This window comes from Momordica charantia (assembly GCF_013281855.1).
Source record: "Momordica charantia cultivar OHB3-1 chromosome 8 unlocalized genomic scaffold, Mcharantia_2.0 BLBB01000008.1, whole genome shotgun sequence".
Classification (NCBI taxonomy): domain Eukaryota; kingdom Viridiplantae; phylum Streptophyta; class Magnoliopsida; order Cucurbitales; family Cucurbitaceae; genus Momordica; species Momordica charantia.
In genome coordinates, this window is record NW_028275166.1 from 25,432,681 (window position 1) to 25,490,079 (window position 57,399).

Genomic DNA, 57,399 nt, shown 5'->3' on the forward strand with positions numbered 1-57,399 from the left:
GTAGCTCGATGGATTGAAAATGCATAAATCCAACTAAGATCACCCACAATTGGAAGAACATTGCCCTGCAAAAATAGTCGTCCATCTTGCACACTTGACCAACCGGGAGGGTTTCTTCTTTGGTTTAAAAAATTTATTGGGGGTGGATCAAATCTTCTAATCTTCTTGAGTTATGTTTGGATTGTCTAGTGAGAATATTCTCAATATTAATTGCGTAATGTATGGGTTTGGAGATTTGAATTCACCACCTCTCAGTTCCTTGGACAAAGACCATTCAAGGAAGTTTTGGACTCTTTCCGTTGGAAATCAAATAATTAATCCGAAGACAATTTTAAATCTGAAGGTTTCATCTCTTGTTGAGGGAAGGAGATAGTGAAACCTTGAAGATAAATCTTGATTGAAAAAAATGCTTTAACCAATCGAATTGTGCTCAAATTGACATTTAAGTATAAAGTTTAAATGAGCTAAATATTTTGTTAACTTTAGCTTAGCTCAACTAGTTAAAAATACCTATTTTCGATCAAAAGATCATAAAATTCGAATTCCTAAAGAAGTAAAATATTTAACTTTTCTTTTATCTTTTTCACTCTTTATAATATGGGGTGTATAAATAGCACTTTTTAAAACCATGCTAACAAATAGCCAAAACTTTTAAGAAATATCAATTTAACTTCACACGTGTATTAAATATATGCACTTTAATCTATGAAAAACATAAATTAATTACCAAGTGTTTGAAATTATGGTAATAATAGTTAATAGGATAAGGATAGGAGTAGGATAATTCTGATTGAATAGATTTTCAATTTATTTTGGATATAATGCATCTTTAGAAAGTTGACCCAAATGGTTCAATTATTTCGGGGCTATTTACCAAAATAGTACTTTGTAGAGCAAATTGTTAAAATAACCCCAAAGTATCATATCTAGTCCATTAGCCCATTAAAGGATGGGATTAGGGATTTGAGACCCTGGCTTTTCTAGTTTGGTGGCCCTACTTAAAATTAGTCTACTTAACACGCTTTAATTGTCACACGCATCAGCAGGTCACATAAATATTAAACCAACGAAGTTATTAATTGAAAGTTAAGAGATGAAATTGATTTTATTTTTTTTTTATTTTTTTTCTTCTTCAATTCGATTGCCAATTTATATTTAACTTATCATATATTTAATTAAATATATGTTAATTTACTAAATTAGTCCATGTCATGCGGACATAATTTCGATTTTGTTCATTTTAAAAGTTTCAAATTTAGTTCCAACTAAGCCTCACAAATTCAGAGTATCATCTCTTTAGAAAAGTCTACCTATTTTCTTCTACTTTTTCTCTATCGTTAATACAATCAAGTGTCACAATAATAGTTAAGTCGAAAACATCAACTCATTACCTCATTAAAAAAAATAAAAAACAATTGATTTAAATTCTATATTTTCCAGTGATGGCTACTCTACAGAAAAAATGATGCACAATCTTGAAAAAATGAACCAAAATAAGATCCCAAGAGAAGACCATATTCTTCTTCTCATCACATTTACTATATATATATATGGAGAGAGAATTACAAAACAAATTGGAAGCTTACTACTACTTAAACAAAATCCAATCTAACTTCTTCCCTTCAACACAAAAACACAAAGCAAACAAGCCAATCTATCTATACGTCTACTTCCCCAATACAATACAACACGAAGTTGAGAGATATAATGATGATTCACAACCAAATTCTCGTATTTCGATCAAGGAAATTGAAATCTCATATAATCTTTTGCCCCAGAAGGAGGAGAAATGTAGACCCAAAGCAGCGAAATTATGATCGACAGAAGCCCGGACCAAACGTAGACGATCGTTGGAACCCGCCCCCGACGCCCCATCAGTCCTTTAGCGAAGGGGTAGAGATGGCACAGCACCCAGAAGCTGAAGAACACTCCCCCTACAAGCTTGCTCCATTCTGGAAATGGACTGTACAGTGTCCTTGCTACTCCCACCCCAATCCCAATCATGTTCACCAGCATTATTGTGATTGGAGGCACCATCAGGAAGCTCCATTTCACCACGTATAGGTCGGCGAATTCGTCGTCCCCGTCCTCCGGTGTGGCTGATTTTGATGTCAATGTGAATGAGATGTCCACTCCTGCTATGACCTTCAGCAGCCCCTGCAGCACCGCTGCTGGGTGCGCGCTTGTCCCCCCGATTAGCCAGAATTGCTCGTTTCGCCACCAGTCGTGGATCGTGATCCCTGACCACTTGATCTCGAGGATGGCGAGCAGGCATAGAGTGATGGTGATGGCGAGTAGGAAGATGAGGAATGTTGCACTGAGGGATTGGACTATGAACTGCCCTGAGAACAGAGAGACTGCAGGCAGAAAGCAGTAGACAATGAGGAAAAAGGATGTGAAAGGGTACATCCCCACATTGAAATATGCTACTCTTTGAAGGAACTTCATTCTTCGGGCAGCGAACAGGGCGTTGTTCCTCGAGAAGAAGATCTCAACTGATCCCGTCGCCCACCGGAGCACCTGGTGGAGCCGGTCGGTGAGGTTGATTGGGGCTGTCCCTCGGAAGGCATCACGCTTGGTAACGCAATACACTGATCTCCATCCTCTATTGTGCATTCTATAGCCAGTTACCACATCCTCTGTTACAGAGCCATAGATCCATCCTACTCTTTTTCCCCACTCTGTTTTGTCTTCATAGAAGCAAGATATGACACTGATGGCCTCAGCAACAGTGGCGGCATCTAATGGTTCTCGAGGCACAGCGAGGGAACCAGCCGGTCGACCTTGATTGCCCTTGCTTTGAAGTTCTTGGAGCAATCTTCCTTGAAACTCAGCGACCGGGATCGATGCAGCCAGAGAAGTAGAGTTCCCAAATCTCTTTGGCAGAAGCAAGGACTCAATGTCTGCATCCTCGTCCCAATCATGATCGTCTCCATTGATTGCAGCTGCCATCTCATCATCTTCCTTCTTCGATACCCTCGACTTTCTTAGAAGCAGCTTTGTTTTTCGACTACCGAACCAGCCGTGGTGCTCAGTGGCTCGAGGAGGACTAAATCCATACAGAGCTGTCCTCCTAAAAATGCAGCCGGTCCCCACATACATTGGCCCCTGCAACCCATCAAGAGCCCTCATACTCACATCAAAAAACACAGTATTATGATTGGCATACCGATCGTTCGGGTCGATCCCCTCGAACCTTTGCGGGAACTGCACATAACAAATCCGATCACCACCCCTGTCAAGCATAAAGCACATCCCCTCCCTCAAAGCCAAGGAGTTGTATATGTAGTGATCACAGTCAAGATTGAGAATGAACGGGCCATTCGACATAATCGCGCTGGTTCGGACAAGGGCATTCATCGCCCCGGCTTTCTTGTTGTGGTCGTAGCCTGGCCGCTTCTCACGAGATACATAAACGAGCATTGGCAATCTGATGTCCACCTCTGTTGTGTCAATCAAATTCTCCCCATCTGCTTCTGATCCATAAACTGGTTCTGCATTTGAAGGAGCTAGCATAGCCTGCAGGAAGAAGATAAACAAAAATCTCATGCTTCTTTTCGAGATTTCGCGGACTTATAAATGAACAATTCAGTTAAAATCGAGAAGAAATTACCTGAATTATACCAGCATGATCTCCTCTAGAGTGATCGGTTTCACCAGAAACCCAAGTTCCGGGCCAGTGAGAGCCATCTGACATCCAAGTTGCCTTAGAAATCTTGATTTGTTCTGAGGGATTTCCCCCCATCTCAATTTGCTTCTTTTTTGCTCTCAGTTCTTCATGGGCATTATAAGCATCTGATCTTCTCCTTATAGACTCTGGTAATGAGTTGATTCTTACCTTGAATTCATCATACTCTCTCTTCACCCTCCTCCTCTCTCTAACGAAATCGAGCCGGACTTTATTCTTAAGAAAGTCACGCTTCTGCCCAAAATACGCCTCGGGGTTCCTTGGTTCGATCCCGTGCTTTCGGCAGAATGGAACCCAGACTCGGGCAAAGCTGGCTGTCTCAGCAAGTGCCTCAAATGTTAGAAGGGAACCACCATCATCTGATAAGTAACAAGCCAGCTTTTCCACGGGATAGTTCACAGCAAGGATTGAGAGAATGGTGTTGGCCGTCACGAGGGGAGGTTCTTTCTCGGGATCAGCAGTCGATACAAACACATCAATTCCTGGGAGGTCGGATCGGCCTTTGGGGTTTCGGAGATTCGGGGACTCGAATCGGTCCTTGAGAACAGAGAGGTCAGTGACTCTGTTCACAGGGCAGAGCTTTGGAAGCTGATCTAATAGCCATGATAATGCAAACCAGAGTTCACAAGTTATGGACATTCCCCATAGCCAAATTGCTTCATGATTAGGATGTCTAATTCTCCATGTTAGAAAGAAACCAAGTGCCACAAAACGAATCATAATAAGCAATCTGCAAAAAGCAGAATAGAAATCCTAATCAAAACCAAATTCAATAAACCAGAAACTTCATTAGTTCAAAAGAGGAAGGGAATTAAATTAAAAAATTTACCTGTATGGGCTGAGAATGGCAGCCGAAACTGAGACTTTTCGGGTTAAAGGCCGTCGGTTTCGTTCACCAAAGTCCGGCGGGTGTTCGAAACCGTTCGCCCCAGAGCCGAACCCATACCCATCCTTTGGCCACACTGCATTGCCATACCCGTACGTTCCCTTGGTCTCGAAAAGCCACCGGGCATGGTCAAAGTCGGGCGGGTGATTCTGAGCTTTGAATGATTTCACCAGGGAGAGCCTTTTGTCAAGCTTTGGATCAGTCATTGAAGGCAATGGCAAAGCTTGGTCCTCTGCCTCAGAGTCCGACTCCTCTTCATCATCGCTAACGCTTTGGTAACGCTCTTTACAGCCCGGACAACGACCACCACCATGGCCGAGACACTCCAAATAACAGTCTCTACAAATGCTGAACCCACACTCACATGGAACCTTCTTCTTCCCTTTCAACGCCTTCTCGTCGCAGCCCTTCATCCCACAAACAAGCACCGATTTGATCGGCTCGGTCGGGTTCATCAGCGACTCGATCACGTGCCCACGAGTCACCGAATTGAAACCTCCGGTGAAAATTGTACCAGAAATGAAGCTCCTCTGTTTCGCCATGTTTGAATTCTCCTCAGGGAGGCTGGTTTGGGAGTCAGAAATGGACTGGTGATCTGGGGTTGGGGGAATATGAACAGTGTACGTAACGAACTCGGTGTTACTCTCTTCAACAGCATCGTCCTTCGACATCGAAACGAACTTCCCTCCGCTCGATCGGCGGTTTCCGCCGCTTGAGGCTCTGTTTCCTCGGCCACTGAGAGGGGAATTGGGGTTGTTCGAAATGGAACTACGAGAAACCGGGCTCGTTAAACCCATAGATCTAATTCCACCGCCCCCTTTACTTCCTGAAGAAACTGTAATCTTCACCGGAGAAGACGACGTTGAAGAAGCCCTGTTCACCATTTTCTCAGTCGAACGAACGAATCTGTAAACTTTCCCGAGAAAACTACACTAAATCAGAGCAAACCCAGAAAACGAACAGGAAATCAAGTAGAAGGAAAATTATCAAGAAACCATGGGAAGCTATGGCGAATTTGGAAGTGGAATTGAAGAAGTGGGTTCTTCGTTCATGGGGGTTTTGAGGAAATTTGTGGACGTTTTTTCAACGGCAAGAATTTGCTTTAGAGGATAAAAAGTAGCCCATTGGGGTTTGGGCAAAAGAGAATTTAAATTGTAACGGTCGAGTGATCCGGACCGTAGATCTGATTGGATCCTACGGGTCGTTTTTGACCGAAACGGTCGAGTAGTTGGAAAGCAATAAAGTCTTTTTCTTAAAAAATTTGAAAAGAGAAGGCAATAAAGTCAAAAGATTGATAATTTTTTAAGAGTTATAATAATAATAATTATTATTTTTGTTTGTCTCTTGTGGGGCCCCTGCATTGTTATATTATAACGTCATAATTTACTGCAATGTTTAGATTTTCAAAAGTTTTGGCCATGCACAGATTATAAAACTGCCATGTAATCAAGTTTAGTTTTATATTATATGGGTGTTCATTAATCATTAGGTTAAAATTCGTTCATTTTTCTATTACAAGTCATTAGTTTCGTACTTAAAAAGTTATAATATGAGTATTGGCCTAATTGTCCCCCATCGATATCCTTTTTTTTTAGTACAACGTGTGTGGGAAAATGATCAAACTTACAACATTTTGATTGGAGATATATGTCAATTATCACTCAACTGTGTTCGTTTTTGTCCCACATCAATATCAATTAAAAATGATATAATCAATCTGAACATTATTCAATAAATAAGACAGTTATTTTGTTCTTTGGATTAAAAGCTTGACATTCCACTTAAATTTAGTGGACTAAAAGAAAAAGAGAAATCCAATAGTATTACTAAATTATTTGTAAAAGAAAATACTTATTAGGTGAATGGATGGATTGGACATTAGAAGAATATTAGAAATTTTGTTTATATATTATTTTAGTTGATGTATTTTCAAAAATTTTGTCAAATTTTTATCTTTTATTTATTTTAGTCTCTATATTTGCAAAATGTTCATTTTAGTCTCTATATTTTTAAAAATGGACTATTTTGTCTTTATTTCAAAATTTTTGATGTAAATTTTATATATTGAAATCCTCCAATGCAATTTTGCTACATCTCAATAAATTTTGTGAGTGAAGTGACGTATTAAAATTGTAATGGAAAAAAGCAGATAAAAAAAAAACAGAAGTGTTCCCTTTTAAAAGCAGAGACCAGTTAGTGTATGAATTTCTGTAGAACAAAAAAATTTGAGCCAATCAATTATCTATTTTATTTAGGGATTAATTATATATTAACCCTAAATTAAAATTAAAGATAATTTGACAATTAAAATATGTAATTGGGTCATATGAGTATTGGGTTTGGAATCGATTTGGTTCACAAACTTGGCCCAAAACCCAATTTAGCATGAAATAAAGTGGATTAATATTTAAATTTAAATAAATCTATTTAAAGAATTGGGCTTGGCCCAAAATTACCCAAGCCCAATGGCCCACCAAAGCCTATGGAAACCTCTATAAATAGAGGGTATCTCATTCATTTTAGAGGTTCAGATTTTTCAGAATTGAGAGAATTCAAACCAAATTGAAGACTCTTTGAAGACTTGAAGATTCGAAAACCAACTTGAAGACTTGAAAACTTTCGAAGTACATATAACTTCGATCCAAATTCAAAAACAAGCATCTCAATCTTCACATCAAGTTCGAGAGAAAAAATGAGAGGATAAAAGATTAGAGATTGAATCCACTATACAACACATACTTCAAATATAAAAGTTCAACTCCACGAAAGATAATTTCTCCGGAAATCTCGTGTGAACAAATTGGCACGCCCGGTGGGACCATCTCTACCTCTCATCTCCTTCTATAGACTTAAAGTTTTTCATGAAAATCAATGGAATTTAAAAAGGCTTCTACAACAGCTGCTTACATGAGTAACCTTCATACGGGTCATATCACATATGGTTGCTCTGATGAATTCCAACTACGGGAACATCAAACTCCTCCTGTTGTTGCAAACAAAGTAATGATGCCACAAGAAACATCTTTGGAAGATAAATTTCTTGTTAATCATAACCCCTTATTTGATCATAGTCCTGACATTGTCTCTGTTATGATGACTGATGCAAATACTATGAATGAAAAAATGGCTGAAATGGAAAAGAAGCTCGCTGCATTGATGAAGACAGTGGAAGAAAGAGATTATGAAATCGTTTACCTGAAGAATCAGATTGAAAGCAGAGATGTTGCTGAGTCGAGTCAAACCCCTACTCTCAAGATAAATGACAAGGGAAAGACTATCGCTCAAGAAAATCAATCGCAATATTCCACTTCGATCGCTTCACTGTCTGTTCAGCAACTCCAAGATATGATCACGAACACAATCAGAGCGCAATACGACGGATCTTCTCAAAGTTCCCTCTTGTATTCTAAGCCATATACTAAGAGAATTAATGATCTGAGAATACCTCCTGGATACCAACCTCCAAAATTCCAACATTTCGATGGGAAGGGCAATCCCAAACAACATATTGCTCACTTTGTCGAAACTTGTGAGAATGCTGGTACAAGAGGCAATCAATTGGTCAAGCAGTTCGTCCGAACATTAAAGGGAAACGCCTTTGACTGGTATACTGATCTCGAGCCTGAAACGATCGAGAGTTGGGAACAGCTTGAAAGAGAATTCCTAAATCGCTTTTACAATACGAAGAGAACTGTCAGCATGATGGAGCTCACGAACTCCAAACAAAGAAAAGGCGAACGGTTGTTGAATATATCAACCGATGCTCTAAGGCTTGATTGCAAAGATAGACTTACTGAACTATCCGTTGTCGAATTATGCACTCAAGGTATGCATTGGGAACTTCTTTACATCCTTCAAGGTATAAAACCTTGCACCTTTGAAGAACTAGCAACTCGTGCTCGCGATATGGAGCTAAGCATTGCTAATCGAGGAAGTAAGGATTCTTTAGTGCTGGACTTAGAGAAAGAAAGCAAAAGTGTTGAGAAAACTTCAAATGAGTTTTTTGGTGTAAACACAATCTCTCCCAGGTTGTTTTCAAAAATAAAGGGAAAGAGAATTGAGAAAAGGAAATATGAAAAGATGGCTAAGCTTGAAAGAAAGACAAGAGAAAGTCTATCCTTTTCCTGATTCCGACATCCCTTATATGTTGGAACAATTGCTGGAAACACGATTGATTGTACTTCCAGAGTGTATACGACCAAAAGAAATGAGTAAAGTTGATGATCCCAAATATTGCAAGTACCACCGAGTTATCAGTCATCTAGTGGAAAAGTGTTTTGTCCTAAAGAGCGTATCCTAAATTTAGCTCGAGAAGGAAAGATTGAGTTGGATTTCAATGAAATAGCTCAATCAAATCACGCTGCAGTAACAACAAATATAGGCAGCCAAACACCTCAAAGTCTATTCTACAATAAGGGGATAGACTTGATCCAATTTGGAACGTTGAAGCCTATATGTGTTCGCTCTCAACGGAAGACTTCAAGAAATGCCATTAAAGATGTTGTCAAATCTGTCGATCAGGGAGAGGAAAACTGGACTCTTGTGACTCGTCAGAAGAAACAAAAACAAAATTTTGCTCGGAAGAAGTTATCTATGCTCAGCAAAGAGCATGAACACCAATGAAGGAAGGATTCAAGGAAGCCTAAATCAGAGAGGAAAGAAAATAAAGACTCCTTTAGACCCCAGATATCGGCGACCTTAAAAGAATTCTCCCCAAAAAAATTATTCTATCTTGCAAGTTCACATTACATAAATGTGGAAGAAATTGACAACTCTAAAATAACTGAGCAAATGACTTCTGTATTCGATCGCATCAAGCCTTCAGCTACTCGACTTTCAGTCTTTCAGAGGATGAGTATGACCACTGCAAAAGAGGAAAGTCAATGTGTTACATACATCCCCACTCGATCTTCAGTATTTCAAAGGCTAAGCATCTCCACGTTAAAGAAAAATCAATCTTTGAAATCTGTTTTTGATCGTCTCGAAGTGTCAAACGATCAATACGAAAGAATGATGAAGACCGTGGAAGCAAAATCATCCGATGAAGTGAATGATGAGAAGAAAATTCACAGCATTGTTCCTTCACGTATGAAAAGAAAATTCTCCCTTCTCATAAATACAGAAGATTCCTTAAAAGTAAAACAAAAGTTTTTCATCTCAACCAATCCTAAAAATGGAGGATATAGAAGTTGTAATGAAAATGAGAGCATTTGAAATACAACACTCCTTATCGTAAGAGTCTAAACTACATGATACTACTGGCCCGCGTGAGTTTAAAAGGTGAACGTCCCAAAAAAAATAATATTGTATTTGAACTACGTTATGACTTGATCTCTTCCTATGATACGTAGGCAGCTTAAAGAAATCTTTAAGTTCAGTCCAAGTTTTTATAAAAAAAAAAACTTAAAAAAAATATGGCGACACCACAGTAACGCTGCAAAACGCAACCTTACCAAGAGTGACGATATGACGCTTAACCCTATTGAACGCTAGCTTTGTAGCAGAATGAAGGATGGTCACTGGGGCATATACTATCAAATTAGGTTGTGCCCCTCATGATAAATATCATCCCTCAAACTTGATCTGTGCTTGATGGTTGGCGAAAATGTTGCAGCCGATTGATCGTTGGTGAAAATATTGCAGGTGATTAATCGTTAGCGAAGAAGTTGCAATCGCTTGACCCTTGGCGAATGAATTGTAGCTGCTTGATCATTGGCAAATATATTGCAAGCTTGATCATTGGCAAAGATATTGCACACGCTTGATGGTTTGCGAAGAAGTTGCAATCACTTAATCGTTGGCGAAGAAGTTGCAACCAATTTATTGTTGGCGAAGATGTTGCAGACGCTTGATCGTTGACGAAGATATTGCAACTGATTGATCATTAGCGAATAAACTGTAGCCACATGATCGTTAGTAAAGAAATTGCAGCTTTGCGAAAAAAAATTGTAGCTGCTTGATCGTTGGTGAAGAAATTGTAGCCGCCGAATGTTATCCCTATATAGGCGTCATCCCCGAAAGGATGGTAACCGTGAGGGATACTTCATCAAATTAGGTAGCCTTGTCCCGCGAGGATATGTGAGCCGGACGTATAGGCGTCATCCCCGAAAGGATGGTAGTCGTGAGGGATACTTCACCAAATTAGGTGGCCTTGTCCCGCGAGGATGTGTGAGCCGAACGATATCCCTATATAGGCGTCATCCCCGAAAGGATGGTAGCCGTGAAGGATACTTCACCAAATTAGGTAGCCTTGTCCCACGAAGATGTGTGAGCCGGACGATATCCCTATATAGGCGTCATCCCCGAAAGGATGGTAGCCGTGAGGGATACTTCATCAAATTAGGTGGCCTTGTCCCGCGAGGATGTGTGAGCCAGAGATATCCCTATATAGGCGTCATCCCCGAAAGGATGGTAGCCGTGAGGGATACTTCACCAAATTAGGTGGCCTTGTCCCGCGAGGATGTGTGAGCCGCACGATATCCCTATATAGGCGTCATCCCTGAAAGGATGGTAGCCGTGAGGGATACTTCACTAAATTAGGTGGTCTTGTCAATCCTTGGATTATCTTTGCTGCAAGAGAGAGGAAAAAAAGCAAACAAATAGGAGAAAAGAAAAATCAAGATGAAGACAAACCTTGATAATTAGGTAAAGCGTGAAAGTTTGACATCCCAATTCCAATAGAAGAAGCGACAAAATAAAGTTAGCTCCTAAAAAAAAGAATGCACTGTTAAAAGAAATTGTTGGGAGAAATACTTTTAAGTTGAAAATAAGTAAAAAAAAAGAGAGAAAAAAAAAAAGCAAAGAATGAGAGAAATTTTGAAGCCAACCTTTTCATTGGACTTCTGCTGTGAATAGGCAAAAATTTGGGGTTCAAATCAGAATAACAAATCAAATCTCAACTCAAATATGATTCCTTTTTCAAATTATGGTTGGAAATTTGATTGGATTATTAATTTAAATTTGACCCAAATCAAGTCCAACCTCAAGATTCCTATTCAACTTCGAAATTGAAATCTGGTGGGATTTTAACTCAGCTCTCAGGTAGGATTTTTTTTTTCAAATTCAAATTCAAAATTTGATTGGATATCAAATTTAAATCCTTTTCAAATTCATCCAAAATTTGAATTATATTCCAACTTTTAAATTACGTTGGATAAATTTCATGTTTTCAAATTTGATGCAAAATTCAAATTTGAACCATAAATCCAGCATTTAATTTAAAGTTGGATAAATTCCAAAATTTTGAATTCATCTCAAATTTGAATTCGAATTATATTCCAACTTTTAAATTGGGTTGGATAAATTCCATATTTTCAAATTTGATCCAAAAATTAAAATTTGAACCATAAATCCAGCGTTTAATTTAAAGTTGGATAAATTCAAAAAAAAAAAAATTTGAATTCATCCCAAATTTGAATTCAAGTTGTATTCCGACTTTTAAATTGGGTTGGATAAATTCCATATTTTCAAATTTGATCCAAAAATTCGAATTTGAACCATGAATCCAGCGTTTAATTTAAAGTTGGATAAATTCAAAAAATTTGAATTCATCTCAAATTTGAATTCAAATTATATTCCGACTTTTAAATTGGGTTAGATAAATCCCATATTTTCAGATTTGATCCAAAATTTGAATTATATTCCAACTTTTAAATTACGTTCGATAAATTTCATGTGTTCAAATTTGATCCAAAATTCAAATTTGAACCATAAATCCAGCGTTTAATTTAAAGTTGGATAAATTCAAAAATTTTGAATTCATCTCAAATTTGAATTTGAATTATATTCCAACTTTTAAATTGGGTTCGATAAATTCCATGTTTTCAAATTTGATCCAAAATTTAAATTTGAACTATAAATACAGCGTTCAATTTAAAGTTGGAAAAATTCCAAATTTTCAAATACATCCCAAATTCGAATTTGAATCATATTTTGACTTTTAAATTAAATTCAAAGTTAAAAAAAAACTTCTGAAAATAATTTAAATTTCAATGGATAAATTTCAGATGTCTCATTTTAACTTGTACAAATTTATTGTTAATTGGACCTAAAACGATATCTTCGTCCACGATTAATATTTTTTTTCAAAATTATGACTTAAATTCATCTTTTTGATTGCACAAATTCATCTTTTTGATTGCACAATATTTTCGAAATTCAGCCACAATTATATTTGGCATAAATTTCGAAAAGTGGCATTTGTAGAACCAAAAAATTTGGACAATCATAAACGGCCACGTCATTATCTATTTTATTTAGGAATTAATTATATATTAACTCTAAATTAGAATTAAAGATAATTTGACAAGTAAAATATGTAATTAGGTCATATGAGTATTGTTGTTGGAATCGATTTGGTTCACAAACTTGACCCAAAACCTAATTTACCATGAAATAAAGTGGATTAGTATTTAAATTTAAATAAATCCATTTAAAGAATTGGGCTTGGCCCAAAATTACCCAAGCCCAATGGCCCACCAAAGCTATGGAAACCTCTGTAAATAGAGGGGATCTCATTCATTTTAGAGATTCAGATTTTTCAGAATTGAGAGAATTCAAATCAAATTGAAGACTCTAAGACTTGAAGATTCGAAGACCAACTTGAAAAGACTTGAAAACTTTCGAAGAACATATAACTTCGATCCAAAGAACAAGCATCTCAATCTTCACAGCAAGTTCGAGAGAAAGAATAAGAGGATAAAAGATTAGAGATTGAATCCACTATACAACACATACTTCAAATATAAAAGTTCAACTCCACGAAAGATAATTTCTCCGGAAATCTCGTGTGAACAATTTCAATAGATACGAATTTAGTATTTGTAGTGTGGTTGAAAAATATATTCATCCCTATACTTCCATTAATAACGATTAGTCTTATGAATTTTAATAGATAAGAATTTAGTTTTGTAGTTTACAATTTTACAACCTTTAATATAGTTTAAAAGTTATAATAATTTTTGAAAAAAAAAATTATAATAATTTAGTTCCTATCTTTTTTATAACTCATAAAGTTAAAGTATCAAATACATAAAAGGTAATTTTCAAATATTTAAAAATTTAGTACAAAATAGTTAAACTGTACCTTTGGTCGTTATACTTTCAATAAAATCATATATTTATTTTTGAACTAATATTTAATAAATTAGGTACGTTTGATGGCCAGTTTGTTTTTGTTTTTTTTTTAAGCTAAGTTTATAAAAACTAACAAAATAGTTTTTGAAGTTTTGTTTTATTTATTTTTAATTTATTTGCATTCAAATGTGTTTTAAATAAAGGTGAAAACATATCAAACGAATTATAAAAAAAAAGTATAATATTTAAAAAATATAGATAAAAAGCAAAATGGTTATCACATGGGAGCTTAGTCCTTTTAGTTTAACAAAAACCATATATGTTTGATAATTATTTTTTGTTTTTTATTTTTAAAAAATAGAAAACCAAACATGTTTGATAATCAATTTTTATTTTCTATTTTCTAGAAAGTTAGAGAGTTGGAAGAGATATGCTGGAGAAAGACTAGTCTATGTAGAGTAGAGATTACAAAGGGGTGGTGCAGAAGTTGGGAATGTCCTTTCCATCTTCATCCTGACAAAAACTTTTAGTTCTTGATTCCCACCCAATTCTACAATTTTGGGATCAAGGCCAGGTTGAGGAATCGTTATTTGGAGATGGAGATCTTAGAGGAAGAATTACCAGTTTAGTAATTAAATTCAATTATTTTGAGAATTTAAAAAAGAAAAAAGAGTAATAAATATATGTAAATTATTATTTACTAGTACAAATAATTAATATAATTTAATAAATAGTTAATAAAATCTATATTAATTAAAAAGGAATCGTGATCTTTGTCCTCCATAATGCAGAGACATGAAAATAAAAGTTTGGAGGGATAAAAAAGAAAGTTTTTAAAGAGAAATTTTAGAGATAAAAGAAAAAAATTTAGATAAAGAAAAGTTAGAGAAAATAATAGTTAGAGAAAAGTTAAAAGTGAAAATTTAGAAAAAGAGAGTAAAATTGAGAACAAAAGACATGTCAGAGAAAGAAAGAAAAATTATAATGAGAAAACAAATGAGAGTAAAAAGGTTTAAGATATATTCATTACTTTGTTAGAGAAAAAAAATAAAAATAGAAAAACGAGTTAAAAAAATTGAAAGGGAAAATATTTAGAGAGAGAAAAGTTGGAAATATATTTGATAAAAAAATATTAGAAAGGGAAAGAAAAATTATAAACCAAATTTGAGAGAAAGAAGATTAAGAAAATATTAAATCTAAAAGAAAAAATGAGAATAATATGATAGGAAAAAAAATACATTTAAGGAAAATTTTAGAAAGAGATAAATTGCAGTAAATATTTAGAGAGAGATAAATCTTTCGAGAGAGAAATTTTTCGAAAGAGAAATTTAGGCAGAAAAACTGTTATAATAATAAATAAATTTTTAAAGAAAAATATGTCAAATAAAAAAAAGTTGAGAAGAAATGAGATTTGAAAAATAAAATTATTTTTTTTAAATTAATTCATTCTAAGATGTTTTGAAAAATATGTTTTTCAAATCCCAAAATTAAAAAATAGAAACAAAAAGATTATTGAACGACGGCTTAGTATTTCAAGTTTTTACGATATGTATTTTTTTTTATCGAAACAAACAACTAAAAAGCTATTAAGGCTAAAGAGTTTTGTTTGTCAGTTGCCGCCAACCTACATAACCAGATGGGAAAATCCGATCGCCACAAAAAGCCACGACGAAGAGAAATAGCCTCTCTCGCAAGATGATGCGCAGCTGCATTTGATTCTCTGAAAGCATGCTGGAAACAAATTTCTTGAAAGCTCTAACATCTTCTACCCAACTTGCAGCTTTTCCCTTCCATGGTTATTTGTCCCCAATTAAATTTAGGGCTTCAAGTGAATCCGACTCCACCATGACTCGATGGACCCCCAACCTTGTTGCCAGCCTCAAACCTTCCCTGATTGCCAAAATTTCAGTCAGTAGAGGAGTCTTCACCACATGAAAATCAATCATGGCCGCCACAATCTCCGCATTTCCGTCACGAAGCAGAACACCAACACCCGATCCCTCTGTCGACACAGCCGCATCCGTGTTCATCTTCACCACACACCCCAGGGGAGGAGGCCTCCATGCATTCACTCGAGGAATTCTTCTCTTCATTCCATTATGGTATTTCATCTAACTTCTTCAACATATTTTAAAATCCATTCAACCTTAATTGGAGCTTCCGGGATCTTCTTCTTGTTGATCAAGGCGTTGTGATCATTCCATAGGGCCCAACACGTGATTTCGGCTAACCTTAGATTAGAAGCTGATAAATTCTTCATCCAGTACGACCATCTCTCCAGATAGCAGTCATTAAAAAGGCTCCCAAGCTCTGCCTCGGGAAGAACCGCACGCCAAATCTGCTTCACCTGCAGGCACCGAACCAACGCGTGATCACCTCGGACAAATTGGTATCACCTCCATCCCTTTCTTCTGTAGATTTTTAAGCACAGGGATGATATTATGGCACACTTTCCACATAATCACTTGAATTTTAGGTGGCATCTGGATTTTCCAAAACTTCCTCCACAAAACTTCATTGTTACTGTTACTTGTTGAATGCATCATTAGCTTATGTCTCATTTCTGAGTACATCCCATTCTTATTAAAGTGCCATGCCCATCGATCCTCCACCCACGTACAACTAATAGGGATGTTAGTGTTCACCTCCACATCCGCATCACAAACAGCCCCCTTGAGCTTTAGAATATCTCATTGTTTTGAGGGGTTATAAAATCAGCCACCCTCTCCTGCATCTCAGGAACAGGATTTGGGGAAAACAGTCTGAACGTGGACTCCCTCGGTAGCCACGGATCCCTATAAAAATCAATTGTTTCACGTGTCCCAACCACCTTCCTCTACCCTAGATTTAAAAGATCTCTGCACCAAATTATTCCTTGCCAAAAATAAGAACCTTGGGAACCAATGTCAGCATCCATCAGGGAGCCCTCGCCAGCCAGCATAAAGATCCTTGATGACCCGAGACACCAATAGTTTTGGTTGATGGACCAATCTCCATAATTGTTTTGCCAAAAGAGCCTTGTTAAACACCTCTAAATCTCGAAAATTCAATCCCCAAGCTCCTTGGGCCAGCACATCTTATCCCAACTCAATTATTTTAAGTCTTTCTTGACCATTCTTCTATGATCTCAGGATATTTTTCATTCGGATGCGGTATCGGTTCATTCATGTACCCCTTCTCTCTACCCGAGTAGAGGGAGAGGTTCCACTCTAATACCATTCTGTAACGCCCAGGTCCAAGATTCAGAATACAAAAAGTTCTTAGCTTAAGTACAACTAATTTACAAATAATATTGAATAAGTTAGCTAATTTGGAGGAGAATCATAACTAGAGGAGGTTATAACAATTAATCTAATAAGAGAAATATCAAGTTTTCAGAAATTTAGAGAGAAAAATTTTAGAGTTTAGAAATAAATTTGTTAAAAAAATGTCAAAGAAAAGAAAAAAAAATTAAACTTAGAAAAACATAAATATATTTTTAAAACCTTTTTTTCAATTTACTTAGAATTTTAAAAAATAGAAAATATAAAATTGAATCTATTATCAAGTAAGCAAAATTTTCAAACGCCGTAAACTAAAATTAGAAAATTGAAAACAAAATGTTTTGATACTAAAAAACAAAATGGTTATCAAACGACCTTTGATCTTTCAACTTCAATTTAGTCTCTATACTTCAGAATTTATAACAATTTAGTTTCAATCGCTAAAATAGAAAAAAAAAAAAAAAAAAAAAAAAAAAACTGTTTCGATTTTTCAATTTATAATTATTAAATCCCTCCCACTTAAAAATACGGATAATAAATTTCAACAAACAAAAAAGAGAAAAAAAAAAGAAAGAAAGGAATCGGAATACGGATAATAAAATTCAACAGAAAAACAGAAAACCAAAATACTTACGTCGCCTGAGAGATTCGAACTCTCGCGGGAAAATCCCATGTACTTAGCAGGCACACGCCTTAACCACTCGGCCAAAGCGACGTTTTGTTAATCAGTATTGTTTTTATTGAAATATTACATTATAGACTGTTTTAAACGTTGGTACTGGATTGTGGGTTGGACGTTTTCGGCTAAGCCCAACCACGGCCAGATCATTTGGACTTAGCTTGGGCTCATCCAATGGGCTTTTTAATTAGACGATTTTATTATTAAGTTTATTTATTTATTTATTGTAATCGAGTTTTTTTTTTTTTTCCAAAAAGCCAAGCAATTTTATTTTGGAGAATTATAATTATCCGTGCGAGGAGAACCGAGAACAGGTTTTTTCATATCTGTATGGTGCTATTATAATTTCTATTTGGGATTTAAGCGTAAAAATTTATAACGATAGTCTAAACAAGTATAGCTCACCAGTAATTTGTATATATCTCTGAAAAAGAAAAAACTTCGAGATATTTTCTTTATTTATATATCATTTATCTTTTTCACTTCTATTTAATGTGATATTATAATTGTATCTCAACACTTTTCGGAAATGATTCAATTATACAAGATCACTATTATGAAGCATTTAAATACTAGTTTTCTTCAATAATTAAAATTTGCAATAATATATATAACAAAAAGGAATGAAAATAATAATAGAAAGAACTTGAAGAATAATAACTCGTTATAGTAAAAATTTGAGACTACACAACAATGACCACACAAAGAATATTTATGTAAAAGTTACAAAATTAGTTTTCTACTGGAGACTTTAATTTTTCTCACTTTAGAAATTACAAGAATTAAAATTACATTTATAAGAAAAATGATAAATAATTTTATTATTATCCATCATGACCTTGTGTTTCCAATATTATTATGCTTTGGAAAAGCCAGACACAAAATTAAATTTGCTGCAATTTTAGGGGGGAGAAACAGACAGCTTAGATTATCAACACTGTTGAAAATAAAATCCAAACTTCCAAACTATAATTAAAATTGACTCATATTAAATGGAGAAGTTATATATATATATATATATATTTAATTATTTTTTAATTGACAATATGAACAGTGATATTAATTCAATGGATATACATCAAAATAGACACAGTAAGAGATGATCCAAATTGCATTATCTAAGCTTGAGGAAGTTGAGTTGTCAAAATCAAAGACTTCCACATTTTAATAACTAAGCATAAGATGAACAATTCAAAGAACTTAAAACAAAACTTTTCTTTTCTTTCTTTACACATAATAATAATAATAATAATAATGCCTAAAGCCCAATATTATTTAATTTAATGAGATGGGGTGTCATCTCCCAAAAATGAAATTGTCTGCCCCTAAAAAAAGAACATTACACACAAAGACATGTAATTAATTAAAATTTAATAATGTTAAACAAATTCATTCCTTTCAGACATGTTGAAGTCATCAACGATCATTCTATGAAATTAGTGTGTAGATTGAAATTTTAGATCTTTAAAACAAGAATGATGGTAAAAAGTTGCATCCAACGAGTGGGAGTAGGCTATGAAAAATCTTTCTCCTCTATTGCTCTATATTGAAGTCATTTTTCTATTTTTTTAGAGGTAAAATGAACTATACTCGTGTTGACTTATATTATTTGTTGTCATCGTCACATCTTTTGATGATAAGGCATGACATACGATGAGATTATCACTTTATTGACCTTGGATGTAGGGTTAAATCATATTTTTTGTCTCTCTCACCATTCAATCTATAATGGTAAGAATTATTTGTGACATTATTTCAGTTGCGTCAATTCTTTTACTTATAAAATAAATATTTAAGTGACGAATTCAACCTTCCATCTAAAAAAACAGATGTTTTATTCACTCATAAACTCTCGTTGGAATTCGCAACCACATCACATATTTCCCCAAATTCCACAAAATGACAACTCATTTTGACAAATTAAAGGGAGAATAAAAAATGGTGCTTTTTTTATCCTTTCATGTTGGAAGAATAAAGAAGATTTGTAGGGAAAAAAAAAGGCACATTTGTCAGGGAATCTATGCCAAAATTTATAGGAATATTGTTTCACTTTGACATATTTCTTGGCTTGTGTTAGGGTTTTGCGTAACTTTTTAGTTATAGTTTGCAAAAAAAAAAAAAAAAATTAAAAAAAAAAGATAAAACTTATAAATTTTACATCATAGATTTAATTTTAATTTTGTGCCTTTAATTTTACAAATTTTAATGGAGTATTTATGGTTTTGACTTTGATGCTTTGATGCTTATGATTTTAAAAGTTTCAATTTCGTTGCTGTGATTTAATCTTACAAATCGTCATAAGTTGTTATTATAAATACATGACACATTTTTCAATTTATATAATAATGAACTAGTATTTTCCATTTACATAATTATGTCAGCTAATTGCATTCCAGTTCTTCTTCTTTTTTAACTAGAAATTGCATTATAGTTCAAGGTTGAGTAAAAAAGTTTAATAAAAAAATGGATGAGTTTTCATATAGGTAAAAATATAGTTTACGACTGGTGGAGAGATTTAACCAAACCATAAGAACTAAATTAAAATTTTTAAAACTCAAATATCGAATTGAAACTAAGTTAAAATGGTAAATGTAAATATGAGTTTAGCTTAACGGTAAATGACACGTGTATATAACCCAAGAGTTCATGGGTTCGGATTCCCCACCACAATTGGTGTACTAAAAAATGTTCAAATGGAAAATCAAACTTGATCATTTAAGTAAAAAAAAAAAAGAAATATAAAGAAGTTTTTAAAATAATTTAAGGAGTACATTAAATTTGTGAATAATAATAAAAAGATTAGCGATATGAAATTGTCAAAGTAAGCTATTAGCTCAACCGTAATTGACATATATCTCACACAAGAGATTATGAATTCGATTCCCACCCCATAGGTTGTAATTGAAAATTTCTCCCAACACCAAACAATTTTAAACTGGTTTTTTTAATTTATGTTTACTTGTTTTTGTCTTCTAGTAAAACCGTGAGTTAAGCACACGATTTCATTTGTTATACTCATACAAATAATATATAGATAAATTCCTTCTTTTGCCTGCAATAATTTTGTGGATCCAAAGCTTGAAATGGATTCTTTTATTTTATTTTATTATTATTAATGAGATTGTTTCAAACTCTCTCATTTAACTTTTCCCTCTTTTCCTACAACTAAAAGTTGGTGGTGCTTTTATTATGGACCAAATAATTATTAATATCTTTTTTTCTTCTTTCTTGGGGTGAGAGATTGAATGGTTAACTTTTAAAATAGTAATAGATGTCTTATCTACTAAGGTAAAAAACTTGCTCCTCAAGGGTCGTTTGGTTCAAGGTTTCAAAAAAGATGTCTAGGATTAAGATGTCCCTGAAACAAAGATAACTGTATTTGATTGTATATATGTCCGAGATTAAGATGTCTGAAAATAAGTTATATATGTTTATTTTGTGCGATTACTTTAGAAATATGCATTTTATGTCATTGTAAACATTGATTAATGACCAATCAAATTTAAATAAATAATGTAAATTATTTTATTTTATATTAGCATTCAAATTTCAAATTAACAATTTTGTTATATTGACAATTAGCACAATAATCAATTGAGTAGTTAATATTAAATGTTATTTAACTAAAATCCAATACATACATATTTAATAAAATGATATATTTATATAAAGCTTTAAAATCAATCAAAATTAACTACAAAATTAATCTTTTCATCTTATTAATTGCATCAATTAATTACATTTTTTATAAAAAAAATTCAAGTATATACTTTAATAAATTAATTTATTACGATAAAATAATTAATTTAGTAAGTAAAATTTTAATATTGTTTTATTAATTATAAATTTAAATTAAATATTTTAATTAATTAATTTGAATAAAATAAAGTAAATAATTACATTAAAAAAGTATTTAAAAGAAGAGAGACAAAAGTCTGACACAAAACACATGCCCAAACCTGTGTAACAAACATTGTCCATGGGAATAAGTGATGCTTGAGAATAAGCGATTCTGGTAAAAAAAGTTTCCAATCTGTGTAACAAACAAGAGGTTTACTTGCCCATGTCATTCTCACCTAGAAAACTCCCAACCACACGGCCCCTTAAAATGAAGCTTCCACCTTGACATAACACCGTTGAATATTTGACAACTAAAAGAGAGAAATGCAAAAATAAAAATGAATTAAAAAATAATGAATTGTCAAATATTCATGGTGTTGAGGAGGAAGTTTCTCGACTTTAAGGAGCCAAGTTTTTTCCATCTACTAAAGTATGTTTAAATTAAAACATAGATTGTATCCTCACAAATTATATATTATAAGTAGATAATTAAGGTTTCTTATATGAAATAAAAATTAAATTATATGTATACCATACACAATATATTATAATCATAAATTTATTACACAATATCTAACACATCAACCTCATTAAAAAAAAATTGGCATGTCAACAAACACACTAAAAATTTGATAAGTTTAGACCATTGATTGATAAGTTTAGACCTGCTAAATTGTAGACTCAACCGACCGCTAGAGTTTAAACTTATAACTTAGGAATAGAAATTACCAATGTCTTAACTAATTGTATTATGCTTAAATCGATTGAGATAATATTAAATTTAGGACCTATTAACTTGAATATAGTTCAATTAATTAAAATATATATTATCGATCAAAACGTCATAGGTTCAAACCCTTACTTCTGTGAAAGAAAGAAATAAGATGATTCTAAACTTTTTCTCTCCCATATAATAAAATTAGAGAGCATAATTAGAGGAGCAAGAGGAGAAGATATATATATATTTTCTTTTTTTCATTCATCCTCTCATGATGATTTGACATGGGATCCCAAAATTTAAAATAATAATAATAAATAAATAAAGGAGTGGGATGGTTTCATCATTCCTTGTAAATGGAGGTTGCCCCCACCCTCACCAATATTCAATATCATATATCATCTTTCCTCCACTTTCTCCTCTTCCTTTCCTTTTCTTCTCTCTCTCTATTACTTCCACATATCAATTTTAATTTATTAGTTTTTTCATGAATTAATTTCTTTTTTTTTCTTTTTACAATACAATATTATAAACAATATGTTAGGATGGGAAAAGTTATTAATGTCTTAATCATATTGGTAAAAGTATTTGAACACCTAATTATGATTAAAATGAGAGAGAGGATCAAGACCCATTTGCAGGTTCTCAACCAGTTGTTTGGTAATTTTTTTTGTTTTGTTTTTTTCAATTTGATAGTACTTTTTTCTCTGGCTCTTTGTTTACAAGTAAGAAAGTGAATTGGAACCGCACCAAATAATCATTCCTATTTGTTGGTTCTCCAAAATTTCTCTTTTAGAGATTAGTTCTCAAAGTAAAACGTTAAAAAACAATATGTAAATAAATCAATTTTATTCGGATAATTATAAAATTATGAAAACAAACTACACATAGAAAACAGGAAATAGGGATAATAATAATCCTTGTTTCTCACAAGAATAAAAACAAAACAAAAGAACAACATTTATCCAATAATCTTCACTTTTAAAAATATTACATCACGAATAAGAAGACAATGACTGAAATTCAAATTTATAACTTATGGAAAGAGATACTAATATCTAATTACTCTGTAACTCTGCCCTCCAAATCCAAAACCGGGCATCGAATACAGTAATAATATATTTTTCCTTTTGTGTAATACCCAACTTGTGGTTGGGTTTTTAGATTTGGTTATAGAATTATTTAATGAAAATTTGTGGTTTAGTCTTAAGAGGTAGCTGGAATTAGTTAGCTTTCCAGGTGAGGCCCTCTAATTCAATATTTTCCTCTCTTTTTCTTTTCTAAATGTTGTTGCCAGCCAAAACTTAGAATCGTTATAATCATGGATTACTTTAACTTTGTCAATTTCAAAATGAAAATGAAGATTTTTATTTTTTTTTTAATTAGGAATCCTTAATTTGCAAGGCTAAAGTTAACCTCCAAAAGTTGAGTTGATGATCAGAGAGGGGTTTGGTCAATTTTCTTTTTTTCTCTTTTTTAAAAAATCTTTGTGGGATCCTAAATTGGCTTTGGCTGAGGAGAGGACACATTACATTCATATCCTTCACTCTTTGATTCTTGAGGTGGGAAATGGAATCCAATGACAAGCAACAAATTCTTCTTTAAAATTTACGTAATGTTAATTTTGATACAAAGTATTTATTGGAAATTTGATGTGATGTTCATTTATTATATGAGTTGATGTAACATAACTCAACAGTTAAGATATTAGTAATTTTTCTGATAATCTTGAAGCCTTGAATCTTCGTTTTATCATTTTTACAATATCATGTTCTAAAAATGTAATATATATTCACATAAATAGGTGTTTGAAATCAGACTAAAATATATCATTTAAAAATAAGCTAAAATAAATAAAACAAAATGTTATCAATTGGATAAAAGTAATTTAATTTTTTTTAAGAATTACACAAATCTTTCTTGGATTACACTAATTATCATATATGGAATTCTGGGTCAAATTAATTGCTCGACATCTGTGACAAGAAATTGAGTCATTGAAAAATTTGTGTTATAATGTCAAAAGCAAATAATTATAACATTTCATTAGGGTGTGGATGTTATTCTTACAAATTTATCATATCATAAGAATATTGAAAATTATAATTTTAAAGCCAAACCGAACATAACTCAAATAGTTAAGGCATCTATGATCAAAAGGTTATGAGTTTGAACTCCACCCCTACATGTTGTACTCAAAAAAAAAAACAAAAAAAAAGCAGGAAAGGTATTGATACTAATCATATTGTAAAAAAGAACGAGTTGGTCTATTTATACATCTTATCCATCCGAGAACTAAATAATATATGAATAAACTATTAGCTGGAAAAAAAGGAAATATATAAATAATGTTTAGGCCAAAAGATATATAATTTAATCCTCAATAAGTAATTTTTCAATTTTACCCTAAATCGTTTATAAGTTTCAATTAATTTCATCTTTTATTATATTGTTTTCTTTTCAAATGCTTATTATCATAAAACATTAAAACTTATTGATAAAATAATGATATAGCTTCAAAAAAAAAAATTACTGCTTAATAATTGAATTAAAAATATCATATATTTTAATTTGGTGAAACCTATGTATGTATTCATAAAATGAAAAACATGACAATTTATATAACCTAATATGTCGTGATTTAACCAACCTGAAATGACATACTGTTCTAAAGAAAATGAACCCACTAAAAATGTTATTACACTAATAACTAAAAATATCATTTAAAATTAAACCTTTTAAATTTCTAAATTATCGATTTAAGATGAATTTAGGATAGTTTCTTATTAAAAATATTTTTAAATAAAGGTAAGTAATCATAGTATTCATACAAATAAAAATAAGTACTCTGAAGGGAAAAAAAAAACTGATTAAATGTTTCGAACACTTTTAAGTATTTTTTTTATTGTCTATTTTAGATTTCTTTCATACTACCAAAAATGTAAAAGGTGTGTTAACTTTTGAAGCCTGCTTTTAATCAATTTTCTTTTTCCTTTGAAAAAAAAAATATTAAAAGCAGTCTTCCAAATTTTAACCAAATAATACTATTTTTTAAATACTTTTAATATTTTACAAGTTTTTTTTATTTTTTATAATTGTTTCATACGCACTTTAAAAGCTTGGTAGGTCAAACAGGTTTTCAGTAAAAAAAAAAAATCAATTTTTACTCTTAAATTTGGCTAGTTTTATCAATTCACTCTGAACTTTTAGTTTCATCGTTTCATAACTTTCAGTTTCATTATATTGGACCATAAACTTAGATACGTGTCACAATTTCTACCAACATATTCAATTTTTGTTAGTTCACCCACTAAATTTAAAAAAAACAAAAAAAATAAAGTTAAAAAATATCCCTAATTTAAGGAACAAGCTTTACACAAATTTAAATTTGATTCACGCACAAAATTGATCCTAAATAACTCCATAAAAACCTAAAAAAAAAAAAAAAGGAACTTAGCTCTATTGTCAATGTTTTTAAAATTTTTTAATCAATTTCTTACCAAATATATATCTTATAATTTATTGGACACGGAGAATATGCATCACTTTTTGAAGTTTACAGTAAATATGGCAACAATTATAAAGTTTATGATTAAAATTAATCTGTTGCACGAAAATCAAATATGTAAATGATTAAGTTAGATATTCTCAATCCATAAAATTTCCATTCGTATATATTCCTGCATCTTGATGATTCCTCACCATCCAAGAATCACATGCAACATATAAGTGAAGTGAAGGAAAGAATAAAAATATTTTGTATCTAAAAGAAAAAAAGAAATTGATGATTCCACACTTCCAATGTGATGATGACGCGTGTTGCCTTTTTTTTTTTTTTTTGCTAATGAAAATGAAGTGGGCTCAACAAAGTCATGAGTTTGCCCTGTTCATTTTATGAAGCAGAAAGTTGATATATATATATATATATATATATATATATATAATAAAGTTTTAGAATTTAATACAATCATATAATATATAGAAATATGATTTATGAACAGTACATTGCACCACCACCACCTCTGGCCTCCTTCCCTCCCCATGTGAAGAAGATTATCTAAAGTTTTTCGAAACAAAGAAATATCCATTTCATCCACTCAATTCAATTATTACCTTTTCTCTCTCTTTTAATTAATCTTCCTTTAATTAGTATTTCATAATCATATTACAAATATTAATTTCTTCTTTTCTTACCCAAAAACGCCCCTTAAGAATGATTACTTACTAATTCTCTCTCTCTCTAAACTAATGGTGTCTTGTTTTAGTTATAGATATAAGTTTTCATGTTGTCTCTCACTAACTTTGGAAGGTAGTACAGAGAGAAGAGAAACCTAATTTCCCACTTAATTTTCTTCTTAATTTGAAATCTGTGATTTGATTTTATCCTTTTTTTTTATTAATTTTAGATTAGAACGATTGTTTTAAAAATATAATATTAAAATAGGAGTGAATGTTCAAACTTTAAACTAATGTCTCAACAAATTAAATTATATTCGGATTGATTATTTAATATAAGATAATCAAAATACTCTTAAAAGTTTTTAAATTACTTAAAATTAGTTTTAGTGTGTGTATCTATATATACACTAAAATATTATTTAATATATAAATATATATCACTTAAAAACATTATTTCTAAGAGTGATTATAAACTTACTCTAATATTTGAGAAAATAAAAAAGTAATTGAGATTGTTGAATTTATTATTATTTTTTATTTTTTAAATAATGTAGATAGAGTGAGAATTCTGATCATTAACTTCTAACAGATACTTAAATCAATTAGAAATTAGATTTAGAAATTAATCGAGAAAATTATTTAAGAACATTTAAATGTTAGAATTTCATAATTATTTATGATAATACTATATCCATTATTGAACATTACACAAAATTATGTGGAAAGCTACAATAAAAATAAAATAATGAAGTTTCTTTGCATTAAAGGGAGGGAAAAACTGCGACGCGTAGCCACACGCGCTTCAGGTGAAGGTGGTTATGAGAAGTTTCGACGTAGCCGGTCCAACACGGGTTCCCCGGGTCCCACGAACAAGCTGACAGACATGAGATCCAACGCAGTAAAACGTGACACGTAAGTAGCTGAGGTTGTTTTGCAAGTTCTGATTGGTCATTCACCAAACTATTTATTCGCCGCTGTTACTGAAATATGTCTCAGAGTAAAAGAGAGGAAAAATAAATAAATAACTGTAGCGTGACATGGGCCCATCGAAGACGCTCCAAGTGGGCTCCACCGAATCCGAAGCTAGTTAGCTCTGGCAACGAACCAAACATTTGAATTTTTTGGACGTTGAACTGCAACCTCTTTCGGCTCAATTACTTTTCTAATTGACTATTGTACCCTCGGATTGCCGCTATTTTATTTATTTAATGTAATTTTTTTTAAAATAATTTAATGTAATTTTGAATTGAGCTAATCAATTTTTTCTTTTTATATTATAATAAATGAAAAATAATGCATTCATATTCATCAATATGTTGCCCAACATTGATCAGTGAAGTGTGCTACAATTATTTACAATAACTTTGCCTATATATATATATATATATATTTACAATAACTTTTTATGCATTATGTTGGCTTTGAAATGTGTCATTTAATACAAGAAATTGAAAAGTTAAGAAAGTTTAATTGGGTTAGAGGTAATATTTACTAGTGATAATATTAAAGATTGAATGACAAAATACATTTTTGGTTTCTGAGATTTGCGGTAAGTATCCACTTGGTCCCTGAAGTTTCAAAATGAACATGTTTGGTCCTTAAAGTTTAAAGTAGATGTCAACTTGGTCCCTCGAGTTTGAAAATTATCCTTGAAATTTGAGAAATAGTTCTAAATGATCCTTGATTTTTTTACTATTAATTAACTAATATTAAAATGACATGGCAAATTGCAATTAAATTATTTATTATAGTTGCTGATGTGTCAAATTATATTAATTAAATAATATATGTATACGTGATGGTACTTTCTCTCTCCTCTCCTCGTCTCTTCCTCCCTCTTTCTCCTACCCTTTTTCAGCGATCGCCACATCTTTGCTGCCACCGTCCGCCATTCATACCGGACATATATCATTTAATTAATATAATTTGACACATGAGCAACTACAATAAATAATTTAGTTGCAATTTACCACGTCATTTTAATATTAGTTAATTAACAGTAAAAAAAATCAGGGACCATTTAGAATTATTTCTCAAACTTCATGGACCAAAAATGTTCATTTTAAAACTTCAGGGACCAAGTTGATACCTACTTTAAACCTCAAAGACCAAAAGTACCCATTTTGAAACTTCAATGACCAATTAGACACCTACCTCAAATCTCTGTGACCAAAACTGTTCATTTTGAAACTTTAGGGACCAAGTAGACACCTACCTTAAACCTCGGGGACCAAAAATATATTTTATCCAAGATTTAATTAAGACATATTACATCAAAGTGAGCATAGTTTAGCAGTAATTGGCATATATCTCCAATCAAGAAATTGTGAGTTCGATCTCACACTCTCACATGTTGTACTTAAAAAAAAGTCTACAATGAATTTGTCTCTTCACTCCCCCTATAAAAAGTGTTTATTTCCTTTTTACAAGGTTATACCATTGCATGAGCTTGAGGCGTGTTTCTACTAAAACAAGTAACATTAATGACTTCTAACTTCATATTTTAAATATATTAATTGTACGATGAATTCACCAAACAAATAAAAATGTTTTTCCCACTTCGATCAACTAATATTGATCTTATGAGACTACTAATGACAAAAATTTAACTTTAAGAAAAAAATCATTAAAAAAATCTAAGTTTAAATACAATTTTGCTCGGTATACTTTTAGTTTGGGTTAATTTTGATCACTGTATTTTCAAAACGTTCAATTTGGACTATATACTTTTAACTTTTGTTCATTTTAATTAGTCTATGTGCTTTCTAAATATCTCTTTTGATCATTGTAATTTTAAAAAATGGTCATTTCGGTCCATATTTTTTAAAAGTTTAACATAAATTTTATACACAATGGAAACTCTTCAATACAAATTTATGACTACATCTCAATAAATTTAGTGAGTGAAATGTGATGTTAAAATTATGATTAAAAGGCATAAGATAAAAATGAAAATGAAAAGATCAAAATAGTCACTTTTCAAATTACAATGACCAAAATGGACATTTTAAAAGTACATGAACAAACTAGGACCAAAATAATCACTTTAACCAAAATAAATTAAAGTTAAAAGCACATGAATCAAAATATTATTTAAACAGAAAAAAAAAGCATTTTTTTTCTCTTTTTGGCATCCATCATTAATCATATTTACTTTTAACTCCCGCCCAAGTATGCTTATAAAGAGGAAAAACATATATCAACATTTTTTATATAATATATAGTGTGAGAGTGGGGATTCAAACACTATTTTTTCATTCAAAAAATAAATGTCTTAATCCATGGAACTAAATTCAATTCGACAGACATGAAAAAGAAACTCTAATGATTGAAAACATAAAACAAATGAAATGAAAGATAATGATAATGATAATTAAACTAAATGATTCAGTTAATTTTTTCTTTGATTGTTGAATGTTTATTTGTTTGTTGGTAACTATTTTCAACAACCATAATTTTTAAATCTTGTGTGAGTGAGACCGATGGCCAACCGCCTGGTACTCATCGTTTTTTCTTTCCAAAGTCACCTTTTTAATAATTTTTATTATTAATTTGAATTAAAAATAATGGTCCTCACGTCCTCATGCCTCACGCCTAATTTTTAAATATATACGTTCTTAAAAACTTTATTTTCTTGGATTCCCTTTTTCACTTTGTTTGAATTTTCGCCAATTCACTAAGTATTATGTAACGAAAGTTTTTTATCAATCAATTTTTAACATTTAACAATGCTGAAAAACTAAATTGAAAAAATAATATAAGAAACTAAATTAAAATTTTCTTAACGAAAAGAACTAAATTTAAAAAAATAGCAAAACATTGGTCTAAAATATATATTTAGTTTAGAAAATAAATATTATCATTGACAATTAAGAAAGAAATGCAAAAACATAAATATTATTAATTTTAAATAATAATGAATTATCAAATATTTAATATTTTACCGTTTGAATAGTACATGTCATATCAATCAGTCAAACGAGACTTCATCTTTTTTTTTTTCCCAAACTTCAAAATTTAAAATGAACTTTGAAAGTTTCCAGCAACTCCCAGCCCAGGATGATTATTTTCTTTTTTTTTTTTCCTTGACTTTTTCAATAATTTCCAGTCAGACAAGGCCTCTAATGCGACATTGTTTTATAATTAAAAAGCGCTGCTAATGGACAAAAAACCTACCGATCTTTCGAATTTCAAAAATTAAAATAAGGTTTTATTTCCCATATTTATTTGAATATTTTTAAACTGTCATGGCGGGAATTTTTTCTTCCAACGGTGCACCTTAATTTTAAATTAAATATATATGTAAATTTTTCTTCATTTGACAAGGATTTAAATTTCTAAACTTTTAAGTGGAAGGAATATATCTTAATCAATTGAACTATACAGGTTTAACTTTATACTAAAATATTAGAAAAATCATTTAATGAAATCAAAATTACATAAAAAAGTATAAGAGCTTTAAATAGATTTTTGGACGATAAAGTTTGATAAAAGGTTTTACTTTTGATATTCAAGCTTTAGAAAATGAGTTAAAACTTATTTATACTTATATTGAGACAACTTAACAAATATGGGTTTGGTTTTACCTGTACGTTGTTAGTTAACTCAATTTCTTAACCAAATGGATATTGGTTATGGCTAGTCGATAGTTCATCCTCAATCCTAAATCTAAACAATCTCTCTTTTCATGCTCTCTACTATTCTAAACTTTCAAACATTCAAAAAAAAAAAAAGTATAAACACATGTTTCTTAATATATATTATATGAGCCAACATGATTTTGATTTAGCTTAGAGGTAATTCGCACATGATCCTAACTAAGAGACTATGAGTTCTTATTGTTGGAATATCCATATAGGAATTAAATTTACCTAACCCATCAACTTAAGCTTTTGGTTGAGTGGTGATTTATTTATCCTTAATATGGTATCAGAGCAGGAGGTCCTTTGTTATTGAAGTGGTGATTTATTCATCTTTAATACGAATCTTCACATCTAATTTGTTGTACTATTTATATTCTATAATTTTTTTTTGTATATATTGATAGAAACATATTAATAGGTTAATTAGGAAATATGTGGTAAACTTATTATTCACTTCATTATCATCAATGATAATGCTGACATTATGCCTCCAAAATTAACAAACAATTAATAGAATACTTGGTATAGAGAGAAAATGATGCTTTGAGTAATTACAACTTTCTATATTCTTTCTCAAAGATACAAAGTGATCAAATTGAGAAAATATGAATGGAAGAAGAAAGTTTCAACCAATTCATTTTTTATTTTATTTCATTTAATTTTTAATCATAAATAGACTTTCGATACCAAATTCTTCCATTGACCAATATATCAACGAAAATGCTAATACATCGATGCTGATTTTAATCTATAAATATGAACGCCATCAATATTTTAATTACGTACATAGACAACCTCTAAATAATTATCAACCAAACTTCTAACCAATTTAGTTTGCATTTAAGTATATACCATACACCAACACTTTTCATTCGTCTTTTTGCCCTTTAAGCTATTGCTCATAGATGTCACTATACATGAGGGGTAAAAAATTGTAAAGTAATGGTCATGTTCTCACCACTTTTTTTCTTTATATGTCTAAGAATTAATTAAATTCTTAAGCAAGCAACATATTAAAGAATATTTATGTTAAGAGTATTTATTTTGCATATTTTTGTAGTTTAATTAGGTTCTTAGTTTAATAGATAATAACTGGTTGAACTTATGAAGATATAGAAAATTCAATATTATATACAAAGAGTATGGTTGGTCTCGATATATTAAACATCAATTAGCCTCTTATTACCTTTTTAGACGGGGAAGATTGTTTGTGATGAAAAATAATCGGGATTAAAAGAAAATAACAACTACAAAAATTTATGTAAAAAACTCTAAACTAGAGAAAACATGACCTATCAAAAAGAAAAGTCTACCATGTGAAAAATATTATAATCACACAAAACTTTCTCTCCTACCTCAATTATAGAAAATACACGTGGCATAATTTAATTTGTCGATTTTAAAATCAATTTAGGACACATGTAAATTTAGCATTGGTTCTAAATATAATCTTAAATTGTGACGTGACATTTATTAATTGGCCAAGAATTGTCCATCAACAAGGTGAACTTCCTCTACTAATACAACATAAATCCAGCTAGCTCTGTACCCCAAGACAAATACGATGTGAAGAACCTGCCGATGCAATCATATCACCCCATATAATTTTGCTAAACATACACTGAAAAAAGAGATGGTCTCGAGTCTCAACCCATCAAAATAGAGAACATATAGGAAACTGGAATAGGAGGACACCGAAAATGTATTACCAATCACAAATAGCCAACCCAACTAAAAAAGAATGTTTAAGGGTAAAACCCATCAAACTAATGGTGTCAAGACACTTGAGAGCTAATAGGACGAATGGCAATCATAGTACTTAGAGATGGAATACAATCTTGATCACGGTCAAAATCTAGATAATACTATCCTTCGTATATTTCCAGACAAGAAGTTACAAGCTTGCAGCTCCGTAAGATCAGTGGATATACCTAAACCACTACCAGACGGCATCTGACCCTAAGAAATCCAACGAAGGCAAAGGATTCAACCACACAAAACATTTCTGGCCGTCTCCAATAACTTCCCAACGACGAGCCGAAACCAATTACAAACAGAGTATTAACATTCCAGCAGCAAAAGGAAGTCCTAAATAATCCTACGTGGCCAGGTCATCCCATCATCACGTGACACATGGCAGGTGCATAAAATTACCACCTCTAACCTCAATTTATTCCCATTTGTTTGAAATACAAGTACTGCCGAACCACGCGCTTTAAGGAGCCGTTAGGTGGAGGCTCGGCGCTAGGTTCGGGAAAGCAGAAAGCGGTAGAGAGAGAGTATTAAAGGCATAAGAATAACAGATAGAGAGAGAGAGAGGGCTCTACTCTTTGAGTATCTATCTTACTTTGTTCGTAGAGAGAGAGAGAGGAAAAAAGCGAAAGCAAAAAAGTGGGAAGCAATGGAGAACTGGTAAGGTAACAGAGAAATATCAACAAACGCCATTACCATTACCATTTCCATTTCCATTTCCAACAACAACAACAGCAAGAGGGAGGATCGCCACTTCCTCCATTAATATTCACAGACTTTATTCTTCCTTCTCTCTTGTAGATCTTTGTACCCAGAGGACCCGATGCAGTGTGCTGCAATTGGCTGTTGATTTTTGGGGAGGATTTTGATTTTTCTTTTCTCTGTACAAGACCAAGATGGAGGCAATGGATAGAACGCCGTCGTTTTCAGTGGCATCCCTGGTGGACGATGTGCTTCAACAGCACGGGAATCGCCTCGCTGGTGGAGGAGGCGGCCTCGATTTGGAATCTAGGAGGGCCGAGGAAGCCGGTAACTCCGCTTTCTAATCTTATTTTCCCAAATCTTCGGAGTTTAGTGAATCATTTTTTTTTCTGATACTTATTTTGAGATTGGTTCTTTAAATTACTAGCATCTAGAAGAAACGAAGCCGCTGGATGGCTGAGGAAGATGATCGGCGTTGTTGCGGCTAAAGATTTGCCGGCTGAGCCGTCAGAGGAAGAATTTAGGCTCGGATTGAGAAGTGGGATCATTCTGTGCAATGTCCTGAACAAGGTGCAATCAGGAGCAGTGCCCAAGGTGAGCCAATTTCTCAATTGGGTTTATTGTTATTTGGTTCCTAAATTCTCAGTCTCTGCTCTCCCATGAACAATTTGTTAGGTGGTTGAAAGTCCTTGTGATTCTGGGCTCATCCCTGATGGAGCAGCGCTGTCAGCATTTCAGTATTTCGAGAATGTGAGGAACTTTCTTGTGGCCATACAGGAGATGGGAGTTCCTGCCTTTGAGGCGTCTGATCTCGAGCAGGGTGGGAAATCTGCCTGTGGCAGGGTTGTGAATACTGTTCTGGCTCTTAAATCTTACGGTGAGTGGAAGCAGGGTGGAGGCTATGGAGTTTGGAAATTCGGTGGGAATGTGAAACCTACTGCTACTATGTCCTCCACTAAATCCTTTGTGAGGAAGAATTCAGAGCCATTCACAAATTCCTTGTCAAGAACCTCTTCCCTGAATGAAAAATCTCTCAACTGTTCATCATCTTCCAATGTTAGTAATGTGGATTGTTTCAATTTAGTGTTATTTGCTTGTCTGTCTCGAGTTTATTGATTCTAATACTTTATTTCTTGTCAATTATTCGTTGTGGCAGAATGGTTCTCGCTCGTCCCTCATTCGGGCATTTTTGACAGATAAAAGGCCTGAAGAAATCCCAGTGGTAATGACTGAACATGTTCTTGCTCCTTGAGTACTCTTGTTCTTGTAGATTTCTTGATAGGATTTGGTGCTTGATGATGGTAGCCTTAGATCAAGATAAATGGATATTGCTGATGAATTGAGGTTTCATCCCCCAAGAAAGAGCCAAAAAATGGTTTCTATTTTGACACAATTCATCTATCTAAATTTTTATTTTTTGAGTGTAGATCATACTTTTTTCTTCTTTTAAATACCTGGCTATAATCAATGGCAATTGTTTCTCCTGCATAGAGCACATGTAGTGTATTCTATTTTATACAAAATGAAGATGTCCACAACTTTTTCTAAACTATGTTGCTCTATCTTGTTGTAGTTGGTAGAATCACTGCTAAGCAAGCTTGTGGATGAGGTTGAGAATCGCTTTTCCAGCCTTGAACTGGTATGTAGATTCAACAATCTTGTTTCATTTGTTGGCTTACATCTTGTTTATATCTCTACTATTTATTTACATCACAGGCAAAAGTAACCTCAAAAGATGTGGCTGCACCGCAAGGCAACAAGTCACAGTTGAAACCAGCTTTTGGTGTTAAAAGGGTGGAAAAAGTTGAAATAGTCCATGAAAGGAGTATGTTTGAGGAGCAATCAAAGAGCCAGATTCTGAAGCAGCAAATTATTTTTGATCAGCAGCAAAAGGATGTTCTGGTATGTAGCTGAAACATATTCTTATTAAATTTGTTCTTATGTATTGTTCATCATGTCCATACTAATTTTAAGTTGCTGTAGGAACTAAAACATAAACTGCACGCTGCAAAAGCTGGAATGCAGTTTATGCAAGTAAAATTTAGTGAAGAGTTCCACAACCTCGGTAAGATTATTGGACTTATTGTCAAATTATAAGAGTTTATGCAAGTGTATAGCTTTTTATCTCATTTCAATTTGTTTTGCTTTTTATTAATGCAGGTATGCACGTTAATAGTCTTGCTCATGCTGCATCTGGATATCATAAAGTTCTTGAGGAAAATCGTAAGCTGTATAATCAAGTGCAGGATCTCAAAGGTAATTAAGATCACTGGTCCTTGAACTTTCTGTGCATTTAATGTTGAATATTATCAATATTTTGGTCTCTGTGACAGGTAGTATAAGAGTTTACTGCCGAGTTAGACCCTTTTTGTCCGATCAATCAAATTATTTGAGTGTCGTGGATCACATAGAAGATGGAAGTATTACTGTTAACGCCCCCTCAAAGCATGGGAAGGGACATCGATCCTTCAGCTTCAACAAAATATTTGGTCCATCTGCTACACAAGGTAGTTGAAACTCAAAATTTTAAGGGGTATGGATTTTTAACATTAATTTTTTACAATACTTTCTCATTCTATTGCAGTGGAGGTCTTTGCTGATATGCAGCCACTCATTCGGTCTGTTCTTGATGGATACAATGTTTGCATTTTTGCATATGGCCAAACAGGATCGGGGAAAACTTTTACCATGGTATTAAACGTTTAAAGTTTGCCTCTAAGAAATTTGTGAAATTTAGATTAAGTGCTCATCTCTTTCGTTGTCGCATGTCTAGACTGGGCCAAAAGAGCTAACGGAGAAGAGTCAGGGAGTAAATTATAGAGCATTAGGAGATTTGTTCCTAATAGCAGAACAAAGAAAAGAAACCTATCGTTACGATGTTTCCGTTCAGATGATCGAGATTTATAATGAGCAAGTTAGGGATCTCCTTGTCACTGATGGTACCAATAAAAGATATCCTTCACATTGATTTTGTTTATCCTTGAGTTTGTAGTTATAAATTCATAAAAATAAGATATGGTGGACTAATTTCTCATTGCAAATTGTATGAAGATGCACATAAGTAATGCTTATGTTTTATCCATTATCAGCTTACAGAGTTGAACATCAAACCTGTTTGTAGTTCTAGAATCTAAATAGAGTAACTTTCTATCAAATGCTTTCTTTCCTTAACTATTTTTACATTAGAAATTCGCAACAGTTCTCAAAATGGCCTCAGTGTACCAGATGCTAACCTTGTAAACGTGTCGTCAACTTCCGATGTCATCAATCTAATGAACCTTGGCCAAAGGAATCGTGCCGTAGGAGCAACAGCTCTAAATGATCGTAGTAGCCGTTCCCACAGGTGATTAATGGAGATATCTTTGTGGTATTGAGTTGTGTATGCTTCACTGTGCACCAGGCTAACTCCAATTGAATAATTTTTTGTAGTTGCTTGACGGTTCATGTTCAAGGAAGAGATTTGACATCTGGAGCCGTTCTCCGTGGCTGTATGCATCTGGTAGATTTGGCAGGAAGTGAAAGAGTTGACAAGTCTGAGGTGACTGGAGATAGACTGAAAGAAGCACAACATATCAATAAATCTCTTTCTGCTCTCGGTGATGTGATTGCTTCTCTTGCCCACAAGAATCCTCATGTACCTTATAGAAATAGCAAATTAACACAACTTCTTCAAGATTCACTTGGTAAGATGGAATGTATATGCATACTGAATACACTCTCCCTCCCTCAATCTTAGATTGACTTACAACTTGGAATTTGTTTATATATTTTTAGGTGGGCAAGCCAAGACTTTGATGTTTGTTCACATAAGCCCAGAACCTGATGCTATTGGAGAGACATTAAGCACACTAAAATTTGCAGAGAGAGTGGCCACAGTCGAACTTGGTGCTGCTCGAGTAAACAAAGATACTACAGATGTTAAAGAACTCAAAGATCAGGTTTCAAGATTTGTTCACATTTAATCTGATCTTGAGCATGTTCTTTCTCAAGCTTTGTATTGAAACTTAATTTTTATCTGTCAGATTGCAAGTTTAAAGGCAGCACTTGCAAGGAAAGAGGGGGCGCCACAACAAATCCAACATCCTGCTCTCGGGAACTCTGAGAAATTCAAGACAAAAGCTAGTGAGTTATCGCCTTGCCAGCCTAAAAGTCAAGATTTAGATGTGTTGGTTGAACATGCTATCCGCCGTCAGCCTATGGGCGATGTAGGCAACATAGAGGTATGTTCTTCCCCTAATAAATGAGGCCTTTGTTCAAAATAATTAATTTGGTTAATGTGATTCCATTAGATTTTTGTCATATAAACGAAAGTAAAACCATAGTCCTACACATGCAAGAGTTACGGCTCCATCTGATAACATTTCATTCTTTTCTGATGAAATGCTGGAGTACCCTGCGGTTCTGCCAATGAGCTATTTATTAGCCAATAATGTGACTTGTGACCATCTTAGGAGTTACGGTCTTATTTGATAACATTTCGTTTTTATTTTCTATCTTTTGAAAATTATACTACTTGTTTTTTCTATCATAGATAGAAGTAGGAGTTGTAAGCTTGATTTTTAAAAACATAGAACTAAAAACGAAATGGTCATGAATAAGGCGAATGGTCATGAATAAGGCGAATAAGGCGATATGATAACTTTTTCTAAAGATATGGTGGTTCTTTTAAATATCTCTCCCATCTAAGTTGTCCATTTATTTGGTCTTCATTACTAACTTGAAGTTGTACCTAAATTTTAATGCTCCAGCTTCATAATAACTCTGCCTTACGGCAGAAAAGGCAAAGCTTTGACATGGATGAACTGTTGGCCAATTCACCTCCATGGCCACCCATAAGTAGCCCTTGCCTGAACTACGGCGAGGACGATAAAGACACGGGCTCGGGTGAGTGGGTCGATAAGGTAATGGTTAACAAGCAAGACGTGAACCGAGTCGAGAATTCGTTGGGGTGCTGGGAAGTAGAAAATGGTAACTTAAATGATGTCTTCTACCAGAAATATCTTCAGGACTCCTCCAAGATGATGTATACAGACCAAGCATATGGTATGCTAGCAGGAGCAAACAGATTCAACGTTGTCGGCATTGATGATATAGATGATCTCGACGCAGGAACGAGCGACTCATCGGAGCCAGATTTGCTTTGGCAATTCAACCACCATTCCAAACTTGCAAGTATAGGCAACAGCATTGGATCAAAAACGAAAAAACCGAATGGAAAGCCAGTAAAGAGCCCAGATTTAAGGTATTGTACTAGACTAGAGCTTAGTTCTTGAACTTATATAATATATGGCTTTATTTTAATGGGATTCTTGAATTCTTGCCATTTTTGCAGCAAGAACTTCAGTTCTTCATTGGGCCCTTCTCCTTCGCAGAAAATATCAAATGGGGTTGCCCTCCCACTGCACAGAAATGGGAGACAGCCTGCTTCTGCTGATAGCAAACGCAGAACTGGAAATAGAAAACAGTAATTTTTCTTTTCATTTTTTCTTTAATTCTTTAACAACGTGAGAGAGGGAATGTTGATTTTTTTTTTTTCCGAGCTTTTTTTATCATTGGCCATGCTGAGAAGAGAGGGGTTTTTATGTCTTTCCACTTTTTTTTTCTTAATTGTTGTAATTAATTATTGTCACAGTGAAAAGAAGCAATAATTTCAGTTGCTTTGAATTTGGGTTTATTACCTGGTCTCTTTTAATGACAGAAACTGTGTTAACAGCTCCAATTATTGTCATAGATTGGTTTTTCATCCCAATGGCCGATAATAATCACTCATTGATTCGTTGTTCCGTTGATATTAAGTTATGTTATTGATTTTCTTTTGAGTCAGGTAGAGATCAAACTTTCTACCTCTATGATGATAATTAGTGTCATATGTATATATTCAAATTTGTAGTCACGATGTTAACTTACTAAATATAACCACTTTTCTATAGTAATCATATATATTTTTTAGTTTAAGGGTATAAACACAATTATTAAGACATTAACAGATATGAAAAGTAAATAAAAACCAAACACAGCCATTAAGTTTTAAGGTCTTGATTTTTTATTCAATAACAATCCATTGTAAGTCAATATCAAATCCGTTGTGATTGGATTATACTCCTAACTAAAATTATATATCAAAAGTTAATTTATTTATTATGTTTAATACAAATCGCTAACTAAACATATTAAGTATTAGATGTTAACTAATGTAACTTCAATGTAGCTCAACTTTTAATGTAATTTCTACCCAATGTTATTACTGTTGTTTACTCGATGAGGATAAAATATTGATATCATTTATGAAGAATATAAAGAAAGAAAGAAAGTTTCTTCTACTTTTATCAAATCAATCATTTTTCAAATATTGTATTTTAGTCTATTATTTCATTAATTCTAGGGTAATAAGATAAAATTTCCAACAAACTCTAAAGGATAATCATTGGAACATATCTCCCACATCGTGGTTCTCTCCTAATGTTACTAGGTATATGTCAGAAAATATATATGACCTTGATAAATATGGAATATAAGTTTAAAATATGTCAATAGAAGAATAACTTAATATATTATCTACCAAAAAGTTGGAGGTTCGAATATCCACCCCAAATATTGTTGAACTAACAAAAGAAAAAATTCAAAATACATTTTGTTTGGTAATTTCTCTTTAGCTAAATATACCAAAGGGTCTTTTAATCTTTTAAAATTTTCAAGTTTACCCTTACTTTATTGAAATTATTCAATTAGGTAATTCCAATTTGTTTAACTTAGTATAGGAAATAACTTATATTCATGATCTCCTCATCCTTTTAATTCCAATTTGTCACTAAATGTTTGACAACTTTTAATATTTGAAAAAAGTTTTTGTTTTTGCATTTATTGTCAAACATTTAATGGTGAGGAAGACAAGGTTTCTCCTCGTTATTGAGGAGTTAAGTATTTTCTTTTTAATTTTTTAATTTATAATAATAATAAAATAAGAAGACAACCAATCAACTTTTAAAATAACAATATCTTAAATTTATGCTCGAGTTGGCACGTACATTAAAAAAGTTTTTTTAAAGAAAGCTACCACCCGATACGTTGGCGTTTTGATGGGCCGCCTGAATGGGCCGAAGGGAAGAAAAGTCCGGTCCGAGGCAGGCGCAGCCATGATTATGAAAGCCATTCCACTTTCACTTTCACATTTCAACATTTTCCGACAAAAGGAAATCGCCGTATTCTCTCAGAACTTCCTCTGAAAGCTCTAACGTCACCTGCCATCTCTCCGGCGCCTAGCGCCTTATCGCCGCCCATTTCTCCCTTGAGGATTCCACCTTCCGGACCTCCATCGTTAATCTCCTCTTCTACTCGCAAGATCACTCGCTCATTCTTCTTGCCAGAAGAATGGCTGCCGCGTATGTTCTGTCCCGGCGATCTTCGCCTTCGCACCTGTTCGGGATGGCGCGTTGTGCTACTGCGTCTTTGAGATCTTACTCCACGTCTTTTAGGGAGGAAAGAGATACGTTTGGACCGATTAACGTTCCCTCCGACAGGTTCGTGTGTGTCTCTCTCTCTCTCGTTCATCTGGTTTTTGGATTTGCTTGACTAACACTTGCTTTTGTTTTCCATTTCCTCAAAGGAAATTGTGATAAATGAAGTGAAATAAGTATTTTAATTACGTTGTTTGCCTTTTTAGATTATGGGGAGCTCAAACGCAGAGATCGTTGCAGAACTTCGAGATCGGAGGAGACCGTGAGCGGATGCCTGAACCTATAGTTCGTGCCTTTGGCGTACTTAAAAAGTGTGCTGCCAAGGTCCATTCGTTTTCAAATTAAGTTATAATGTGATGTTTGATTTTTTGTGCTACAGTTCGTATTTTGCAATTGAGATGAGATATTATTGCTTGGAAATGGTTCTACTGTTCATATTGAATCTGTTTTTGTAGGTAAACATGGAATATGGTCTTGATCCAACTATTGGGAAAGCCATAATGCAAGCAGCCCAAGAAGTAGCCGAGGGAAAGTTAAATGATCACTTTCCGCTAGTTGTATGGCAAACTGGAAGTGGCACTCAGAGTAACATGAATGCCAATGAGGTTAGGAGAACTACTCTGTTTTATCTTGATTGTGAGGTGCCAAGAGCGAAGGTTCAATCTATTAAGGATCTTATTGAAAGTCTTACATATTTCTTTCTTTTACATGAATCTCTTTCTTTGATCACGTTGTCGTGGTATTTTTTACCCAAGGAAGCATGAAAGGCTAGGTCACTGTTTTTATGTTAGGTTTGAGTTCTTATTAACGGCAGATGTGATGGCATGTGGTATTTAATCCCTTAATATACAACTCTCCCATGGGAGAGATTTGCTTTCCTTGGAAAATTAGGTTCCGTCAATCGCCATTCTTGAATCTAATGCAAAGTTCAAATCTAATTATTTCCTGAACTCCATGGCTTAAATTTATAATGCCATGTACGTGAAGTATGCGGCTTCCAAACTAGTGGTTACTGATGGTTGAATTGAAGACGTTGTAAGATGACTACAGTTTTTTTCACCCCCTCCCTTCCCTATGTAGTCAAATTCACCGAGTCTTCCTAAAGTACAGTCTCTTGAGAACAGAAAAGCATTTCCTCCAATAAGATATACATTTCCCTTCAATAATATTTGAAGTATCTAATATGAATGTTATGCGCACATGATTGCAGAACATAGGGTAATATGTTGAGTAATCTTCTTATAACGTCTCTGAGGGTATATTTTGTTAGTTGATTACTTGAATGGTACAAAATTGTGGACATACTATTTTTGTGGCAGGTCATTGCTAACAGAGCATCAGAGATCCTTGGCCATAAACGTGGTGAGAAGTTTGTGCACCCGAATGACCATGTTAACCGGTCACAATCTTCTAATGATACATTCCCAACTGTTAGTCATTTGCTTTCTTAAGTTATTTTGTGTATTGTTATTCCAACTCTTTTTCTGTAAATAACCAATAAAGTTTAGCAGTTTTCCATGGCAAAACTTCTTTTTTCCATAGAAGTTTTAATGATCAAAGTTTATGCCATTACTACTTTGGTCAAATTTTTATGCCATTACTACTTTTATTTGTCTCAATTGACAAGAGTTTTTTCCTCACTTCTGATGATTTCTACTGATTTCCTTTTACAGGTAATGCACATAGCAGCTGCAACAGAAATTAATTCCAGATTCATACCAAAATTGAAAACTTTGCATTCATCACTAAACTCAAAGGTTTGATTTTTATTAGAGATACGATGCCCAGAATTTCAAATTTTTGTTTGCATCTTTACATGTTTTAAATAATCCGACCTTAATTTATTTACAGAAGCCTGTTTGAGTCATAATCTTAGGTCATGTTTGTTTGATTGCATGGATTAAGCTGAATGTCTAAAAAGCATGGAAAGCATTAGGAGATCATAACATAGTTTGAATCTGATTTACCATCTGTTAGTTTGAACACTTCTTAACTGAGTTGTATGGTAGTGATTGTATGTGTTTATTTACACTCCCTGCTCCTTTGCATTTTATTTGCCCTTTGCACCTTAATTTAAGTCTGTAATTCCTTATATTACTCTGTTATGATCCAAACAGTCCATTGAATTCAAAGATATTGTTAAGATTGGACGCACTCACACTCAAGATGCCACACCATTAACCCTTGGGCAAGAGTTCAGCGGCTATACCACACAAGTATGCTTTCTTTCTCTTTGTGGTTGTGAAAGTTTTGGTGGTCCTGATGCCTATTGAAAAGAAGAAATAGAGTACGATGCATATAAATAATTTTCTGATTGGTGTGTGCTTGGGCTGCAGGTGAAGTATGGTATTGACAGAGTCTTGTGCACTCTACCTCGAATGTATCAGGTTGTGATGCTTGTAATTGTTCCAGGTATTTTTTCAATTCCTTTTGCTATTTTTATTTTTGACACTTCAGAATTCCATTTGTACAGCTTGCCCAAGGTGGAACTGCTGTTGGAACTGGATTGAACACAAAGAAAGGGTATATTTTCTTTCGAATTAGTATGAATAAGAAAAAATATCTAGTTTTCTTATATTGTGCTTCAAGACCAGACGGATGAGCGTATTTCTTATTTTGAGATTGGCGCTGTCTATTATTCAGATTTGATGTGAAGATAGCTGCAGCAGTAGCTGAAGAAACAAATTTCCCGTTTGTGACGGCAGAAAACAAGTTTGAAGCTCTGGTTAGTCAATTGAAGGAGCATCATCTTCCCTCTCTTTTGTTTTTTATTGCACAGTTTGGTGTTGCCTTCCTTCATACATGGAACCATTTTTTTATGTTGGAATATTTTGTTTTGCTAGGCGGCACATGACGCTTTTGTTGAGACTAGTGGGGCTCTTAACACAGTTGCTACTTCCTTGATGAAGATTGCTAATGACATACGCCTGTTGGGAAGGTTTATATGCATTAATTTCGTCGATCCTAGCACTGTATCATTTCTTGTCTTTCTTTATCTAATATTTCCCCCCTCATTTCATGTATACAGTGGTCCACGTTGTGGTCTTGGTGAACTTATTCTTCCCGAAAATGAGCCAGGCAGTAGTATTATGCCAGTAAATCTCTCTGTCTCTCTCTCTGTGTTTTGGGGGCACATGCGTGTCTGTCTGTCTTTCAGAAGCTATGTTTCAATGCTTTGGGCTTGTTAAGCTTAACAATTTTTTCTGGTTCTAGGGGAAGGTCAACCCTACTCAGTGCGAGGCTCTCACTATGGTCTGTGCTCAGGTATAGTTACCTTCTAGCATAGTTCATTATGTGATGCTGAAAGAGGAATTAGTTAATATAGATCCAACTAATTATGTTGGTTTCCATTTGTTCCCCAAAAATTTTGAGTTACCATTCTAAGCTATGCATACTCTGGTTATCAGTGACTAGTTTCATATATGTAATATATTGTCATTCTTGAACCTTAATTAGTTCAATGTGTTCCAACAAATTTTTGTTAATATTTTGTTTATTTGTTTTAAATAAATCAATTAAAAGTTTGTTTCTAATTTTTTAATTAAAAAAAAATATATATTAGATGCGATCGACAGTTCTTCATGTTTTACAGGTTATGGGAAACCATGTGGCAGTAACGGTTGGTGGATCAAATGGACACTTTGAGCTTAATGTATTTAAGCCAATGATCGCCAATGCTCTTTTGCATGTAAGTTCTGTAGTATCTCTTTATCGTTGTTATTTCTAGATATTATGTTTAAATAATGATATCATAAACTAAACTATTATCTTGTGGTTGCACCATCTGCTATGAGATTCATTTATCATATTGTCGATCACTCGATCTGCTTATCGTCCTCAAATGACATGCACGCACGCACATATATATATAGAGTTAGAAATAAATATTCTGGATTTATTGAACCTTCATCTCGAACTCTGGCTCTGCAGTCATTGAGATTATTAGGAGATGCTTCTGCTTCATTTGAAAAGAACTGTGTAAGAGGAATTCAAGCTAACACGGAAAGAATTTCGAAATTATTGCGTGAGGTTAGTTTTATGTTAATATTTGAAAAAGATAATTTTATGCTACACCGCTTGTGTTGAAGATTTTGGCTGATGATGATTCTTGTGTATATCTCTGCACTTAAATTCGATGGCCTTGCAGTCGCTGATGCTCGTCACAGCTTTGAACCCTGTAAGTGATCATAACTAGAAAGCTCACATTTTCCTTAGGCTTGGAACATTGTTTGATAACGTGTTCATGCATACTGTTTCCAGAAAATTGGTTACGACAATGCTGCTGCAGTTGCAAAGACAGCCCACAAGGAAGGATCCACTTTGAAGGTATGAATTGCGTTTGAATTACATTTATAATCCTAATTGTATAGGTTTAATCTTATTTTCATCTCTAAACATTTCATGCTTATACTGTTTCTAGTCTTTAAACTTTCAAACATTTTTTTTTATCTCTAAAGTTGTGCATAAAGAACTATTTAGTCAAAGTCACTCATTTTTAAATAAATTAGTTAATAGAAGTTTGATATGGGTATCTCCTTATTCATTAGCCTAATCAATAGGCATCTGTAAGTCATGTGTTGTCAGTTGGGTGTCAAGTTTTCAAATGCATTTAGGTTCTTGTTAAATGATTTAGGGAAATTCAAATGGTAAGCACATTAGATTGTCTGGACTAAAAATAGGACATTTGTAAGTTTAGAGAATATATAAATACACAACCAAAATAGGATTTAAACTCATATATCTTTTTTTAGTACAACATGTGGATAGAGGATCGAACTCACAATCTCTTGGTTGGAGATATATGCCAATTACCGCTGAGCTAGCTTTGGTCCATATTTTTATTATTACCTAAATTGTCAAATGGCTCGTTTTGGTATATAATTTTGTAGGACGCTGCATTGAAGCTTGGAGTTCTAAGCGAGGAAGAGTTTGATAAACATGTGGTGCCTGAGAAGATGATTGGTCCATCTGATTGATAAAAAGTTGTTTTGTGTTTGGCTCATTGTTTCATCAAAATAATTTTGATAGGTACTTTCATTTTTCTCCTAAAAGGAAGAAGAAATCCATTTTTATGAGGATTGAACTGGATAATAAAAAGACCACATATAATAGGATCTCTCCTAAGGATTGTGGTCGTTCCTCTTGTATTTTCTAGAAAATTCTCTCACCGGAAGTAATTAATAATTTATTTTGGATACATTTTTTGTGGTACGTTGATTATTGCATCTCTTTGGTGCGTTTTTCTTATAAATGGTGGATTGTAATAAAAATATTTTATACAATTCATATACATATACATATAATGTAGTTTACAAGTGGAGTGCTGCGATTTCCTATATGCCCTCCGTTAAATATCAAAGTAAGAACATGAATTCCTTGCTTCGTAGAGTATTCTTCCAATAATTTTGAGTTTCTACCTTTTAAAGCTCTCATTACTTGAGGCTTAATAAACGAAATGATATTTTGAAGTTGATTTCTGCAACCACTAGCTCTCGTAGCCATGGTAAGAAAAAGAATATAGCTTGGTGAAAACTATTTCATTTGATCAATGGTAGAGTGCCGAGGCTTGCAGGGAGTGAGCTCCTATTATAACCAAACGAGAGATTTGCTGTCCGTTCAAAAATTATGAAACTTGTTCTTGTAGAAGACTCATTTGAATGTTCTAAGAATGGATCAGTCAAGTTCATTGACACATGTTTGGAGTGTGGAAGGTAGCAGGCAGTGTCCACCAAGCTCCAAGCAAGTTTTTCCACCCCTTTGGACATTTGATGATTTGGCATGCTTGCTTTGAGCGAACAAGATTGCTTTATGGCAACAAAGTGAGAGGTCCACTTTATCTCGCTTTTATTCTCTCTCTCCTACACCCCACCGTCCACCAGGGATATATTCCCATTGCATAATCAATCACCAAGGCGGCTCTATAATCTCTTCTTTATTCTTGGATTTCGTTCAAGAGAAAATGTATTAACCATGACCATCATAAAGAAAGAACCATACTTATCATGAAAAAAATGCAGTCGAGAACTCAGATTCACAACTATTTCTTCCATCCCTACCATACAAAACTACACATTGAAGACAACCAGCAGTTGACGGAAAGTTTCGAAGGTCTCAAACTTCTGTATGGAAGAGCACTCACGTTAAAGAAATCTACTAATAAGGCTTGAGAAAATCTTGTAACAATTTAAAAGAAAAAAGAACCAAAGATCAAACGATTGATAAATTAGAAAAATTATAGATGTAAATCTCTATTCGTCTGGGATTTTGATAACAAGGAAAATTGTCCAAAACAAGAAAAACGACAAAAGTGGTCAAAACCAGTACAGTAGTTGAGGATCTACGAACGATCAGAAATTCACTTCTTTGCTTTTTTTGATACCCTGCAAGAGAAAGAAGGTGGGTGGGTTCATTATATAAATCAGATTTAATCTGATCATCACATGTAAAAAACATCAGCAGCTATTATATACTTACTGAGTAGCTTGAGATGCAGCAGCTGGGGCAGCAGCTGCGGCTGGTTTTTCTCCAGGTCCCTAAATGACAAGGCCAAGTCAGTATTCTGGCATTAAGTAAAACTAATACTAAGGAACTTGAGGAATGGAGCAGTAGGTTTGGCATGACAAAGAAAATTGTATGTCGTCAAGCTTATTTTAAGAATTATTGAGGAATCATTTCAATTATAACATGATTGATCGGATACCTGGGCCAACCGCTCCTCTCTTCTGGCAATTTTTCTTTCCCTACTAGCCTTGTTCTTTGCTCTCTTAGCCTCAAATTGATCGGATAACGTCTTCTCTCTTGCCTTCTCAGCCTTTGATTTGTGGATGCTTTCCATCAGCACACGTTTGTTCTTGAAAACATTACCCTTCACCTTCATGTACATGTCATGATACATGTGTTTGTCAATCTTCTTCGACTCCCTGTACTTGCGGAGTAATCGCCTCAGGACACGCATTCTCCTCATCCAGAGGATCTTGGTGGGCAACCTAGCCTCCCTGGTACCCTTACGCTTACCTAAATGTAACAGACATAATTAGTGATGAAGTAAACATAAAAGCACTAGAGTGAAGAAATTGATAATAATTATGACATACAAGCACTTCTTGCTTAACTACTGTAAAAACTTATGATATAACAATTAGTTCCCTATTACTTTTAAATTTACACAGACATCGATCAACCAATGTTCCAATTCCTGACACATTTGAATGCTAAGCACGATAAATTATATGCTGTAAAAATTGTAAATGGAAATATCCATTTTCAAATTAAAGAAAATTAAAATATCAAACGGTAAACTATATTAACTCAAGGGAAAAAACAGTTAACATCCCTAATGCAAGGTCAAATGTACTAAAACATAGACATATCTTACCAAGAAGGAAAAAAACATACCATTCCCTCATAAACATCATCTCCCACATCTTCCTACGCAATTACATATGGTTTATAAAGTAAAATTTGGTTGTTATATTTCCTTTTGTTTGTAATCCTAAAGCATTTATATTATATTTTACTTATTTATTTATTTCTATTTTCATTGAGGCAAGTATTTATGCCTGATTTAAAATTTTAAGAACAGTTTTTCAAAGTTTCAATGTCCTGCACGCCAGCACAAAAATCTGCACGAATAGAGCGTCCATTCTTCATCTATAACAAGTAGCAGAAACTCAAAAAAAATTACCATATCCCGAGTGACGTCCCTTCCTCTTAGCCTCCTTCATACGACGAGCACGGGAACGAGAGTGGATCTTCGTCGGTTTCCTGATAATGAAACCATCTTTGACCAACTTCCTAATGTTTTGGCCTGCAATCGACACAACTTCCTATAAATCAACCCAAAACAGAAAACAAAACGGTGCCCACATACTAAAATAAAAGTTGCGATATTTCATATTCTCACGTATTAGACTAGGACATCCGGCAAAAAATAAAAAAATAGTATAAATAAGAAAAAGAAATCTCAAAGACCAAATATCCGGCAATAAACAATTTTACGAAACCAACAAAATTCAAACAGGAGTCTTTAACGAACTGTATTTCAACCAAGTAGATCGAACTAAAACCCTAATTCTTGAGAGCTTTCGCGTACCACTCAAATTAAGCAATAAACTTCCTATGACATCTCCCGCAACCAAAAGCAACTTAATCAACGAAAATATCAAAATCAAAACCCAGCAGTCCTAAAGGAAACAAAAAGGATCGAGAATGGAAGAAAAGGAAAAGAGCATACGAGAATTGGCCATGGAGATTTCATTGACTTCATTAGGATCCAGCCAGACTTTGCCTCTGCCGCACTTGAGAACACTAGCGGCGAGGCGCTTCTGAAGCTTGAGCGACACCATTTCTCCACACCTCCTCTGGGCAGCTGCAATTCGAGAGAACCGCGCGAGTGATTGTTCCGCTATTTATATATAAGACAGTGCTGCGTTTTCTGCCCTAGGGTTAGGGTTCCCAATTACTGGACATTTTTTGGGCTTCATAACCGGCCCATTAAAAGCTCCTTATTTGTGGATCTGAAATGATATAATGGGCTTTTATCTTAATGGGCCTCATGGATTCGGCTTTCTTTAGGTTTCCAAGGCCCTGATTTCTCAAATGCTGCTCATGTATGTTAGGTAGAAAGGAAAAGATAATTGAAAAATAAGGTTAAATTACGAGTTTAGTCTCTAAACTTTTAATTTTGTGTTTAATATTTAAAGGTGCAGTAAATTAGTGAATTTTTAATTTAGCATCTAATAGATCTTTGACATATTCAATAATTTTTTAAGATTAACTAATAGTTTTATTATTAGTCTCGTGCTTTGATTAAAGTTACTATCTCTATTGAGAAGAAACCAAACTCTAACTTGACAAGTCATCTATAGAGGCGTCCATTAAATTTTATGGTATGATATCTTATATTAATAACACAGACCTGAAAAGTTATACTATTTGAGAGGAAACAAAAAATAAGTTACTTAGGTTGAGAAATATAAATTTATGTTATTTTTGAAAATTTGAAAAATTGGTTATTAATTTTATTGTACAATGCAACTCACTATGGTTACATGGATTTTTTTCACTCATTTTAAATTACAATCATGTATACGTGTCATTTTTTTTAATAAAGTGAGATAGGGGGCTTCGAACTCGTGATAGAAATGTGTCAAGTACCTATTTTCACATACACATACATATTCATTTTCATCAATTTTAGGATGCTTTATTATTAAGGGGAGGCAAACATAGCTTCAACTTATAAATAGATTCATAAAGTTTATTATAAGTGAAATTTTAAAATTTCTGTCCTACATTTTGAACATTATATTTTAAAATATAAAAATATATATAAACTTTATTTAAAAATCACTTGATGTTTAAGTCATTTTTACCTCACTTGAGAGGTTATAGGTTTGATTCTCCAACCTCGTATGTGTTCTGAAAACAAATTTTAATTATAAGTTTGCTTCTTAAATTTTTAATTTTATGTCCATGTAGACATTGTCTAACGTTAAGAAATTTATTGGATACAAAATTCAAAATTCAAGTACTTATTTGACACTTTAAAATTTTGTAAGTTTTTTTAATACACTTTAATCAGTTGAAGATGTTCAAGTTCGTTAAACTTATAAGTACACCATTGAAAAGTTCATGTGCTTATATCAAAAAACACAATTGAATTTCAAAGTAGCAAGATCCAATTGGGAATTTTCACCTGAGCTTTCTAGCCTTTTTTTTTTCCACGATAGCATGATCACTATAATTTACACCACTGAATTCACTGTCATAGAACACAAAAATTACACCGACCTGACGATACTCTCAGAGCTTATAGACTAAAATTTGTAATTTAATTTAAAAAAGAAGGTTCTCTAAATTTTGCATGGATAGTTAATAGGACCCTAAACTTAGAAATGTATCTAAACTTTCAATTTTGTACCTAATAGGTCCATCAACTTGAAAAGTATGTAATAGATCTATGATTTGTTCAAAATTTTGAAATAATTTTATGAATTTTAAAAAAGTTTGAATAGTAAAAAATCTACTAAAAATGCTGAAGCGAGCATGGCTTTGTCGTTTATCTTGAGATGAAGTAATTTTTTTTTATACAACATGTGGAGGAACATGTGGAGGTGGGGGATCAAATTCATGATAGAGATAAGTGCCTTAACCACTTGAACTATACTCGTTTTTCCATCTTGAGGAAGAATTAGAACTTGTTTATCAGTTAGTTAAATAACTCCAATATTCTTGTCATTGTAACTGATTTGTCATGGCCTATAAATATGGCCTTATCCTTTTAATAAAGACTATGCAAGATTTAAGTAACTCTCTAGTTTCAATAGAAACTAAAAATAAAAATAAAAAATAGTTATAAACATACTTTTATTTTTATCTTTTTTCTAAAAAAAAAAATAAGAAACAAGAAGGATTAATGTTTGTAGTTCTAAAAAAATTAAAAATAAAACCAGTAGATGAGAAATGAGAAACAGAAAATAAAAAACCAAAACTTTACTAATTCGTGCCATAAATTTATTATATTATAAAGTTCTAGATTAAATAGTAAAAAAAATAATAATAATAAGCAAAACTTATTCAAAATCATAAGGAAAGGTACAGAGTTGGATTGGCGGTGGGAGCGAAAGTACAAGAGTACGACATATCGCAAATTCTCGAAGTAGTAAAGTAAACGTACTAGTTTTAAAACCATCACTCCCAACGAGCGCCCACTGTTTTGTCCGACCATAGAAAATAATAATATATTTATTGTCTGCCATGCAAAATCTGCCATTCTCAATTTGCACTTTTTTTGCCTCATAATTACAAAACTACCACTCCTAATAATCCACGTCGATGCTCTTTTTGCCACGTTGGACCAAACAAATTTTGTTTTTTGACAATCGTCGGGCCAAACAATTAATTCAAAATTTCTATGATACTACAAAATGGAATCTTTCAGATATTTAAAATATAGTTTTCTTGAACATGAAATTCAATTCTCGAATATTTTTATTCTCCATCACAAAGAAGAAGAAGAAGAAGAAGAAAATATTCATTTTTATGTTTATTTGACAAACAAGAAGATTGATTAAAAAAAATCCCTCTAAAAAGATTAACATTTTCTTATTTATTAAATAAATGATTGTGAAAATTTGATAAATACGTAATACTCAAAAAGATTCTCTTAACTCCAAGATGAAATAAAAGAGAAAAAGGAATTTTTCGTCTCCAATATTATTTTCAACGAATTTATTTATTTATTTAATGTCTCCACCTTATATGCTCATCTATTTATTAATTTCATATTGAAAAAAAATGGTAATATAAAAATTCGAAAACTTTGACGTGAGGTTTGGAATCTTTTTTTTTTATCATTATTTATTTTTATTGCAATGAATATTAAGATTTGAACTTTTGGATTGATTTGGATTGGAATATTCTTTAATTTTAGCCTTAGAGGAAAATTTATCGATAATCATTGAATATTGAATAACGAATCAATATAATATTTGCTTGGATTTTTACACCATCTCTTGGCCTGAAATATTGAGAAAACAGAATACAAAAAACAATTTCATATCAACAAATTGACATCGTTCCAGAACTGAAAATTACACCAACTGATTCTGAAATTAAACAAGAAACAGCAATTAAAATAAAGGGAGGAGGAGCAAGAATTTCAACGAAGAAATTCAAGAGAAGTTATTGCCGATCATCACAAATCAGAAGACGACACAGAGCCGTGATGGCCGTCGTCGTCGTCGAAGCTCCAGAGATCTCCGACCACCTGTTCTTCCGCCGGATTCGTCACCGCCGACTGGCCGTCGAGGTATGGAATCTGGTAAAACTTCATGAAGTTCTCGTACGCCATGAGCTCCTCTGAAAGCTTCTGCACCTCGTTCTCTTCCTCCGCCGCGGCAACGGCGGCGACCTTCTGCTCCGGCTCTTCCTCCGCCTCCTTCACACCTAACTCCACGGTGTTCAGATTCTGACTGAAACCTAATCCTAATCCCTCCGGCGGAGGATAAGAATTCTCCGATCCAGAGCCGGATTGTTCCTCATTGATCGCCGGAGTTAGGTTCACGTTGAAACCTCTAGTCGGAATTTCACCGATCTGATTCAGATCGCAGCGGAATCCTCCATAATCAGAAACTTCAGGTACACTAAACAAATTCGCCCTAAATTGACTCTGTAACAGAGGATTCACGTTCTGGAAATTCGGGGGATTACATCGAGCTTGAATCGAATACTCATCATCTTCGTTAGGGAAATTAACCTTGGCTTTCTTACCACGGATTTTCCGAGCTTCTCTATCGTAAGCTCGAGCGGCTTCCTCCGCGGTGTTGAAGGTCCCAAGCCAAACGCGGATCCCCTTTCTCGGGTCACGAATCTCCGCCGCCCATTTCCCCCATGGCCGCTGACGAATTCCTCTGTACAGATTCTTCCTCTGCCTCTTCTTCGGCTTCTCGTCCCTCCAAGAAGCCTCTGCAATGCAACACCAAAATTTCCCCAAATTTCAGAAAACCTAGAAATCGAAATTGAGGAGAACAGAGAAGGGCGTCATTAATCTGACCTGAAGAGCGCAGGGGGCGTTTGACGGGAGCTACATCGTGATCGCGATCGCGACCGCAGGGAAATTTGCTGAAATCGAAGAGACTGGAGTTGGGCCAAATGTCAGAAGCGGAAACGCGCTGGCCGTCGCGGCGGGGGATGAGGTCTGCAATAATGGCGCCACCACACATGACTTGAAACAGAGATTTCACGGATTTGATCGAAGAAGAAGAAGGAGAAAAGATTTGAGAAATTTGAGAATTAGGGTTTTGATTGAAGGTTGGAGAGAAGAGAGAGCGGGGAGAGGGGGGTTTTGTAGGCGGTGGTGACAGTGCAGAAGCGTTACAGGAAGCTTCTTCGATTTCACCAACTTGCGTTTAGCTGTGCCATGGATACCTTTTTTTTAAATATATATATATATATATTTGTAAACATACAAAATAATGGTACAATTTTCATTTAAAAGAAATTATATATGATTTTTCTCAAAAAAAAAAAATTATATATGCTCATGGTTGAAAAAATATTAATTTTTTCCACTAACTGCACAAACTGTATCAAATTTTACCTAAAATCTTTTATTTTGTTTTATTGGAGGGTTGATTTTCCATGGTGGAAATGAATCTAAGCATAGTTCAACACGTTATTTGTCTGCGACCAAAAGGTCATCAGTTCAAATCTCCCCTCCTCCTCCACCTAACAATAAAAAACAAAAACAAAAAATCTGACTACTAGAGAAAGAACAAGATACCTTAATAGCTATAATATGTTCATGTTGGTATTCAAAGGTTGATTTTGAACCTTTATGAAAAATAAATTTGTGCAAAATTTTATTTTATTCAAATAATTGAGTTTTGTTTTTAATTATTATATTGTCGGTTGAATTAGCATAAATTGAAAAGAAATTAAAAATTGCAACAATTATCTAAGTCTATGTCTAATTTAATGAGATTGAAAGTTTAAAGTAAAAATTGGTACAATTTGCTCCTTTAATATGCATGTTTTTTTGTTAAAAGATTTAATAGGTATGTTTTTATTTGATGAATGAGAACAACTACCAAACTAAATATTAATTTACTATAAAAGATACTATAAACATAAAAATCATCTATTATTATTATTTCAATAAATATTAATATGGTGTCAATATAATTGACACATGTTTAGAAAGTTCTGCTTTGAAAAAAAATTAATATTGGTATTTTTCAATTATTAGGTTCTACTTTTTCAATATTTTATTTAAATTATGTGAGACTTTGAAAGCTGCCATTGCAACTACTATTTATTTTTTGACATTTTGTTTGTTGGGTTTTTACTGCCGAATTTCAGTGTGGAGGAGGGGGAGCCGGCGTGGCTGGCAAGCATTTGTTTGAGCCAATTTGACTTTCAATTATAACTTTGTGAAATGTTTCTTTTTTTCTTTCTTCTTTGATAGGTTTCTAAACTAATCTAGAGTCAAAACTTTGAATCAAATTACAAGTACATTGCTTTATCCACTTGGTCATTTGATGAATTAATTATTGTATCTATGCTATGAGGCACCCAAATTCAAATCACAATCCTTTTTCAAATTGACAAGATTATTTATTGAAAAATCATCGTCTACCTACAAAAGAAAAATACGGTACATGAACAAATTACATCTTCTAACAAATTTCTAGAGATAGAGATACATATATATGAATAAATTACTTATTAGAACCAGAGGAATTTTGAGATTTTGTAGGTATGAGATGATAAAATAAACAAATGCATAATCAATCGGCAATTTGTACGTCTCTTTTAACTGGTGGCAGTCTCTATTTGTTAGGATGTATACTTGATAGAACTTTAATGGAAAATCATGCGAATGAGAATGAAACATGTCCCAAAATAATTGAAAGTCAAAAAATGTAAAAGAAAGTTTGAGGTTATTAGATGTTGAATTCGAATTTCAAATCTCTACTGCATCCGTTTCCTAAACCTTGGTCATTACACTTCTTTAAGCAAATCTTTTTATATTGCTCCAATCATGTTTAAGTTTTTATTAGTGGGTTAGGTATAAGATTTTCAAATAAATTTAAGTTTTTGTTAAATAATTGATGATTAAACAAAGTTTGGAGTAAAAACTAAAACAAAATATTTGAAAGATCATGAATTTAAACCTATATGATTTAAACTTAATTTTAAAACCCTATATATATATATATATTTGCCTAAAAGGATATATTTTTATATTATTAGTATATGCATCTATCTTCCTTATCAAATAATCATAAAGATGACAAGTAAAAAGAAAAAAATAAAAAAATAAAAAAAAGCTCGTCCTAAAATCAGAGTGTCAGTGAAGGGATTTGATTCACGATGATTTAAAATTTTCTTAATAAATAGATATCGTATCAAAGTTCAATAGACTTAAATGAGTACTCGAATCCAAAAATGAAATTTGGTCAAGATTGATGAGTCCAAAAAATTTACCATCTCGAGACGGCATGTTAAGGATTCACATTAAAAAAAATAAGGGATCTAACAAGAAATTATAATGTAAAGTAAGCAACTCTTCTCCTTGCCAATTAATTTTGATATGAAATTCTATGAACATTGATACAGTATCAGAGTCAAAAAGCTCAAACAGACATTCAACCATTTTCTTGTAAAGTTATTTTTAAATGCAATTCCATGAATATTATACAAGTCTCTTATTTAGGTTATGTTTCCAATTTTTTCTTTTTCCTTTTAGATAATATAAGAACATATCATTTTTATTTTTACTAGTGTGTATGTATGTATATTTCTTTTTTTCCAAAGGGAATTACTAGTACTTTTTGCAACAACAAGATTTTAGCTCCATTTTTCTTAAGATTAAATTATAAATTTGCTCCGCAAGTAGGACAAAATATCAGTTTGAATCCTTATAATTTTAAAAGTTTCAATTTAATTTTTATAGTTTAGTAGTATCTTTAATTTGGGTAATTTTATAGTTTAGTAGTATCTTCAATTTGGGTTTTGTGGTTTTAAAAGTTAGTTCCTATGATTTATACTTAATTTCAATTTGGTCTGTATTTTGGTTAAATCTCACCACTCGTCCTTAAATTATTTTTATTCCCATAAAAAATTATCATACTCGACTTTAAATTCTAATACATCCAATTAACAGTTACCCAAATAGAAAACTGCTACCTAAAAAAAATATCAATATATTAAAGGAACTATTGGTGAGATTTGACTAAATCATAAAAATCAAATTAAATCCTATACAATTATAGGAATTAAATTGAAATCAAATTCAAAATTTGCAAAAATAGTAAAAATTAAATTTATAATTTAACCTTTTTTTTTCCTAATCTTAATAAATTTGACCCTCTATTTTTTTTTACAACTGGAAGAGGAATCAAACTCGCAACTTCTTAATTAGATATATATATATATATGTCAATTCCCAATTCCCAGACAATTATACTCCCTTGGCATTTGACCCTCTATTATTGAACTTTATACTAACAAGTTGAAAAGGGAAAAGAACAGTTATAGATTATCCAAATATGACAAAAAAAAAAAATCAATGTTAAGCCGTCTTCCATATACGTGACCTCATCACCAACAACGTTTGTTAAAGTGGTCTTTTCATGAATGCCACTTCAACAAATCTAATTATAGATATGGATGTAACAAAGGCAAATTATTATTATTATTATTATTATTATTATTATATATATTAACAAAACAAAGGCAAATTATTATTATTTTAGAAAAAGTTGTCTACTCAGCTATATTAGCAGGTATGAGTTATTATTCAACATTCTTATTTGATTTGTATACCAGTTTATTCCTTTTACTTTTTTTTTTTAATATAAACTTTTAAAAATTATGTTTTAATATCTTGCTTTTTGAATAATCTATTTCATTTTTTTTACACGGTTAACATATCTGTAAATGTAATTTTTGGGTTCATATGTGATTTTGATTATTTTAGTATTTCCTATTAATTTTTATTAATCATATTTAAC

General features: G+C 33.0%; 5 protein-coding genes and 1 non-coding gene across 7 annotated transcripts; 2 read left to right on the forward strand and 4 right to left on the reverse strand.

The window, feature by feature from the left end:
• Positions 1 to 1,494: 1,494 nt before the first annotated feature.
• Positions 1,495 to 5,676, reverse strand: CSLD5 (cellulose synthase-like D5). Its single transcript, XM_022299599.2, has 3 exons — positions 4,518 to 5,676; positions 3,614 to 4,418; positions 1,495 to 3,519 (listed from the first exon to the last, which is right to left on the reverse strand). Exons 1-3 carry the CDS (start codon positions 5,456 to 5,458, stop codon positions 1,741 to 1,743), a joined length of 3,525 nt encoding a protein of 1,174 aa, XP_022155291.1. The 5' UTR covers positions 5,459 to 5,676; the 3' UTR covers positions 1,495 to 1,740.
• An 11,869-nt stretch (positions 5,677 to 17,545) lies between these two features.
• On the reverse strand, positions 17,546 to 17,627 carry TRNAS-GCU (transfer RNA serine (anticodon GCU)). The gene has a single exon. It is a non-coding gene; the product is annotated as a tRNA-Ser (tRNA).
• A 15,640-nt stretch (positions 17,628 to 33,267) lies between these two features.
• On the forward strand, positions 33,268 to 39,144 carry LOC111022430 (P-loop nucleoside triphosphate hydrolases superfamily protein with CH (Calponin Homology) domain-containing protein). Of its 2 annotated transcripts, none has more exons than XM_022299600.2 (18): positions 33,268 to 33,388; positions 33,525 to 33,752; positions 33,853 to 34,019; positions 34,101 to 34,481; positions 34,582 to 34,647; positions 34,999 to 35,064; positions 35,142 to 35,327; positions 35,409 to 35,490; positions 35,586 to 35,681; positions 35,759 to 35,932; positions 36,010 to 36,116; positions 36,199 to 36,377; positions 36,607 to 36,768; positions 36,855 to 37,108; positions 37,200 to 37,363; positions 37,448 to 37,645; positions 38,174 to 38,667; positions 38,758 to 39,144. In XM_022299600.2, exons 2-18 carry the CDS (start codon positions 33,620 to 33,622, stop codon positions 38,891 to 38,893), a joined length of 3,045 nt encoding a protein of 1,014 aa, XP_022155292.1. In that variant the 5' UTR covers positions 33,268 to 33,388; positions 33,525 to 33,619; the 3' UTR covers positions 38,894 to 39,144. The 2 variants fall into 2 exon arrangements, with proteins under 2 accessions (XP_022155292.1, XP_022155294.1); XM_022299602.2 differs by having other exon boundaries at positions 33,268 to 33,383.
• Positions 39,145 to 40,589: 1,445 nt separating this feature from the next.
• Positions 40,590 to 46,078, forward strand: FUM1 (fumarase 1). Its single transcript, XM_022299573.2, has 17 exons — positions 40,590 to 40,942; positions 41,086 to 41,203; positions 41,335 to 41,484; positions 42,199 to 42,309; positions 42,553 to 42,636; positions 42,997 to 43,095; positions 43,216 to 43,266; positions 43,353 to 43,402; positions 43,523 to 43,604; positions 43,723 to 43,817; positions 43,908 to 43,974; positions 44,093 to 44,143; positions 44,472 to 44,567; positions 44,810 to 44,908; positions 45,027 to 45,056; positions 45,140 to 45,205; positions 45,769 to 46,078. The coding sequence occupies exons 1-17, from the start codon at positions 40,794 to 40,796 to the stop codon at positions 45,853 to 45,855; spliced, it is 1,485 nt and encodes a 494-aa protein (XP_022155265.1). The 5' UTR covers positions 40,590 to 40,793; the 3' UTR covers positions 45,856 to 46,078.
• Positions 46,079 to 47,069: 991 nt separating this feature from the next.
• On the reverse strand, positions 47,070 to 49,271 carry LOC111022408 (large ribosomal subunit protein eL19x). Its single transcript, XM_022299574.2, has 5 exons — positions 49,113 to 49,271; positions 48,564 to 48,686; positions 47,580 to 47,893; positions 47,354 to 47,412; positions 47,070 to 47,259 (listed from the first exon to the last, which is right to left on the reverse strand). Exons 1-5 carry the CDS (start codon positions 49,222 to 49,224, stop codon positions 47,235 to 47,237), a joined length of 633 nt encoding a protein of 210 aa, XP_022155266.1. The 5' UTR covers positions 49,225 to 49,271; the 3' UTR covers positions 47,070 to 47,234.
• Positions 49,272 to 52,422: 3,151 nt separating this feature from the next.
• LOC111022398 (ethylene-responsive transcription factor ERF071) lies at positions 52,423 to 53,805 on the reverse strand. Its single transcript, XM_088128303.1, has 2 exons — positions 53,436 to 53,805; positions 52,423 to 53,347 (listed from the first exon to the last, which is right to left on the reverse strand). The coding sequence occupies exons 1-2, from the start codon at positions 53,602 to 53,604 to the stop codon at positions 52,578 to 52,580; spliced, it is 939 nt and encodes a 312-aa protein (XP_087984429.1). The 5' UTR covers positions 53,605 to 53,805; the 3' UTR covers positions 52,423 to 52,577.
• Positions 53,806 to 57,399: the final 3,594 nt, after the last annotated feature.

What these genes read in the sequence shown, in the direction of transcription:
- CSLD5 (XM_022299599.2), bottom strand. Translation starts at nt 5,458, where the DNA reads ATGGTGAACAGGGCTTCTTCAACGTCGTCTTCTCCGGTGAAGATTACA. An exon ending in GCCATTCTCAGCCCATACAG is followed by an intron (nt 4,419 to 4,517) that starts GTAAATTTTTTA and finishes TGCTTTTTGCAG; the next exon opens with ATTGCTTATTATGATTCGTT. An exon ending in ATCATGCTGGTATAATTCAG is followed by an intron (nt 3,520 to 3,613) that starts GTAATTTCTTCT and finishes TTCTTCCTGCAG; the next exon opens with GCTATGCTAGCTCCTTCAAA.
- LOC111022430 (XM_022299600.2), top strand. Translation starts at nt 33,620, where the DNA reads ATGGAGGCAATGGATAGAACGCCGTCGTTTTCAGTGGCATCCCTGGTG. An exon ending in TCAAGTGCAGGATCTCAAAG is followed by an intron (nt 35,682 to 35,758) that starts GTAATTAAGATC and finishes TCTCTGTGACAG; the next exon opens with GTAGTATAAGAGTTTACTGC. An exon ending in GTAAAGAGCCCAGATTTAAG is followed by an intron (nt 38,668 to 38,757) that starts GTATTGTACTAG and finishes CCATTTTTGCAG; the next exon opens with CAAGAACTTCAGTTCTTCAT.
- FUM1 (XM_022299573.2), top strand. Translation starts at nt 40,794, where the DNA reads ATGGCTGCCGCGTATGTTCTGTCCCGGCGATCTTCGCCTTCGCACCTG. An exon ending in ATTAACGTTCCCTCCGACAG is followed by an intron (nt 40,943 to 41,085) that starts GTTCGTGTGTGT and finishes TTGCCTTTTTAG; the next exon opens with ATTATGGGGAGCTCAAACGC. An exon ending in GGATTGAACACAAAGAAAGG is followed by an intron (nt 43,403 to 43,522) that starts GTATATTTTCTT and finishes TCTATTATTCAG; the next exon opens with ATTTGATGTGAAGATAGCTG.
- LOC111022408 (XM_022299574.2), bottom strand. Translation starts at nt 49,224, where the DNA reads ATGGTGTCGCTCAAGCTTCAGAAGCGCCTCGCCGCTAGTGTTCTCAAG. An exon ending in GGGACGTCACTCGGGATATG is followed by an intron (nt 47,894 to 48,563) that starts GTAATTTTTTTT and finishes TGTTACATTTAG; the next exon opens with GTAAGCGTAAGGGTACCAGG. An exon ending in GAGAGGAGCGGTTGGCCCAG is followed by an intron (nt 47,413 to 47,579) that starts GTATCCGATCAA and finishes CTTGTCATTTAG; the next exon opens with GGACCTGGAGAAAAACCAGC.
- LOC111022398 (XM_088128303.1), bottom strand. Translation starts at nt 53,604, where the DNA reads ATGTGTGGTGGCGCCATTATTGCAGACCTCATCCCCCGCCGCGACGGC. An exon ending in ACGCCCCCTGCGCTCTTCAG is followed by an intron (nt 53,348 to 53,435) that starts GTCAGATTAATG and finishes GTTGCATTGCAG; the next exon opens with AGGCTTCTTGGAGGGACGAG.